Source organism: Punica granatum, chromosome 3, assembly GCF_007655135.1.
Source record: "Punica granatum isolate Tunisia-2019 chromosome 3, ASM765513v2, whole genome shotgun sequence".
Classification (NCBI taxonomy): Eukaryota; Viridiplantae; Streptophyta; class Magnoliopsida; order Myrtales; family Lythraceae; genus Punica; species Punica granatum.
Window position 1 is genome coordinate 28,646,441 of NC_045129.1, and position 60,948 is coordinate 28,707,388.

Here is a 60,948-nt window from a genome sequence, read left to right on the forward strand (position 1 = left end):
GAATTTTTCCAAGAATCCCAATGAACTTTTCAAATTGTTTCAGTTTAGTCCCGGGACCATTTTTCACCCTTTTCAGATCTGCCCCGAATTTCAAAAATTCTTTTCAATAAAGTCCAAGTCATTTTACTATTTTGCAATCAGCCCTGGAATTCCCAGAATTTTTCAAGAATCCCTAGGAACTTTTCGAGTTGTTTCAGTTTAGTCCTGGGGCCATTTTTTTGTTTTCAGATCAGTCCCGATTTTCAATTTCATTTCAAATAAGTCCTAGGACATTTTCAGTAAATTTTTTACACAGTCCCCATTTTTTAGAATTTTCAAATCAGTCCCCAATTTTTTTTCAGAATTTTCAAATCAGTCCCTGCTCTTTTAAAATCGTTCAATTCAGTCCCGTGGACATTTTCTAAAAATATCCGGCCCTTTTCTACTTGGATCACCCACCGACAATGTATATGTCCCATTTAAATATTTCATTTTTGTAATTATGTGACCATGTCGGAAATTAGAGTTTATCGGGCGGTAAACTAATGGCTATCTCGACGGCTCGAAATCCGTAAACTAAAGCATTCGGCAAGTTTTTAATTAACCTAAAATTCTACATACGGGGTAATCGGGACGTTAAATTCTGCTAAGTTAAATCACTTGATTTATTTAAATGGATTGCACGAATTGATTAATAATTTGTAATCGCGTCGACAGTTCAAGAACTGTTAGTCATGCCCTTTTCAAAATTCACAATTTCAAAAGCACCGAGATACGTACAACGTAATCTTGATTTTCATGCACACACATATTTACTGATTCAGGGGCATGATTACCAGTTCTTGTCCTGCCGTGATCCTAGCGTAGGTTTGTGCATAGAATTGGTCAAAACATGGGAAAACAAATTAATCACAAACTCGGCTTAAATCAAACATGGGCAATAGTCAATTAGAGGGTTAGGTTTTGGGGTTTTAGGTGAAAATACTTTTAATCTGTAAAAGCCATATTGTCACGATACAGAATAATCTAAAAACAACCCATACATTCGAGACTTGACTATGGATATCACGTCTGTCGGGTCCATTAAAATAATGCCGAATGCTACATACCCTATCCATAATCCATTTTGTCTGTTTTAAGATAGGATTTGTAAGCCAAGATATCTCGGTTAATAATCAGTTAATTCACATAAATTCGACAATAACAAGAAACTCCATTGTTTGTTTATTTGAGCTTGCTTGATTACATTTTGCACTTGTTTTTTTTTTTTATGCGGATCGAGCCCGATCCTTTAGGACTCAATTCACACTGGGTCCAACGCCCTAACCGTCAATCACGGGATCCAAACCCCCCATACACCGAGTGCGCATTTAATTTAATCTTCGGTCCTTTCCAAAATCATACGGTGAGCATGAGTGAAATAACGGCCGAACGCGAACCGACCGAGATTCAGTCATTGTAATTTATCTTTTATTTGAGAGAACAATGTAACGATTTTATGATGCATACTTATTCATGTAATAATCCCGATCGGAGAGTGAACGATTCAAGTGTCTATTCGAATTTACGGTGTCAAAACGGGCGACTCGAGTGCAACCTTAAATCATGCGGTAAATAAATAAAATGACAAGCCCAGCAAGCTAGAGTACCGAAGGGGCGTGTGGGATATAGGCCCTCACGTAATAGAACCCCCGAATTCGAAATTTCCGGTTCCATACAGACCATTGCCTTAACATACTAGGTGTATCCCATACCCCTAGACTCGGACGACTCACCGGCCCTCGACCTTTGGGTCGTAAACAGGTAGTGGCGACTCCCAAGCCGCGTTGCATTTAGGCGCGCGCACGCGTGCCCCGACGAGACGAAATTCGGGTGCACACACTAATCAATCAAACTTCAAAAATTACGACATGCTCTCTGCGCATCTCTAGCGACTTCTCACTGTAAGGACCGAAAGGACTGGCAACTTTATGAACATTGGTATAAAATCGCCATCAAACTCTCTGTGCTCAAAAGTGATTCTATTTCCTTTCTCCAATAAGTAAACTTTCTCAAAAACCACCTATATGGATAATCTCCCAAACACGACTATACAGGAGGATAAGAATGTGAAATTGGACCTTTCGGCGTGGCGGCAAATAAATAGGAAAATTGGTATTAAATAATTTTACGCAGTTTCTTGACAAGATTCTTCTACATACAATTTTTCGGAGATCAAAGCAGCTGTCTATATGTGCATTCTGATGAAACAGGTCAAACTCACCGGCCTGTGAGCTTGACAACCCATGCGCCACCCAAGTAAAGGCCAAGAAGAGGGGCTGCTAGGAGCACCTGAGTGAGAGGATCCGTTGATGGTGTTAGCACAGCAGCCGCCACGACTGCCCCAACAACCACGTACCTCCAAATGGAAAGCATTTGGTCACCCGACACAAGACCCACTTGCCCCAGAAGCACTTGTATGACTGGGACCTGAGCAAGAGATGGAAGGTAGAAATATGAAATACTGATAGGGTGACCAAACAGAGAGAACAAAGTGAAAAAATCAATGTGATATTAGTAAAAGAATAGCTGCTTTGAGAGTGCAATATTGATCCTGTAGAATCTACAAAGGAATTTTGGAAAATACCAACATAGATCACGTCTTAATAGTAGATTTTTTTAGGCTGAGTCAATTAGACATGATCGTTTGAAGCAGTTACAATGACAGCTAATGTGGGTAGGAAAGCAATTAGTGATCATGATTTGTTGCCCGATAAAAGGTTTCTTTTGGACCAGATCCTGGTAGGAAATTTTCTGAAAATGGCTGGATCAATGAATTAGTTTCAATTCTGAAACACGCGAGGGTGAATGAAATTTCAATATAAAAGGTTCTTTTAGACCGAACCAATCAAAAAACCCATCCATATGGATCCAATGACCATCAATGCAGAAAGCGCAACCATGACATGCTCTTGTGATGAAAAAAGAGGGTTTTTGTGTGTGTGGGTGGGGGGGGGGGGGGATGAGTTCTGGCTAGGTCTTCGTTAACATAATCCCAATACAGAGCTGCGGAACTTATATGATGATTTATTTCAATAAAAGACGGAACAACTCGGAATAATTCTGAGCCTATTCACCTCCTGCTGCACAAAATGGTAAAGCCATGGAAGTTAGCGTCACCTCATTCAAAGGCTAAGTTATAGTCACAAATATGGCATTGGTCTGTTTAGTCTGAGAAAAGGATTTCTTCAAATTTTCTTTTTCATCTTGTAAATGAAGAAATTTTAGGGGAAAATGTCAACCTATATAATAGATGTCGCATAATCCAAAAATTTTGTAGAGCTTCACCATCTGTTTTACTTGTTTGTTTCAATTTGCTAAACAAATAAAAGAAACCAAAGATTTGGAAAGCTTTCTGTTCTGAAAATCTATATGAATCATGCAGTTTAGTTGCTAGACAAAGCTACATCTTATACCTGCATGCAGAAGGAGTGAACTTGCTAGAAGAACCTTTTACCTGAAAAGACAATCCTGTGCTGAACATAAGCACTAGAACGAACTCGAAGTACTGATCAATGGACCATAATGATTCAACAACACCTTCAGCGTAACTAACAAAGAAATTCAAGGCTGCTGGAGTCAGAACCAAGTAAGAGAACACTATTCCCGCATAGAAAAGCACCGAGGAGCCCAATACAATTGGACCCAGAAACCTTCTCTCAGACCGAGTTAGACCTGGGAGGACAAATGCTATGATTTCATAGAGGATTACTGGGCTTCCTAAAAGAAGACCGCAATATCCTGACACCTGCAGTATGAGATTAAGACTTTCTTTAGTAAGAATACATTTCTTTCCACCAGAAATTAACAGGAAAAGCTAGTACATTTGCATTATTAAAAGGCAAAGGTAGTGAGGGAATCACAGGAGCAATTAATACATTGCACCATATCTGTCAAAAGACATTTGGTTCACATGTGAATCAGCCAGCAATTGGAATGAGATTGGAATGAGATTGGAATGATCAATATTAGGATATTCCAGAATAAAATATAGGGTGAAAGCCTAAAGAAATAGAAACAATAACAATTACAGGCATAAATTTATGTAGAAATTACAACTCAGATCAAGAATTAACCAATCAGCAATGATTGAACTGACATATGCTTCTTGAATAAATTGGTCAAGCAATTAACCATTTCGTTTCCAGTTCTGTCCTATTCAGAGCCCATTTTCATTCATATGATTCTGGAACACGAACCAAACTGGGCCATAATATCTTTCAGCTCTATAAGAAGTTACAGATGAATAATAAGTTCAGAAATATCATGCCCCACTAAAGATTCTAAAACTGTAGAAGCTAGTAAAGGAAAATGAGAGAAAAGGGGAGGGGGTGAGTAATAATTAACATTGGGAGTTTTTCCTTCTTCGGATTTTAATTGATCCGGAGATTACATATAAAGAAGGTCAACCATCACTTTGCAATCCAATGATTGATCTGCAGAGCTAAGAAAGCATAGAAGCATATGCCTAGCTAACGAATATAGCGATCATTGATCCTGAGCAGGAATTTCAACTGTCAATTTGGAATAAAGGAAAAAAGTACAGACCTTCAAAGTCGTGAAGAAAAACTCTCCTGGAGCAAGTTGCAGAAATCTAACACCCTGCGCTTTAACTGGAGCTTCAAGGACCATTATCAATTCTTTCGAGAATGCAAAGCACCCCAGCATAGCAGCACCGACCGACAAAACTGAGACAAATATTCTCTGCCTTAACTCTTCAAGATGATCGAATATGCTCATTTCTTTGTCATCAGGGAGGAGCTCTTTATTCGGATAGAGAAAATCATAAAGTGCATTCTTTTCATCGTCTTGGCTGAAAGTTCCAAGGTTCTCTTCTCTCGAGCTATCAGTTGTATCTACATGGACAATATGCATCAGTCATACAGGACCATCCTACAAATGCTTGAGAAGCATATCCACCTCAGTATATATCTAAACTAAAGAAGAAACACAAATGTTAGAGGAAATAGACAGTTCGATCAACCTTTTCTGGAACAGGGGCTCGAGCAGGGAGCGACTAAGTGGCTATATTAGAAGAGCAAGTAAAACAAAGATGTTCGACCCAAGTCCATGGCAGGTCCCAAAAAAGCTTTCTTTGCAACTTTCCGGACAGTAGACACCAAACCCGGGACACAATACTAATTGAAAACAGCAGAAGAATATAGAAGCCCAATTAAGCAATGATAAACCGGGAAAAACGAACAAACATTCCTCATCCAGTACTATTTTACATTTTCCACCAGGTAACTGCAGAATTATATCGGCTGAATTGCGTTCACAGCAGGCAAAGAATCAAACTTGTTTAAATGAATCATATCCTTCTGATACATACATACTTATTCAAGAAGAATAACTAATATGACCAATTACGCAGACGAAATCGAGGATTATCCCAAGAGGCTGAATGAAACGATTCAGGAAGGGCATGATTTCAAAATTGAAGCAAAATCCAAAAATAAAACTTACCGGGCCTATCTTCTACCGCAGAACCAAGACCGCCATCACCAGAACGCAATTCTTGTTGCTTGTCGTCCTCGACCGCGGAACAGGCAAAGCTGCTTAGTCTCTTTGAACTCATCAATCTGAGCTCCGTTCTTCTCCTCCTGGACCAATCGATTCGGAAGGAGGTTACTTGGGTCTTAACCGAGTCCAGGCGGTTGAAGCAGCAGCCGTTGAGCTGCAAATGAGGGACCAGAGCAGCACTTGTGCTACCCATCTTCCTGAAGATTTCCCGAGTCGAGCAGCTGTAGGAATTGGATTTTGTGAGTTGATTCCCGCTTCGATTTTCTTCAAGAAATGGAATCCGCGAAGATGAAGAAGAAATGAAACGGAGTGAAAATCCGAAGGATGAAGCAGCAGCAGCAGCATAAGCAAGCAGCGGAGCAAACCAAAACGATTGGCTCTAATTTTGCTGATATGATATTTGGTGAAAAATGGGGCTAAAATTGCATTTATGGGCTGTGGGCTTGTTTATTATGCCACAAGAGTAATATTGTCAAAAGCCCATCTCCAAATTTTTTTTTTTGGGGGGGGGGGGTTGGGGGGGGGGGGGGTTGGGGGGGGGGGGGGTCAAATTTTATCAAAAAGTTCTGCCACTGCCTGGCAAATAATTACAAAATTATTAATTTATTTAGTACATAAATTATAAAAGAGTTAATTTCAAGAAAAAATTCATACTTTATTTCCTATCTTTTATAAATATAGAGAAAAATGAAAATTTTCAGGAATTAAAGCAAGTATTTTTATTTTTATTTTTATTTTTTAATAACTGTAAGCACCTCGTTCCGATCCAAGTTACGTCCACCGAAGGAGCACGTCGAATCAGAGAGTAGATAAAAACACTTGGCAATCGCACATCAGAAGATGAACTTTGATACTAAACAGATGAGTCCTCAAGTGCTAAGTACTTATTTTTAACGTTCAGTGCCTATTTTTAAAACAATACGGGTTAATTGGTAGAATTTTATTCTCTGGAGGAACTCGTATAAAACAAATTGTGAAATGTTTGGCCCACCCTTCAAAGACTTTGGTTTTAAACCCAAATTACTCGTATTTTTGACAAAAAAAAAAGGCACATTAAATATTCTCTTATCAAAATCCTTTGATTCATATAATTTATTCAGAAAGACAAAAGTTTGAGACAGAGAACTCGATATTCTCACGTAGCGAGAAATAATCATGTGGGGGTGTTTTACAGTCAAAAAATGTTTTCTGAAACTAAGTATATTTTTTAATAATTTTTTTTCCTCTCAAATGTGCTTTAAAATCCCAAAAAGGGTGAAAATGAAGTGTTTTGACAAGTTTAAGGGTGGACACGCTAGTATTTTTGACAAAGCTAGTTCAATTCTAAGTAGTTGAACTCAGTTCCTCAAAAGGGGGAATTTTATGAGTGGGACGCGGACATTACCCACCCTTCTGTACAGAGGCGCGAACAGCCCATGCCTGGGAGCTTAGGCACGGTTAGTAACCGTGCCTAGCTTCCCCACTGGCCGTCCGGAGCTGTCACCATTTGCACCTCTCAAATTTCAAAATTATTTTTCATTTTTATCACAAATATTTTATTATTTACAAAACGACCACGACTCCCCTTTGCCTATAAATAAATTAATATTTTTTTGAAGAATGCACTTTTGACCAACTTCATGTGCTGAGATTTTGCCAAAATAACCCTAAATTCCTCTAATTCCACCATAGTTTATATAAATAGTATTGAAGAGCTTAGCCCCAACTCCGATCGTTCTAAGCTCAGTGATTCGAAACTTGCCCGAACTAAGGTAGGAAAGGCATTCCTTGCCTCTAGTCAAAACTAAAATCGAGCTCTCTAGCTTGTATTTCGGTCGACATGTATATATTTATCACATTCGTGTATAGATTAGACTAATAGGTTGCTAGTTTGTGTGGGTCAGAGCCTAATTAGGATTAATCATGTGGTATCATGCTTAATTAGGATTAAACTCGGCTAAATCAAACTTGATTGCCTCCGGGAAAAGATGAATTTCATGTTAAATGGACTTGATTCAGTGTTAATCGAGTCAATTTGTACATATTTAGGTGTAATTAGTAGTAATTAGTTTGTATAGGTGCTAATTAGGTTCTAATTAGGCTTAATCTTTCTTAATTTCCATGTGGTAATATTCTGGTCATGTGGTAATTTGGTCCAATTAGTGGTCAATTAGGTTTAATTTGGCTCAAAATTGTGTGTAATCAAACTAATTACGAGCTTGGCTACGAGTAATTAGGCTAGAATTCGCTTGATTAGTCGAAATTAGCACGAAATTGAACTTTGTACATTCTGTAATTTTCTGTAAATTAGGATTAAATAAATCAATTTGATGGTTTATGACTCAATTAGTCCTTATTATTAGAGGTAATTAACTTCCTTTCGCTTGAAGTAGGCTTAATTAGATTCAATTGACCTTAATTAGCTTAAAATTGAACTCCTAAGCATGCTCTAAATTTTCTTCTGAATTGATCCGAGAGTCAATTGATTGATTTAGTGGTCGATTAGGCTTAATTGTGCGCTAATTGTGCTGATTAGTAACTTTCATTGCGTAATAAGTCCTAATTGTGGCCATTTGTCTTGATTTTTGCTCTAATTGGCGGATGAGGCCTTTGTATGTATGAATGGAAATTTGGCCGAATGGGTTATGTCCAATTAGGTCTGATTTTGCTTAATTAGAATCTAATTAGAGGTAATTAGACCGATTTAGGTTAAATTAACCTAATTAGTGTTTCGGCCATAGGAATTGGTGTCTAATTGAGTCCAATTCGATGTCCCTAGGCTTGATTAGTGTAAATAACCATTTTTATGCATATGACCGAAATTGTGTATGTATAATCAAGTGTCAAACTACGAAGTTAGTGTCTTAATTTGTAATAATCAAGTACACTTAGCCTAATCACATGGGATTAAGGGTAATTCGATACCAATTAGCGTGTCTAGGCTCTTAGGACTTTGTGACCTTGAGGGTGGGTAATTAGGACCCAGGGTCCCTTGAATCCGCTAATGTCAATCACTTGACTTAATTGGATTAAAAATCCCACTTTGTGTGTAAATTGATTAAAAAATGGTTAATTATGTACATTGATACAAATCATGGGGATTGAGGGTAATAAACTCACTAATTGAGTCTTAGGACCCAAATTGAAGGTTAAACTAAACCTGAGGGAATTATGATAATTTTTGTAGATTTTTGGAGATTAATTGGCCTAAATATTGCCTTGGTAATAAAATTATTGTGAATAAAATTGTGAATAAAAGGGGTGTCTATATATATATATATATATATATATATATATATATATATGAAAATAGGCTTAGGATTTTTCTAGGTTAGGAGTTCTAGGTCCAATTCCGCTCTTCGGGCCTTAGGCTCATTTTTAGGACCGCTTGACCCTCTTCGTGAGTATCGGCCTGAATATATGGCTCGTGTATGTATGATGACTTGAATGTATAGCCCATTTATTTTAGCCTGAAGGTATGGCCTGTTTCATTTTTCTTGGCCCGAATGTGTGACTTATTTTTTGGAGTCAAACTATATAATTTGGGTATAAGCACGTGTATCGTGTGGAGTTTATAATTTATCCTTTATTTCCTTGTACATTCGTGAATAAAGGCATTGACCATAAGTTTAATAAACTGGACTTTAAAAATAAAAATGTTAGAAATCAATAGGAGCCTAGAAGGGTACCGAAATGACGAGTTATTAGCTTGCGGCCCTCTAATTTCGTAACAAAGCCTACAAATTCATTTCTCTGGTTCAAAGACATCAGGCTTAAATTCTTAGGTAGTTAGTGTATTGACCCTTAGATGACCCAGGTGGCTCACCGGCCAAATAAATGGCGTAGTGCCTAAAACCCATGCTCGATCGCCGACAATAACCACTTGTAATTCCCGTTAACTTTTCCTCTACACAAATATTTTTTATTTCAAAGTATGAAAAATAATTTAAAGATGCAAACATGAGAAAATTGAAAGTAAAAAAGAAGATGACCAAAAACGAGCTAGGGGCTATCATATCAAAATAAATTAGAGTAAATTGACAAATTGGTCCTCTAAAGATTGAATGTACATCAGATTTACCCCGACAAATTTTTTACATCAGTTTAGACCTCCACCTTAAAAATTTACATTGCATTCATCCTTCCGTCTAATTATCGTTTAGTTTTGACAAACCCATTCGATTGGCCCTATCCTCCTTTCATCTTCTCAACTTTCCTCAGTTCTCTCTCTCTCTCTCTCTGATGTGCTTCAGATTGCAGCTCAACACATATTCGAATTTTCGGGTCCAAACGCGTATTCTAGAAGATTCCGAAACAAGAATTTAGCTTAATTAGATATTAAGTTTCCTATATTGCTATGATATAGTTTCCCTTAATTAGATATTATTTCCTATATTAGCTTGAGTCAATAATCTTAAGTTTCCTATTTCATATTGTTTCCTTATTATTATTTTAAGAAAGTAATTTAGAGAATATTAGATGTCAGTTTCATATTCTAGAGTCAAGAGAGGTGTCTTCCCTCTATATAAATATGCACCTATTGTAAGAGAAAACAAAAGACGAATTTGATGAATATTTGAATGAAATTGCCTAGAGTGTTTCCTCTATTTTTCTTATTTGAACAAGTCCTTTTTTTAGTGGCGAAAACCCCGATTCTTATCGTTCATCCTTGAGCGTGGCAAATCAACCCGACTTTTCTTACTCGTGGCGAGTCATCTTATCGAGTGAGTTTTGTTGGTTTTACCCTCCACCCTTCTTTCTTATCAAGTTCTGGTTCGTGAGCTTATCACACACACTCTCTCTCTCTACCTCTCGTGCTCCCAATCGAGGCAATCATGGAGTTGAGGGAGGGCGCCAACCGCGATAGCCTCTGCTTCGCCTCCGCGAAGCCGATCGACACGAAGGGAGGGAACCTGATATGGGGGAGGTAGGTTCGGCCTGCCCTGCTGCTCGAGAGCTCCGCGATGAAGTGGGAGATTCTCCGGCCATGCATGGCCGCAACCTCTTCCCTTGCTGAGGGGAGCGATTCTACTGGGTGAGGTCCGTGCCGCAAGAATCCGACTCAACCGGCTCTGTGCCGCAATAATCCAACTCAGTCGGATCCTGTTAACATGAAAGAATTCAAAAAATTTCAGGAGAAAATTCCTTCTTTGACCCTTTTTTTCGGGTAATTACTAATTGAAATTTCTAAGTTAATTCTTTCTTTTCATCCTAACAAAGTTTGGTTTATAGGTGCCTGCAAAAAGTCAATGGTCTAGTGAATTGTGATGGAATATGCAAATGATGGTTCGGTAAGGCAGTTCTTGATGAAAAGGCAAAACGGGTCAGTTCCACTCAAATTGGCCATTAGGCAGGCACTAGCTGTTGCGAGGGAAATGGCTTGTGTTCATGGGCCCAGGTTCATTCATTGGGACCTGAATTCTGATAACCTCTTGATTAATTCTGATAAGACTAAAGATTGCTGATTTTGGAGTTGCAGGGATTGAGGTGCAAACTGAAGGGATGACACCAGAGACTGGAACTTATCGCTGGATGGCTTCGTAAGAATTTCTCTCTTTGGTGCTGTCGAAGTTGCATTGTTCCTTTGGTTGACCATTTAGATGCATTTTGTGTAATATAATTTATTGCAGCTCTTTATTGGCTTTGGGTATGATACCAAGTTTGATAGTACCCTTATTTCCCATGGTTTTATCTAGTCAAATGTAACTTGAGGTGGGCAATTCAATTCAAAGCATGCTACATCTCTATCTACTGACCATTAAGCTTACATTGATGTCATGTCTAATACATAGAAATGGACTCTTTTGACAATAGAATATAGTGTAACATTTTATTTTGGGATTCCATGTTCATATTTCTCCACACGAAACACAGCATCATAGTTTGTAGTTGAAATGTCCTGCAAATTTTTGCTACTTCGTAACTTTGTTGCATGACTGTTCTACAGGAGACCTGTTTCAATCTCTGGAATTCGTTAATTTACTCTCGTAGGAATGTTGGACATGTGTATTAGGTAGTTTTGTAAGTTTTGAAAACCTGTGCAGATAAGTTAATGCAGTTAATATGTTGTTCTCTCAAGTTCTCTCTATTCTATTAATCTTTTATATTTGTATTGTGTATACTATCAGTATTATCATTCCTAGTTTGCTTATTATTTCATGGTTTTGATGAATGTAGGACTGATTTTCAATAAGTTGTGGATATTTCAAATGGGTGGATGAGCTTCTCTGTTGGAAATAGATCAGTGCTGCATGACTGTTCTGCAAGAAACCTGTTTCAATCTTTGGATGACCTATTCGATAGTTTACTGTTGTAGGAATGTTGGACATGTGTATTAGTCATTTTTGTAAGTTGTAATGACAAACTTACTGTCCTTTATGTTTCAATTTCTGTGTAATGCAATTTTGCAAACCTTTGCAGATAAGTTAATGAAGTTAATGTGCTGTTCTCTCAATTTCTCTCTGTTCTGTTCAGCTGCTATATCTGTATTGTGTATACTATCAGTATTATCATTCCCAGTTTGCTTATTTTTTCATGGTTTTGATGAATGTAGTATTGATTGTCAATAAGTTGTGGATATTTCAAATGGGTGGATGAGCTTCCCTGTTGGAAATGGATCAGTGTTGCATGACTGCTCTGCAGAAGACCTGTTTCAATTTCTGGATGACCAATTCGATAGTTTACTATTGTGGGAATGTTGGACATGTGTATTAGGCAGTTTTTAAAGTCGTAATGATAGATTTACTGTCCTTTATGTTTCAATTTCTGCGTAATGCAGTTTTGCAAACCTTGACAGCTAAGTTAATGAAGTTAATAAGTTGTTCTCTCAACTTCTCTCTTTTCTGTTCATCTGCTATATCTTTAATTTCCCTTTTATTGTTGTAGCTGGTTTAAATTGGTTGGAAATATGTACATAAGTTTGTTTATATATTAATAAGAAGTTGTATTTATGTGACATCCAATCTAAACTTATGTACTTATGAGATTTATGATGTAAACTACTATGCAATGTAAGAAAATTGACAGAAGCTCAATAACATTCTTTTATGTTGCCATTATCTTTTCTCTTGAACTGATAGAAGCTTAACAACATTTCTTCACAACAAGATTGCTTCAACAAGACTAAGGAACCCGACAGATATATATAATATAACTATATGAATCAGATAAGAAGTTTAGTATGCATTAATGGAACTCAATATACAAACACATACAAAGGAAGTCAATATACCATTGAAGTTCATATTAGATACATATCAGTCTTGACAAGCCTAAACAAAGAAACAAATTCTTTTCTTCTATCAACATTCCTTGCCACTATAAAGAAAGTCTTGAATTGACAAAAGCTCAACAACATTTCTTCACAATAAGATTGTTTCAACAAGACTAAGGAACCCGATAGATATATACAGTATAATTATATGAATCAGATAAGAAGTTCAGTATGCATTGATGAAACTCAATAAACAAACACATACAAAAAAAGTCAATATACCATTAAGTTCATATTAGATACATACTAGTCCTCACAAGCCTAAACAAAGAAACAAATTCCTTCCCTTGTTCTATCAACATTCATTGTCACTATAAACAAAGTCATGAACTGACAGAAACTCAACAACATTTCTTCACACATTTATTTCTTCAACAAAACTAAGAAGCTCGACAGCTATATACAGTACAATTATATGAATCAAATAAGAAGTTCAATATGCATTGATGGAACTCAATAAACGAACACATACAAAGGAAGTCAATATACCATTGAAGTTCATATTAGATACATACCAGTCCTCACAAGCCTAAACAAAGAAACAAATCTATTCCCTTGTTCTATCAACATTTCTTGCCACTATATAAACAAAGTTTTGAATTGACAGAAGCCCAACGACATTTCTTCACACCTTTATTACTTCAACAAAACTAAGGAACTCGACAGCTATATACAGTACAACTATATGAATTAGATAAGAAGTTTAGTATGCATTGATGGAACTCAATAAACAAATGCGTACAAAGGAAGTCAATATATCATTAAAGTTCATATGAGATACATACTAGTCTTCACAAGCATAATCAAAGAAACAAATGCCTTCCCCTAGATCTAACAAATACCAAATCGATATAAGACTTGGATTTGGTACCTATTATACAAAAAATACAGTACTTCCACAAGCTAACATGCATATATGTGTTTAACTCCCTAATATCAATAAGCTTAGCTGCCTAATATTAACACCTTTAGTTCCTTCCAACTTTACAAAAAGAACCATTCAACTTTACAAAAAGAACTACAATATATACCTTATATCACTTCAAACTTTACAAAAAGAAGCACAATATATACCTAAGATCAGGAAGTTCAGATCTGATCAAAAAATTACAAATGGCATTATCCAACATTTCTTCACTGTGAAGGGGGCCTTTGGTTGAGGTTGAGATATCTAGTAAATGTTTTTGCAGTTGCAGGACCAGCAACATGCATGATTTCTGATGACACTAATTGATGTCCCTTGGACATGAACTGAGTAGGTATTGCCAAACCTCCACTACAATGTCAAATACTTAACATCAGCATACTCAAACAGCCAATACATATTCAATGCTTCAAAAACATTAATACATACCACAAATGAGCTTGATGCAACTTGAGATGGCACTACTGAATTTGAAACAGTCACTCCTGAACTTGAAGCATTCTTCAACTGTATAATAGAAATCTTTCATGCTAATCAACCTATTTGCAAATTTACTTATAAGAAAAATAATACCGGTTAATATATACTTATGTTGATGGACTTGGCCTTTCAGGTGGGAAATCTTAACCTACGAGAGGAGTCCCCTGCATTGTGACCCGTTTCATTATTATAAAAATAAAAGCACATCGAATAAACCAGAATAAAAAATCTTTAAACATTTACCTGTGTTGAAGTAGAACCATTAGATATAGAAGCTGAATTAATTCCACTAGGCTCCACATTGGATTTCCTAGAAAAAAATTTCCTTTTTTTCTTTGAACTTAAAACAATTGAAGGACATTTGCAAGTCCTAATGTTGTGGTTACTGCCTTCACATTTCCCACAAACTATAGGACCTAAGCTTCTTTTCAGCTTGTATGGATCTTTTGGTTCTTCTACTCCCTTCTTCCTTTACTTCTTGGGACAACCAGGTGGCCTCTTTAACTTTAGAGGTTGAACATGGTTCTCACTTGTTTTTGTCCAATATTCATTCCTCACCAGCAGTCGGTTTGATGAAGGAACCATACTGCTGCTCATGTGTGCTCCTTGAATACCATGGATGCACAAAATCTTCAAGTTTCAAGTTATTATAGCCAATGCAAGCAACTGCATGCATACAAGGGATCTCAATAAGGTCTCATTCCCTGCAAGAACATGTATGCATCTGTAGGTCCACGACACATTTGGAATTTGGAGGGCATGTGACCTAAAAATTAACCATATCAGGATCACCAACCCAATGTGGAGTCCAAGCAACAGCTCTATTCTTCATGATCTCCAACTTAGTTTGAATTCTAGGGCAGAATGGATCTTTGTATTTGCCCATTTGCAGCTTGCTCTTTGTCATCTTTTTCATAATGTACATTCTAATTCCTTCAGCCATGGTGATGATGGGCTTACTCCTAACTTTCATTATCTCATAATTAAATTGCTCACACATGTTATGTGTCAGTGAGCGATTCTTTGAATATGTATCAAATGTTGACCTGGTCCATCTGTCAGGTGGTAATTTGCTCAGCCAAAGCCATCCTTCAAGACTGATTGTCTTCAAGTGATCCATCCTCTGTTGAAATTGCTGCTCAGTTACTACTCTAGCACAAGCCCAGAATGCATCCTTCAATTCCTTACCTAGCCAATTCCTATTCAAATTGGCCCAGATATGCCTAGCATAAAACCTATGTGGTATTCCTAGGCAAATCTCTTTTAGAATGGCATCTAGGCCCTATAAATATAAAGTAATTGGATTAGCAATAAGCAAAGGTAAATACATAAGTAATGAATGAAATAAATTAAATTTAAACATACCTTTTGCATATCAAACACAAAGCTAAAACCATTGAGCACATGATCCCCTAAGTCATCCACAAGATTTCTGAGAAATCATTTCCAATTTTCTGTGTTTTCCACATCAACTATTGCATATGCTATTACATAAAATGCATTATTTCCATCTTGAGCAACAACTGATAGAGGTTGGCCCCCCAAAATATCCTTTAGGAAGCAACCGTCTAGGCCAATTAGTGGCCTGCAACAACTCAAAAATCCAGCCTTACAAGCCCCCAAGCATACATACATTCTCTGAAAATGATGTGAGACTGGAGCAACATTTAATCCCACACTCGACTCTAGGTAGGTTTTTAGAAGTTCATTACAGTAATATCTTATCTTAGCATATTATTCATTCTATGAACCCTGACATGTCTTATGAGCAATACATAGGGCCATGTAGATCATAGCATTCCCCACATTCACTCTATATGTGTGCATCAGGTAATCATGAGCCTCTTGTTCAATTATGCTTGGTTGGAACCTAACCCTTGGAACCAACTTACTTGCCACCCACTCCCTTGTAGCCAACTTATTCTGCAACCTTCTACCACATGTATGTTCATTCACAAAATTTTTCACTTGATATGTGTTGGTCTTCTTGTTCAGTGAGCACAATATAACCCACTTACACTCTTTCTCCACACATTTCGCCCTCACCATAATGGACTCATTTTTCTTAAATCGAACTTCCCTTCCCCTACTAATATTATAATCCCTCACTGCATTCCTGAATACTTTTAGATTTGGAAATTCCATCCCAAGCTCTATTGTAATATGTTTAAACTCAGCTGCTTCATTAAACACTGGTAACTGTACGCCCTCTCCATCATTCTCATCACCTTTAAGAGACTCTAGCTCATCTGTGTCATAAGGATCAATGATGGCTAAATCCTCCACCTCAACATTTATCTCTTACTCTGCAAATATTCTCTCTTGCTCTACAAACAATCTTTCTCTTTCTTCAGTTGTTCTTTGCTTGGACCTGGTTTTTGTGTTCTTCTTTTTTCTTTTAGCTCTCGACTTGTCTTGCATTTGAGCCTCTTCGATGCTATATCCACCAGCACTAGCAACCTATAGTCCAGACCCTCCACCTCCAGCAACTTGCAGTCCAGACCCTCTAGCACCAGCATCATGCAATGTACTCCTTCCAATAGCAAACTGCCCTCCATAACCTCCACCATCTGCATGGTACACCTCATAATCCTCTAAACCTGGCTTACTTGATTCAATAAATTCATGATCATCATCATACCAATAAAGATACAATTCAAGCCCCATATTATAGCCACTGTCCTCTACATAATCCCATGCCATACTGCAACAATCTAAAGAATAATAGGCATATTTAACATGAATTGAAGATCATCACCCATGCATTGCTGAGTAAACATGCTGAGTGAAAGAAAAAAAAAGTCCACTTAATGACAGCAACTAGAATAAGGGATGGAAGCTTCAAATACTCTTATAGCAAAAGGACTGAATATAAGATATAAATCTATATGGTCCTTTAAGATTCGCATTGAATACTAACAGAACTGGTGGAAGTTATAAAATATAATGAGGTTACTAGGCCTTTTATCTCATTACATTGGGAGATGACCCTAATATTTTCTTATGGTAAGACAACTTAAAGCTACCACAATTAACCCATTAATTAATTAATTTCCCTTATCTTCTTGTCTTACTAATCATTTAATGGAATCTTCCCATGAGATGAGAGCGTCCCCATTTCTTCAATCCCCCCAATCCATCCTAAATGAAGGAAAAGGATAGCAACCAGAATCACTCTCCACTTTCTTCTTTCCCTTGTTATAGGACCAGACTTTCAAATTCCGCATAAATAGAGATCTGTGGCAACAGCTATAGCTACAATTGTTCATGCAGGAGATGAAAGCTACAGCTACAGCTACAGCGAGCACTCCTACTTCTAGGCAACAATTGTTCTTCCAATTTATTCAATCATTTTATTTTTTCTTTACTTTAACTTTGTGATCAGTTTCCTCTGCTGATACTAATTCGTCTTCTTTAAACAGAGAGCCTCCATGCACTACCAAGGAAAAGATCGATGAGGAACAATATCGGACCACAGTTGGTTCTAAAAAAAGAAAAAAGAAGAAGAAAACTTTATCATCATTTGGGCCACAACAACGCTGAAGAGGAACAGTAGGGGACCACATTCATGACACATGACAACACATCAGAGCAAGGAGACAAGTAGGGGACCACAAAAGACTGATTTTCGAAGACTAATAAACACCCTTACCTACCTTTAGATTTTCGAAGCTAGTAGCACACTACATACACAAGACTGATTTTCTTCGAAACCCAAAAACCAAAATGCTTAACAACACAGGACCGATCTTCTTCGAAACCCACAAAGCCGATTCTGTAGAATTTCGTTTCCCACCCTCTGCAACACTTTTTCTGAAACAGGTGAGGGAGAGGAAGAATAAGAGGTGAGACAGTAGAAAAGAATAAAAAATTTAAAGGCACAGTTCAGTAAATTCACGAATTGGTCCTCTAAAGATTGAATATACATCACATTTACCTCCAGAAATTTTTTACATCACTTTAGCCCTCCAACATTTGGACGGAATTGGACAGACTTGGACGGAAGGATGAGTGTGATGTCCAATTATAAAGTGGAGGTTTAAACTGATGTAAAAAATTTCTCGGGGTAAATTTGATGTACATCTAATCTCTGGAGGACCAATTTGTCAATTTACTCAAATAAATTAATGTATTAAGTAGGCTATTTGACTTTAATTCTTTTTCTTTGCTCTATAGATATAAAATATCATAATTCATAATATTAATTGAAAATTTTTTGTATCTTCCTAAAAATCTTACTTAATATAGTTTAATAGTGTAATGACGCAAGCCATCGCCTGACAACTAAGAGGCTCTAGGTTCGATATTCAGTTGGACTACCAGTACCCATTTATTAGCCATTAAAATTTTTATTCATTGTATTAAGCCCACGGGCCGCTCTTGTAATAAATAAAAAAGGTTAACCCATTATAAAATTATTTATAAAAATTCTCACGTAATAAGAGCATCCTTTCAACTTTCAAGGGAATTTTTATTAGTCAAACGCACGTTCATATGTATTCCAGATAATAGAGAAAATTTCATGGCAGTACATTGAGAATCTGAAGTAAAACTTCATTAAACTCATTTATTAGATTTGTGAAAAGTCATTTTAATATTTCTATTGATTGATTCATATATTATTAATTCAGTTTATTTAATTTATGATATATTATATGTATATCTTCCGATAATGCTAAAAGTTTTTTCGCAAATTTCAATGAATCATTAAATATTGAAGTTTCCCTAAAATTATAATAAACAAAAGTTGAGAAGATTTTCTGTAAGATGATGGTAGAAACAGAACAACTATATATTCTGGCTCGAATTTTACGTATCAAATATAGCTGATAAAAGATTGTCATTTTACTGAAGACTAGAAAAAGTTCCCGTGTATTGCTACGGATTAATCTCATGATAAAATAATATCCGAAACTCAAATTACTCCTAATACGTATTCCACTAATATTCCTCTATAATTCAAATTATCAAATATAGGAACTATATTATGGTATGTGAGGATTAAAAAATGTTGAATGAATTAAAAATAAATAGAAAGTAAAAAAAAGAAATAAACATCATTCAAATTAACGTAAAATTATAATAACTTGTTGAGTAAAATATTGAATAGGCTCCTTTTTTCATATTATTAATAGAGTTTTGGGGAACTTTTGAAAGCTAAATGAACCGAAAAGTCCTAAAACTATGCGAAAAGTTAAAATTAAGTCCTAAATGTATCAATTTGGCTCAAGAAGTTCTAAACGTTTAGTCCATTCAATACTTTCAATCCTAAACCGTAACCGAAAATTTAAACCGTTATGTGGGTCCACGTGGAACTTCCTAATTGGTCCATTAAAATTTTTATTTATTAAAAATATTTAAAATTTTTGAAAAAATAAAAAGAAAAATAAGGAAAAAAAAAGAGCTGGGGAGGGGAGTCCAAAAATAATGTGTGGTCCCCAAATACTTTATTTTGAAGCCCGACTATCCATATTTTTCCTCAAAATCATGACACTTTGACCGTTTTTCAACTATAAAAATAAAAAAAAAAACCTTTGATTCCCACTTTTTATATACTAGAGGAAAGGGTGCACAACCAGGGAACCGATATCCTCGCTTAGCAAAATTCAAATCATGAGGTTATTTTTGAAAAGGGAATTTTCTGAATTCTACAAGCAATGGCATAAAAGGGCAACAAATTTTTTAGGTCCAAAATACTTCCCGTTGAAGTTTCAGTGAAAAAGTATTTTCCAGGATTTTGAGAAATTTTCAGACCAATTTAGATAGGAAAATGCACTCAGAATGGATTGGTACGGACTTTTGAATTTTCCAATGAAAGAGTATTTTATGAGATTTTGTGAAATTTTCATACTAATTTAGACTGGAAAATACACTCAGAACGGTCTGATACGAACTTTTAAATTTTTCAATGAAAAAGTATTTTCCGGGATTTTTCAAAAATTTCAGACCAAATCAAACCGAAAAGTGCACTCATAACGATCTGGTACAAACTTTTGAATTTTTCAGTCAAAAAGTATTTTTTGGGAATTTTATAAAACTTTCAAACCAAATTTAGACTAGAAAATATACTTAGAACGGTCTTGTACGAACTTTTGAATTTTTTAGTGAAAAAGTATTTTCTGGATTTTGAGAAATTTTTAGACCAATTTAGACCGAAAAATACACTAAGAACAATCTCGAATGGACTTTTGATTTTTTTAGCAAAAAAAGTGTCTTCTGGAATTTTGCGAAATTCTCATACCAAATTAGACTGAAAAATTCTTTAGAAATGGTCCGAAAATGAATCTTTAAAATTTTAGTCGAAAAGTATTTTCCAAGATTTCGTGAAATTTTCAGACCAAATTAGATTGGAGAATATACTCGAAACAGTCCGAAAATGGATTTTCAAATTTTGGTCAAAAAGTATTGTCCAGGGATTTTACATAATTTTTAGACCAAAATTAGACCGGAAAATACCCTCGGAAAGGAATTTCTAATTTTCTGATTAAAAGGTATTTTGCAAAATTTTATAAAAATTCCATACCAAAATTACACTGGAAAATATAATCGGAATGGACCGTAACAGGATTTTCTATTTTTGATCGACAACCGCGTGAGAAACAATTTAATTTTTCGGGATCTACAAATGTTTTCAATCGTACTTTTAGTCAAAGAATATTAATTCAGAATATTATAAAATATTATTATACTGGAAAATACACACGAAATGGATCGAAATTGATTTTTCTAGCGTTGGTGGCAAAATTGAAGTTTTTGGGTCAAAAAGGGCGGCAGCTGGCCGTGATCGGCCACCGGGACAGACTGCTTGCAGCCGAAAAGGAGGTCGGCGGCCGCAATTGGCTTGCCGTAGGGCACCGCAAGGCAAGCTGACGTCGGCGCTTGCGTCAGCAGCCTCATTTATATCATATTTTCTCCGATGCCTCCATCTCTTCTTTTCTTGAATTTCGGTCCTTCCGCCTGCCCTGCAAGTTTTGAAACGCTCGTTCGTGCTCCAAAACGTTTTCTTTTACCCCTGGAACTCCAACCCCCAGCGAGAAGTTTCCAGCTCCTTCATTTTCGCCCCCAAACCTTTTTTGATCAATTCAAAAGGCCCCACAGTCCCTTTCCACTATAAATAGAGGGGTCTTTGCACTTTCATTTAAAAAAACTTTCGGCATTCCACACTTTTTGCCAAGAAAGATGCCCCACATCTCTAGTTACCCATAGTGAACCCGATTTAGTAAGGAAAAAACCCGAGTTTTTCCCGATACTCATTCCCAACGCTCGTGCAACCTGAAATCGGTGAACGAAAGGTATAATCCCACTTGAGTGGGTTGCCCAGTGAGGATCCGAGCTCTCTAGCTTGGGTTCGAATCCCTCTTCCCCTTCTTCTTTCATTTCCGCTTGTTTACTTTCTTGTACTTTACTTTCCCGTTGTTGAGATACGTTATCCCATATCGAAAAATTGAGAAAGAAACCACAAGCTTAAGACTTGGGTCCAGTAACCTATCAGCTTAAGCTTTTGGGTTGCAGATGGGCTCAAGTCCGTGTGGGCCCAAGTGGGTATTTTACACCCGTCTTTCCTTTTCCCGCACTTTGTTCTTTCTTCTTTGTCTAACCTCACTTGAGGGGGCTGCCCGGTGAGGTTTCGAGTTTCCTAGCTCGGGTCCGAACCCATTTTCTTCTTACTCTTTCATTTCCCGCACATATATACATATATATACATAAATATCGCATTTTCTTTCCTCGCAATTTGTGTTACCGTCATTTACTTTCCCGCACTCTTTTCTTTCTTTTGCTTATGCTGCTTCTCGGCATTTTCACTCCCCGTGAGACCCTCGATGCCAAGATTCGGTAAGGGAGAGAGGTCGAAGTTCCCCGAGAGTTTTATTTCGTTAATTACGCATTCTTTCCATTTATGCTTTTATATATATATATATGTATATTTATACTATATGCTCATATATATCTACATATTTATATTATATGCTTACACATATATTTATATTTACGCCATTATAATGCCCGTTTTACATTTAATTTTTCCTTTCTAGGCTCATTTACTAAACCCGACTTAGGTAACCGGTTAGTATCATGAGTAGGAAACCGATTTTTGTTCTTTCTTTCTTGGCTTGCTCTCTTGTCTAATAGGCTAGAGGGAAGGCCGAATGATGTTTGATGTTCACGAGGTTCGATTTTGCTTGATTGCATTGAAAAAAAATTGATTAATCGGTTAAGTGGCATGATTGGGTAGTTAATGAAATCGATCAAGCATGGTCACTTGGACTAAGTCGATAACAAAATTGCATGAAATTCACCTTTTTCGCTACTGGTGAACAGTAACCGAGAGCATGAAATCGAGTGAACCAACCCAAAACGGCTTAATTTGTCGGTCTTGCCCGCGGGTCTTGGGAAGTAGTGTTGTCCGAACATTGTTTGATGACCATTGAGCTCAATAATGTCTAAATTTCATGAAATCGACTTAGTAAGTCTGGACCACACAGGGAATCGAATTAAAAATTAGTTAACTGAGTCAGTTGGTCATAAGGAAATGAAATGGACAATCTGTGATGTTGAATTGAGGTGTGGCCGAATGTGTTTGTATTGTCCAAGCGAAGAGCTTACGCGCATCTCCTCCCTCAAGAGAGTATCAACTGCTTCTGTACGAGGCATCCTCAAGAAGTCCCTTTTCTACCGCTTGTCCTAGGGAGGTAGATAAATTCCAGTAGCTGCGAGGGAACTGCAAACTCCTCGATTGAGGAGTCCTCCATCACCGTCTAGTCCGGCAGGGGCATGTATAGGTTACGAGGGCGGGGGACCTCCTCGCATTGTCGTTCCTTAGCAACGACCATTGCACCTCGCGAGGTTGACCCCGTCCTAAGGCCTCGAGACGGAGTGTCTAAGTCCTTTGAGACATCGACTTGGACAGGGACTTGGCCTCTGTCCTCACCTTTTTCTTCTTTTGCTCCTTGGCAGAGGACTCACATTCCTCCGTTGACGCGAGGACCTTGTGATAGGGCGTTAGGGTGCCTTGGATGACACCGAGGGGTTGACCCCTGCAGAAGCTCCAGTGTGAGTTGGGGGCAGGCGATACTGAGTCTGTAAAGGTTATAGTAAGTGTGCGATACTTGACAAGTGACCTGTCAATCAAATGAAAATAAGGGAATTAGTATATACCCAAGTAATCTGGACTGATCGATTGAGAATTCGCCGAGCCACCTCCAAGGTGTTCTTGCTCAAGTTCTCATTAATGGAGATGGGCCTAATAGGGTCACCCTCAATAGGCGAACCATTAGCTTCCAAGCGTCCACAGCCGTCCACTCTTATGGCGAAAGCCTTGGGTCAGAGTGGGGGGCAGCTTCGCGCTACACCCATCGCTGCTAAGGGCTCCAAGACTTTGCCTGGTTTAGGAAAAACCATTTCTTCCGCCTGTTAGAGTTAGTACTGGGGTAATCATGGAGTATCCTCATCCTCCCATAATGAGATGTGAAGAAGTACTCGTATGTCAGCCCACGAGGGTTCTCCTAGATGTGGAAGAAGTGAAGAAAAGCATTGAGAAAATAAACTATGCCATGAAGTTGGTAGCACACGCGAAACGTGAAACATAGCCTCCATGAATTAAAAGGCGGCTGTGAAGGGCGATGGTGAGTCGCTTGCATAGCTCCACGATGTTTGCCTGGAGAGACCGATGAAGCCCCGCCTCGATCAGTGCTAGCCACATAGGCATCTACCCAATTTCATTGGTATCATCTGGCCTGCGATTAGGGTGGGGGAATTGCCGATTCTCTGAGTCACACAGGTGGCTCAGCATCACTGCCTCTTTAAAGTCATCAAAGGTGATATGATTTCTGGCAAAGACCTCGCGATCTTCACCTGACCTATGCGTAGGGTTCAACCCTATTACCTGATGTCGCACTCTCGTTCCTCTGAGAAGCCATCGCTTGAAGATCGGAGTAAACAGAGAAGATGTTCAGAAAATGCTCAGGAGAAGGGAGAGAACGGTCAGAGCTTCCACACAGGAGAGAGACTCAGAATTGAGGAAAAGCTCTCCAAATGAACCCTTTTATAGATGTTGGGATCTCACTGGAAGACAAAAGTCGTGGCCTCGGGAGTGCCCGCCATCATTTGCTCTGACACCCCCCCAAAAGTGAAACGATGCCTAATTTGAAGATTGATTGTAAGTAGGGTTAAAATGATCTGATAGCTAGGGGGTAGGGGAGAATTGACGCGGATTAACCCCCCATCCACTGTTGGATCAAGGCCAATCTAACGGTGCGCGGGCACTTGAAATGTGCTTCTGGTGAGGTAAGTTCCGTGAGCCATTGAGCAACACGTGTCAGTGACTTCCTCGACCACGCACATCACACATGCTCGAGTAGTGGGGCAATGCTAGGGACAGGATTTCGAGCTCCGGCCCGTAAGGCCCAGCGACCCAAGCAAGGCATAACGAGGTCCAATCCGATTATTCACGAGATATGTCTAGTCCTCCCAGAGAGGCCTACTTACGAGGCCAACGAGCGAAGGCCTGTTAGCAAGAGTTATAATTAGGAATTGCCTACAACAACAATATACACTTCCTAATACATCGAGGCATATGATACGAAAATATGCTGAATATTTCGTCATAATGATAATGTAATCTATCTCTAAGCCCTCTATAAATACATGCACTTTATATGTTTTAGGATTGATCAACAATTCATCACTTTTTTCCATATTCACGGCTCACATTGATTTGAGCGTCGGAGAGGGAAATTGGGCACCACTCCCGACCTCCCATTGTGTAAGTATTTGAGGATAAACATGGGTTGTGGATCTAGTTTCTTCATCGACGAAACGCACGTAAATCACTCATGATTTAGACCCGAATTTTGCCGTTAGTTTTCCCTTCGGAAAAATCTAATGCGGTCATTTATCTAAATAAAATATTATTTTCAAAAATAAAAAGGAAAAAGGGGATACGGAGGGGAGGGGCCTTCGCTAGCAACCATCCCTCCTCTTAAAAAGTTGTTACAATCCCAACAGCCACTGATAGGGGTGTGTACGAGTACCAGATATACTCGGAACCGGTAGAAACCTACCCAGTAAGATAGGTTCTGGGTATGTAAAATTAAAATTAGAGGAGGGTTTGGGTAACAATTTCAAGAACCGGTGAAAACAAGTTCTAGTTCCAGTTCCGTAGCATAGGATACCTAAAACCCAAATCGAAGCCGGCATCTGGAACCTGTTCTTTCTTTAGTATTATTTGTACATATATATATATATATATATTTCGGTGATAGTATTATTTGTATATTTTATTATGTTATTTTATTATTTTTATAGGTTAATAATAAAAAAAGAACAATTTTTTGATATTTTAACAATTTTAAAAACGAATTTTTTTCTTAATATAAAAATGCATAAAATTTTGATTTGATAACAATTCTAGCACAACATTAAATTTTCTGTTAATTTGGACAAAATTGAAGCCACATAAGTCATCGACGACCCTAATCAGGAGAAGGCGTCGGCTACCCCAATCGGAGGTGGTAATCGGAATTGAGGCCTCCACCCTCAAGAATCGGGAGAACCTTCAAATTGAGGAGTCTCCCAATTCCGATGGGTGGAGCCACGTGACCCTAGTCATTACCCTCCTGATTGGGGTCATCGGTGCCCTCCCCCTGATTAGGGTCGTTGGTGCCCTCTGTGGCCTCGATTTTGTCTAAGTTAATGAAAAATTTGAGGTCGTGTTAGAATTGTTATTAAATCGAAAGTTTGTGCATTTTTAAATTAAGAAAATATGTTTGTGCTAGAAATGTTAAAATGTGAAAATTTTATTTTTTTTATAAACCCTTTTTTATATAGTAAATCTGTAAAAGAAAAAATATATAAAAAATAAACCATAAACCTCCAGCGTTTGGTCACTCCATCATCACTCCTTCCACTGCTTGTAGGGCTGGCAATATTTGATACGACACGATTACACGACACGGAGTTAAACGGATTTGGGTTGGGTATTTTTGATAATCGGGTTAAACGGGTCCAACCCGTTTAGACACGATTAATAAGCGTGTCTTACCGAGTTGAATTCGTGTAACCCGATTATACACGATTAAACACATTTAAATAAACGTGTTTAATCGTGTAACCCGTTTAGACACGTTTATGTATATGAATTGACCAAAATATCCTTTATGTAACCCTAACATCCGATTCCCAATTCGCAAACCTAATTTCATTTCCTTCGAACCTTCGTTGCGTCCAGATCCTCCAGAGTCCAGACCCTAATTTCATTCGACCTCGACCCCGACGGTCCCGACCCCAACCCTCTGGCCTCTTCCCTTCCGCCATCCGCGCGACCTCGACCCCGACCCCGACCCTGACCCTCTGGCCTCTTCCCTTCTGCGCGACTTCGACCCAGACCCTCTGGCCTCTTCCCTTCCTTTCATCGTTCCTCCCGTGGTTTTCATCTTCCTTCTCCACTGCTCTGCCCTGCTCTGCTTTTCCTCCGTCTGGAGATTCCGGCTCCAGTGACCCCCTTTGCAGCTCTACTTCAAGCTCAAGGTACTCTTTTCCACCTCTCTCTCTCTCTCTCCCTCTCTTCCACTTAGAAGAACAGGGACATCGTCTGGTTAAGCTCGGTCTCAACGAACAATGGGAAGGGTTCCCCTTCTCAATCTTATTTTCAAATAGTAGTCTTACTCCATTGCACCGTGGGAGAGCCCGAACCAGAAGAACTTGACAGATTGATTGTAGAGGATACAACAATGCATGAGACTAAATATCTATAATTTCATGGGACCATTGAAAGAGAACGATAAAGTACGAAGGAATTTTGACTACACACAAGTACATGCCTCTGATTGTATCGATCTTATTGATCCTTTCTTGCAGCGTATTCATCGCAAGTAGGGGTTATCCAGGCTTTTCTTAAAGAATTTTGTAGAGAATTTTGTAGAGTGCCCTCTGTAGAGAATTTTGTATCTGCAATTTGTGGAAGTTTAATGATCCCCTGAAACCCCATTGGCCCATTAGCTTCATTTGTTTTCTCCTATTCCTGTTCTATTTGTTATCGTCTATTGGCTCAAGATATTTGGGATTCCTTTGTTGAAAGCATCCTCTAGCTTCTTTAACATAACCATTTTTTAACATGTCAGAAGCTGGTTCTTGAGGCCTATACTAGATCTCGAAAGTTTGAATGGTCGTCTTGATACTGTGTCCTTTAGCTTGAATGTATCTGTGCATAATTAATCTGTTGGAGTGGGGCCTCTAGTTGTTTTGATCATTTGCTTTGCTTTGTTATGTTTTTTATTTGTTTTTTTTCCCTTGGTTCTGTTTGACTTCCTTTGAGAGTGCTTTTGTATTTCTTCTCGCTAGTATTTAATCTTTGGGTGCCAGATTCAAACTGTCCTGTTTTCTGCAGAAGCATTTATTTTGTATATGTTTGCCTCCTATTATTCTGTTCAGCATTTTGAGATTTTGCTTATTAGTTCTCTTTAACTGGGAAATTTCTATTGCCCTTTGAATTCTACATCTCCACTTTATGCTTTTGATTCAATTTATGTCTGTTTATCATGCTGACATGCTTTGAGTTCATATTTGCAGGCAATAGGTTCCAAGGGAATACCTTCACACCAACATCCTTTATGAGAAAAGATGTAGTCTCCTTGTTTTTGGGTTTGGTTAGTGGAATTATGCTGAGCAATGCAAGATGACAAGAGCTTCTATTGTCAGCTGATCTAATGAAAGATTTCCATTTTCAATGCTGACATAATGTTTGATGTGTTTTTCAGTGGTATATTTGAAGTTGTTGCCTACTAGTGGCAGATTGGGAGTTTCTTAGGTTTTATTATGTATGGATAATTATGAACATGGAGTAGAATAGTTTTCAGAGATTGGAGGATTTTCAGAATTTCCAAGAGAAATGTTTTGGATATTACTGTGAAATGCTATGTGCCTTTTTCATTACTTTGTGGAGCTTCAATTTTGTATGATTAGCTTAGTATGGAAATGATTTTGTTCTACTCACTTTCCAATTTTTTGGGTGTATCGTTGTTTCAATAAACGGGTTATAAATGGATAAACGGGTTATTGTTCTCATTCCTTTTCTTCTCGGGTTAACGTGTCCTGTGTTCGGGTAACCGGGTTAAATGGATAAACGGGTCGTGTTAACGTGTCCGGGTAACAGGATTGAACGGATAAACGGGTCGTGTTAACGTGTCCAGGTACCGGTTATAATCGTGTCGTGTATACGTGTACCTGTTATGACACAATTTAATAAACGGGTATAAACGTGTCGTGTACAGGTTGACACTGATATAACCGTGTCATGTTCGTGTATGCGAAACCTGACCCGTTTAATAATCGTGTCGTGTACGGGTTATAACTTTAATGACACGAACCCGTTTAGACACGACACGACACGAATTGCCACCCCTAACTACTTGCTCCGCCTCGATCTTCCGCAAGCCCTCCATCCATAGTTGCCCCTTCCTCTCCCTTCCCTTCCACCTCCCGATTCTGTCCTTTCAAGGCTCCTCCCACTCTTTCATTTCAGTGGCTCTGCTCCAGCCGATTCCGCCTCCCGATTTCGTCGTCTCCAGCTCTCTTTCATTAGCGTTCGCAATCAGCCGCGACCTGCTGCTGCTTCCCGTGCCCAGTTGCTTATATCATCTAGTCCAGCCGCTACCAGCTAATGTTACTCAGGGTTGGCATTTGCTGTTGCTGCCTCTTCTCGTGCCCTGCTCCATCACGAGCAATTGCTGCTGCCTCAAGCCCTTCCACAAGCCTCTATTGTTGTTGAAGTGCTGACCTCAAGGCTCAAGCTATTGCTGGTGCTGCCTACTGTCGCTGCCTTTCCACGATCGTTTGCCCTTCCGACTTCCTAATTTTTTGCAATATTGAGTTATTGTTGCTGCACTATTACTCTTATTGTATAAGATTTTCAGTTTTGTGGATGGATTTTCGATTTCAATGGATGTGGATTAGTTATAGTTATTGTGTTTGTTTGAAGAGGGAATTAGAGGTTCCAGCGTGATACTCCAAACTTGTGGTAAAATACACGTTCCACGTAGGTTTTGGATCCAGGTATTAACATGGTAGATTCTGATTTCCTAAATTTTGGAACCGGTCCTCTGAAGGATAGGGTTCGGATATCATGAAAAAAAAAATAGAGGATCCAGATCTGCACATCCCTGGCCACCAACGACCTCATCAGGGAAGAAATGACTGCTGGCAAGACCCCCTTCTTCTTTAACCAGAAGACCTCATCCAAACTGCGGTGCTCCCGGTTAGAGGGGGACGGGTGACCTTCAATTAGGCCCCCTCGCTCTGCTTTCTGTTATGTTATGAGCGGATTTTTTAATAAAAATTGAATTTAACATCAATGTTTTTGAACGAAAAATTAACTGTAGGACCAAATATAAACTTACCAGAAAACAATGAGGACTAGGTTCAATTAGAAAAAATTACGACGAAAATAAAAGGGTACTAAAAGGTAGAGAACTTAATCCACTTTTTTTTTTTAATATCTTTTCTTAATACTAAATTTTATTTGCCTTTGATATTAAATCCTGTAAATAAAAAATGTAAAAACTAAAAGGGGCTCGCAATGTGTAGTTGTACAATCTTCAATATCTTCTTGGAAGCATCAAAATTGAAGTCTACCAATGCAACAATATATTTTGCATCAAGGATGTTAAGTCAGGATCTCCCTTAGAATATTAGGCTGGGGGGTTTGGAAAAGACGGATCACGAATCATAAGATTCCACAAAAATAGAATATGAGATTTATCTTTACTTCTAATCAAGCAACCAAATTATTCTAAAAAGTATGTGAAAAATGCGTACTAGGGAACTATACCTCCTTTGTTTCTTAAAATAATCAATAAGGCATAGGTTCATTTGATTTCATTTCTTTCGATTGTTACAAAGATTTGTAATCAAGTGGATTAATGTGTCAATGATAATCAAGTATCTCGGAAGACATGGGAACTTGCAAAGATTGGTCTAAAAATATTGAGCTCCGATGAATTTATTTTCCCCCCATCTAAGTTCCGATGATTTTTATTTGTCTTGGGTTCTTTCACCATCTTGTAATCATTTGTGCCATTGAATTTCTTGCACTGTTGGAATGAAACACGAATCTATGTCTATATAAATTATTACAAGTTGAATTTTTGCATTTTCAATAAAATTGAAGTTCCTAAAACACGTACTATTACGGTTTTTGTCTTGATCTTGTGAAGATGATGAGGGCATATAATACATTAATAGTGTGATTTTTTTAAATTATATAGTATATATAGAGTTTCTTTTTCATAACCGAAAGACCTTTAAAGTTCCATGAGTAGTGTGACACGATAAAATGTTACCGTTTGTTGCTTTGTAATTTGTGAGAAGTTCAAAAGTCACTCAACGATCTACATGGCAACGTCCGAGACGTTGTTTCAGCCTTTTATGATTTATATAGATGCAAAAATTCAACTTGTAAGAAAATAAGTAAAATATTTAACCAAAATATGATTTATAAGAGATAAATTTTAATTAAATATGTTTTAACAAAATAAAAATTTGATCAACTAATTTTTTAAGGGACGAAGCTCTACTAAGGTGGTCATAGGCGAAGTTTTTAAGTGGCCACATACAAACATTTGCTAAGATGGCAACCGTCATTTTATGTTACTTATTACAAAATTGGTCACGCTCTTTTGAATATGATTAACGATTTTAGCTAGCGTATGTGCGCGGGACTTTCGTCTAGTTTCAAGACAATGACAAAAACATGTTTGTTTAGGTCCTTAGGATTGATATAGAAATGATAACTACCATACATAATTTGGGAGATTCCAAAATCAAACATTTGATTTGGATATTATAAATTCAAGGCAATTTTTTGAATCCAGTAGCTGAATATTCAGCAGGGGCCCTGTACGAAACATTATTTTCAAGTATGAAAATATTTCGTACAAAACATCGGTCGACTGATTGTTGAGTACAAAACGTTATTCTTCTTGTACGTAATATTATTCTTCAAATACGAAAACATTTCGTACAGAGTGCAACGACTGAATATTCAATTGTCGTATCCAATAATTTCCGTATAAATTCGTTATGCATCCGGTCTGCGTCACCAAATGTAGCCTCATAATTTCTCTCTTGCAACAAGAGAGCCAACAAATTTCATAATACAAAGTATTGTTTGATGTAATTATAGAACTTCAACTATATTTGCACTTTCTCTCGCTAATTAAAAATAGAAAAACTTCATGAAAATTTCAAACATTTGAGATTTCCAATTAGTAATCTAGGGATCTTGAGGCTCCTGATAGACAATTCCAAGTAGGATACTTGTTAAGATTTTGAGGCTCCTTGAACTTAAAACCTATACATTATTCCCTTAAAAGGTAAGTTCTTTCTAAATCGATTAGCATTGCAAGAATAATTTTGATTTCCTAAGATGAAGGTTCCTAATTTTCCACCCGTATCCATTTCGGTGCCACGCTGAACCAAAATCCTGAAAAGAATCGCAACAAGCCAATAATGCTGCCAAAAATATCAACCACAAAATGGATTTCAAAAATTTATGAGACAGAGAACAATGAATCAGTTACAATGCAGAGGCTCAAGCTCTGTGAAGTTTAGACGGAAAAAAACAAAAGGAATCGAGCAATATGACAATACCGAACTAGTGACTAGCATACACTGAACTACATGTTCACAATTTTCATCTGACTTGTAAGTTTTCAACCACGCTCACTTAAAAAGAAAATCACACCAACTAAACCTAATCAAATAAGGATTTACAATTTTCCAGAAAACATAGGTATTCACAAGGGGGGGAGGGGAACAGAAACTGGGAAATCAAATCAAATGAAAGAATTTTGGGAGATCCTATCGCCTTTTTCTCTTCATCCGTTGATGGATTTGCCATGACCAAACCGCCAAGAAAACTAGGAGGCCTACTCCTACAACTGACCAGAAACTCACCAACCACAAAGGCATTGGTTTCGGATATAAACCTGCAGAGTTGATGAGAAGAAACACATAAAAAGCATGCACAAGTAGTCAATAGTTGTATGAATAGCCTAGAATTTTGTAAGCAATACTGTAATTGTAATGCATGCGACATGAGATCACCAAAAGATTTACAGGAAACGAAATATGGCCACCATAGCACATGACTAGAGACCATTATTTGACCTGAGTGATTCATTTTGACCAGATTGTAATTTGGAGAAAACCATCTAAAGCTCCTTTCTATTAGTGCGAATATAGAGAGATTACCATGGCCAAATTTGATGCAAATGAGAAGCTCGACTATGCAAATGGCAAGGGAGAGCCAAACAAAAGCACCCACCTTCTTCACTGTTTTCCTGAAAGATCGAGATAGGGACTTTGAGCAAGAATAACACATAACAGCCACAAATGGACATATTCAGCTTAAAAGACAAAAAAGAATGAATAAAACGGCACTATCCTATTGGTTCTCTGTGCAGGTTCAGTTCGCAGGAAAAATTGAACAGTTTCTGCTCAAGGTCGAAATAGGCTGGTATTTTCTTTGATGAGAGGTGTCAGTTAAGAACAATGGTTTTATCCAAAAGCAATTCCCCCGTGAGTAATAATTGGCTTCCAGAGCAGAGGTCTCAATCCATATGTAGCTCTATTATACTGAGTGAGTGGGTGAGAGAGGAACCTGTCTTGGAGATAGGAATTATATTCACGTATTGTCGGGATAGCAATGAGCCACCAGAGTATCAGCCTATATATAATCACGGGATTACGGGGAGGTATCCAAAGGCAAAACTTGAGAAAGAATGTGTTAAGCTCGACGGTCAAGAAGACAATGCAGAGAGTGAGAATTTGAATAAAACGCCAGGGGCCTTGCAGAGGGTGCCACTCGTCTTTGTCCCATTGCGCTGGTGTAAACTGCCCCAATGTCCGTTTCACCTGTAAGGGGAGAATTTCATTTTGTTTCATTCCAGGAATCATGTAAAAATTAACTCATCAAATTACGGCCAAGAAAATAATTATATAGAACTTAATACGCTTGTCAAGTCATATCTACAGGTGAGCTCAAATATCAGGATTTCGGGTGCGCTTGTAATGAACAAGTAACCAGTTCTGCTATATGTCTTATCCTTCAGAACCAAACAAAGGCCATATAAGATGATGCAATTTCTACTTGGGGGCATGTCATCCTCTTTAAATCTGTTCCACCTTACAAATATTGTACATTTAAGTACATGAAAAATTCAAATCTACACGCTGTCCGAAAAGAGCTTAAGGGACTAAACTAATTGTATCATAGGGATCACACTGTTAATATATGCGGGACCTTCCTCTTCAGCAGAAAGAAGGTTAGATCTGTGCATTGCTGTTCTACTCGACTATGTGTGAGACTTCCAACCAAGTGAACTCTCCCAAAGTCACACCTACTGAACTAGGAATTACTCATAGAAAACTCTTTTCAAGAATCATTGTCTATTTTATTCTACCAGACATTTGGCATGTTACAAAATGAGGTCAGGGTCAAACCTTGCCGATGACATTTGGTTGTCGGCTTATACCGACCCATTCATATGTTCTTCCATCAAAGTATCTGACCGTATGCATTCCAGCCCATATGCCTGCCGAATTGAAGCACTGTTCACATTAATCTCGAAAAATATTATAATAAATAAAAAGATCCCACATTGACATTAAGACGATAATCCAAAAAGTGAACTGGCATGAACTTTGATAAAATAAACTTATAAAGCTAAATAAAGGGCATAATCTTACCGAACCAGTTGCAGATCAAAATGTCAAGAACAATGCTATCCCACCAGCACTCGTTGAAATTCGGTAACATGTGACAAAAAGTAAGCTAGAAATGGCAATACAAAGTACTTGATTAAACAAATATGCCAATGCATAATATTAAAGAAAAAAAATGTATATAAAAAAAAACAAAAAACAAAAGAAGAATCCATGAACAACCAGAAACACTAACCTCCATCATCTCAAATCCAATAGAAAGCACCCACAGCAATGGCTGATTGCGAATCAATATTGCCTTACCCCACCATCCAAGAATATGAGCTAGCACAAACTCATCGAAAAGTGTTTCCTGGAATGAAGACATATTAAGAAGAGAACTATGAGAAAAATCCGCCGTATATGAGAATTATGAAAGGAAGAATGGAAAATGATGTTTAAGAAGAATTCGTACATAAACATTCTTAAACCTGCTTGCAGGATTATCAGGAAGATAAATACGGCAATCAGCACCATAAGATCTTTCTGGAAGTTCTGAAAAAGTTCACAATAATGTCAGCTTCCACTGTTAAACAACAAATGTTAGACTGTAAGACTGAAAACATTTCTGCGGAAAACATTAAATGACATGTTAGATCAATTACCAACACCGAGATCAGGATGGAGAAACTTCATGAATTGCCTGGCATCATCACGCTTCTGTAAAAGAAACCAAAATGATTTGATATAACAGTCTCGGCACAATAGCTTTTCTTCATAACCATATTGATGCTCGCAAAGGCAGCAAGAGGAAGCAGAAGAAGACGAGAAGGGGAACAGAAGAGACCTGAAACAGCAAGAAGGTAAGAGCCACAAGGTAGATAACAGCCATTCCATGAACCAATCGCCAAATTGCAGGGTGTGGTCTGATCAGAATTCTGCATGAAAATGCACGTGATAGTAATGAGTTAAAGCACAAAAATTAAGGATCATCACTGTACAAAAGTAAGAGAAGCTCAAAGTATGCGCAGTTCTGTTACAATAGAAACATAACTTCTTTTCCTTGGTTAGTAATTAACGCCTGCCCCTCTCAATAACATTTCTTTTTTTGGAATATCTCCAGAAACTGCAGAAGTATATTTAGGAGCTAAAAGGAAGGTGAAAAGGAAAAAAGAAATGGCCTTTTGAAAAAACTACATTCCTACCAGTGAAATAAAACTATTGCACTATTCCAAAAAATTATTAAATTTAACGAAAAAAGTTGAAATATCAAAATATATGATCAAACTGAAGACATACGTTGAAGGTGCTTGCAACAAGCAGTAAGCAAGAAAAACTGCAATCATTGCCCACACACCCCTGAAAGAAAAGAACAGGAGTCAGCTTCTTCTATAAGCAAAGAAGAGAAGAATATAGAGAAAAACTCAATATAGTGAAACCCAAATAGAAACCTCTTTACAGAAATAACAATGTCTCCAGGGGAACTGCCTTCGGGATCAAGAGCTCCACTAGCCCATCTGAAAAAGGAGACGGGAAAAATTGAGGACATACTTCATATCAGATAGTTCTAAAGTTTATGACAAGCATGTCTTTTTTTTTGTTTTTTGAAAAGTACAGCTTATCCACAGATTAGACAGGATCTCACATCAGAAAACATGCTCCGACAAGTAAGAGCGTAATTGTGCGAGGCCTGTATGCCCATGCAGTCCACGGATCTAAATCACCATGAGGATACGCCAGACTGCCTTCACCGTTTGCATGAACATGATGATCCCTTCTCCTCTGCCTCCCATGATTGTTAGGCTCCATGATTTAATAGCTCAACTTCCTTGGAATCTGCAAAATGGAGAAACCACAATAAGAAAGATATGGTGTCAATTTCACTACTTATCATTAAAAGAGAAAAAAGTTACAGAAATGGCACCAGAGTACAGTAACTAGTCCATGTGCAGAACGATGATAGTTTAAAAGTTCATGAAGAATGCTATTTTAACTAGTAAATACATATCCTTCTAAGAAACCTACATCGTTAGCAAGGGATGCAAAGACGACTGAACCAAGAGCAAACTATATTTTATCACTACCTAACAGTGATCATGGAATTGCATAATTTCATGGGCTTACTCTCTAAGAAATTTGCAGACTCAAAACAATTTTGTGATTTTGAGAAAACCAAAGAAGAGACAGGACCAGAGTCGACCACGCACCGAATATGTGTATCAGTTCCATAACCAAGAGCATGGGCATAATTTTTTATGAGTATTGACTTTACAGTTAACTTTAATCGATGCTGTGATAAATGAATAGTAGTATAAGACAACTACCAAGATTTGTAAAATCTAAACACTTTTATGCCCAACAAAGGCAAATAAAATAACACAAAAGAGATTGTTTATGATGTTCCAAATGATTATGAATCTCCGCTAAAGTGTCTTTATGATTAAAAAAACAAAATAAATATAAAGGGCACAAACTTTTCGCTGTATTTCTCTTCCTTCTCAACATTAGTAGATGATTCTAGCTTATAGAAAACGCAGAACATATTCCGTTGCACAAAATATGATCAAAGTAGCTAAACGTACAAGGATGCAGAATCGAATTATGAAACAAGAAAATCTATGTAACACTTGACAGTGCCCGAAGAACCTCTGCCTTCTACAAGAAAAGACACCAAAATCTAACGGAAATGAACTTCACATGCACAGCTATCGACATCATATTCACCGGGAAGAAGAGAGATACATGAAACTAGTGACAAATAACAATATATAAACAAAAAGGTATTAATCCCCCCACAATTTCCACTTAGCAGAGGCCACGGAGGACACTGAAGTTGCCTATTATTTATGCAATTACGCCCCTATAGCCCCAGCGCATTAATTCTCAGTCCTCTTTGCATTATATAAAGGGCAGAAGCAGTCTTACTCTTGACTCCAGCAGTCTTCAACTCAAACCAATCATTAAATTAATCGACAAAAAACTGTTGATTGACAAGGGGGAATAGGAAGAGAACAGTGCCCCGCAACATGGAAATGGGAAACTTCATGTTTCAAGGGAAAAGCTACGATTTTAATCAAATTTCTGCGGTAAAGAAGATCAGCAGAAGCTAACCGAAGAAGAAAGAGGAAGAGTATCATACATGTCGCTATCTCATTCTGTGCAGTTTGCTGAACATAAATGATTCGATACATACAGAGAGGAGGCAGAAGAAGAAGAAGAAGAAGAGGGGAAAAGAGGGAATTTTTTGCTTACATTTTTCGGGGGAGGGGAGAGAGAAAGGGTGACCCAAAACGGAAAGGAGGGGTTGGGTGGAAGCTGAGGGAGGAGCCCTCGCCGTACGATTTGGGGGTGGGAGACGAGGAGATCTAAGCCGTCAGATGGATCCAATCGAGCTCCAACCCCGACCCAAAATCAATCGCACAAAGCAGGACAGGAGAGATACGAGGCGAGTGTGAGTGCGTTTAATAATGGCGGTGGCGGTGGTGTTAGAAGTTGTTTGTTCTTGGAGAACTAATAAAAGGGTCAGTCAGTCAGACAGTCATGGATTCGATCATCAATTCATCAATCAAGAAAAGGGCAAGGGGTTGCTTTTTCCCCTTTAAATCATCCCACTTCGAAGTTGCTGCTGCTTGCTGTTGCTGCTGCTGCTGCTGATGATGATTATAATCATCCCACTATTATCACAGCCCCCTCTCTCTCTATCTTCTCTCTCTCTCTGGGTCTGCAAGAACGGCTAAAAGGCGATGGTGGGTGATGATAAGAGGGGGGGGATGTCTGTGTCGGAGACTGGAGAATCTTCTTCGCCTCTCTGATCTCTCCTCTCTCGCTTACTTTATCTAATCTATATGGTCTTCAATTGTGTGCATATATATATATATAGCTTTGTCACCTCACCCCCCTTCTCTTCTCTCGTCTTCTGCAGTTTTCCCCTTTGTACTCAGAGAGAGAGAGAGAGAGAGAAGCAGGGGACAGAGAGAGAGAGTACGACGGTCAAAGGCAGATTTCTGAATGCCTTTAATTGAAAATTCATTTTTCACTTTTTTTTTCTTTTGTGTGTTAGAAATTTGGGTTTTTTAAGATTCGCTGGTTCGCTCGTGTCGACAACAATGGCAGATCGAGGAAGGGGGCTTGGGAGATGGATAGAGCGGTCTCTCTCTCTCTCTCTCACAGAGTATATGTGTGTTGAGTTTCGTACCGGAAATGACCTTCTGTTCCCTATTCCAGAGCCTCCATCCCTTCTTTCACTTTAATATCCAAAAACAAAATAAATCTCGAATAATTCAATTCGGCTCGAATTAAATCAATAATAAATAAAATTTTTGTATTCGTAAATTTTTTTCATTTACAAAACTCGTACTTCATATTTAATGAGTGTTAAATTGATTGAATCAACTCATATTATTATTGATTGTTTTTTTAATTATTTTTCTATTTTAATAAACAACCGTTAGTATTCAGATTGCTCAACTAATTCTCACAACTCTCCTCTAGCCAATAAATAAATAAATAAAATCCCACAACTCTCTTGAACATATTGCAAACTCACATAATAGTCTAAATAGGATAATAAGAAATATTATCCTACATGACTTTTAGAATAATTAAATTTACGTATTTATTGAAAAGAAAATCAAACATTTTAATGATTAGACCAACTCCATCGAGTTTTTTCCTCCCTTTTTATTATATTCCCTCTCTTCAACCTGATAATTAATGAATGAATTATTCCATTTTGCCACTCTCCAGTATTCGCTTTATGTTGTTCCGTAGTTGGATTGATTTCGATAATGACCCCTCTTTGGCTGCTTGGTTTTGACTTGTTCCCCATGGGCCACAAGATGGCTCCGTGTAGAAATAGATAAGTGTGGTGCAACGATAACTTTAATTATTATGAATTGAGAAAAGTATAAAAACATCATTCTAATTTGAGTTTGGAACAAATTGAATCACGTGATTTTCGAGAGATAACTAATACCTTATGGTTCCGTTAATTTTTTTCATCACTTTTGGTAATCAAACTTCTCTTTTTGCCATTATTACCCTCAAACTTTCAACTTTTTTTCAAGTTAATCCTAAAATTTGGAAAAGAAAGGGGGAGGAGCTGAGATCGCCGATTGGCGACCCCGACCCCATCACCGAGGTCATTTGCACCCATAGAGGATACCAACAACTATGGAGGTGGGATCGGGGTTGCGGATTGGCGTCCCCCGCCCTCGAATCTATTGGGATCTCGAGTTTGAGATTTCGGTCGATTTTGGAGCTGGGGTCCCCAACCGTCGACCCCGACCCCACCCTCAAGGTCTACGTCGTCCTCTGTGGGTGTTGGCAACCTCGGTGGTGGGGTTAGGGTCGCCAACCGATGGCCCAAGCCCCTTCCTTTTTTTTTTGAATTTTTTCAAATTGCAAAAAGTTGAAGTTTGAGAGTAACAATGGAAAAAATAAAAGTTTGAGGGACCAAAAGTGAAGAAAAATCTAATGTTGAGGTCCATTATGTCTCACGAAGTAAATCACATGGTATTAGTTGTCTCACAAAAAATCACAAGGTTCAATTTGTCCCAAGCTCAAATCACAATGGAGGTTTTTGTACTTTTCTTTTATCAATTTACGATTGAACTTCATGCCACGTGAAATTACTAAAATTATTAACTTCAATATACGCATCTAAATTATTAAGATATTCTTTAAGCCTAGCCAAAGTTAAAATTATGAATTTACCTATTTGATCTCATTACATAATTACAATAAAGTAACTTTTTATGTATCTTTAGTAAGAACTTTTGTGCACATTTTTTTTATTATCTAAAATGTCGTTTTTGAAAAGAAAAATGCTTTTAGAGAGGATAACAATATAGTGTCATTTTGAGAATAAATACACGTGAGTATTAAAATGATACTCACTTCACTCTTACAGGATATGATGTGTTTTAGTTAATTGTGTGGATAACTTAAAACATTTAATACTGAGATTCTTTTGGAGAATATTGAAAACAATTATCATACACTTTTTTATTTGGAACCAATAAGGTATGGATTCGATTCGCTAATGGGATTTTTAATTTCTTTTTTTTTAAAATTTTTTTATTTTACAATATCAAGTTTAGGGGCTTTTTTATAATCGATAAAAAGAAGAGACAAAAAAAGAAGAAGCTTGTGGGCAAAATCATAAAAATTAGAAAGAGAAAGGCAACATGAAAAAAAAAAAAGAAAAGAAAGAAAGGAGAGCAAGTCATGATGTGCTCGCCATAGATAGATCTATATTACATTGTCACTATAAAACATAAAATGTAAAATAATATAAAAAGGCGAAAATTTTTGTAGTTTGATAAGTATCCACTACGTGTGGGATTGTTAGAAAAATTTTGAAAAAAAAAAGTGATATAGAGAGAAAGGGGTGAGAGTTGAGAGAAAACGAAAAAATTTTGGAAAAAAAAGTGACGTAGCAAGAAAGATATTAGAGTGGAGAGAGAAGAGAAGAGAGGAAAGATGAGAGAGATAAGGGAGGAAAAAAAGAGAGTTGTGAACGGGTATTTTATAAGTTATTTTACTATATTAACCTTAAATGAATGACTCTTATTAATTTAAATATATCAAATATGGATAAAATGAGAAAGTAAAAGTTAGACAAAACTTTCGTTCTCCTTTTTTAGTATTAGAGATGTCCACAATGAATAAGAATTTTGATAGTTTGGTAGCTCACAAGGCCCATAACCTTGAGGTTATGGGTTCAAATCCCGTCTCCACAACATTTTTGTGGCAAATGGAATGTTGACATGGTATTAAAAAATTAAAAAATAATATGAACAGTATAAAAGTTCCAAAAGAATTTAAAAAATTCAGAAAAATTATAAAAAAAACTAATAAATTTTTTATAAAATTTCAAAAAAAGCAGATAAAAGTAAAAATAAGATATGAAAAATAAAAAAAGATCTGAAAAACTAAGGAAAAATAAAAAGCGTAAAAATCGCAGAAGAATAAAAAAATTTAAAAATGTGAAAAATACAAAAAAATAAAATTTAGAAAATAATAAATTAACATAAATTAAGGGAAAATAATAGAAAAAGAAAAAATTTTAAAAAATTAAAAAATTCAAATAAAAATAAAAATAAACATTAGAAAATTTTAAAAAATGAGAAATTGAAGGAAAAAAGAGGGAAAATAATTAAATAAAATAAAATAATTAAATATAGAGTAAGTAACTCGCAAAGAGGGATATATATTGACTAGGTAATTATCCTAACAAGATTTTCAAAGATTAATTAAATGTATAAGCTAATTTTGCTTTAAGTTTTTATAAAAGCTTCTGAACTTTAACTTATTATACCTACATTTAATTAAATAGACCTCCCTAAGTTCAACATGTCCCCTTCACTATATAGTATACACCATGTGATTATCATTTCACTTTGATTACCCCTTATTCACCTCTTCGGTTGAGTCTTCTTAGCTCATTTCTTTAGCTAGGCGTCAAATGACACTTGTTCGTACTCCATCAACTCCGACAAGCATATAACAACTTGGCTAACCTCATTTCCAAAACTCTCAACTTCTAATGAAACTTGTTGGAATTCATTGAGGCTGGTGGAATGAATGTGGCTTGCCTAACAGTTGATTTCCCAATCAATCGATGGGTAAGCTAGTTATCGCCTACGGGAGAAACAATTGCTGGGAATAACTACGCTGGCTCTAAAGGCCTCAACGAAGTCTGGCAGCTTTCACTAGCAATTGGACGTTTTAGAGGCAAGGTTAGCTTAGACGAGGATTTTTGGACTTAATGGTGACTCAACAAGTTCAAAGCTTAAAGATGAGCTATGATGGACGTGAATTAAGACGCAAATAAAGGACAATCAAAGTAGAACGTGAGTGGTGTGGTAGATAGTTAAGGAGGCATGTTGGTGTTGGAGGATCAAGAGCTCCCATGAAATTTCAAAATCGATTAAATGTAGGAATAAAAAGTTATAGTTAAAAAACTTTTCCAATATTTTAACTTAAAAATTAATATGTAAATCTAATTAATCTTTAAAAACTCATGAAGTAAATTATCCAATCAATAAACATCCTCTTGGTGTGTCAGGTTGCTTATTCTATATTTAGTCTTTTTTTTCTTGAATTGCAATTTATTTTTATCGAATTTTTCTTTTTCTTTTTTTAATTTTTTTCAATTTTATAATTTTTAAAAACTTTCTAAAATCTGGATATACTAAAATATTTTAAACTAAATACGAATAATCTAGACATATTTCTAATATTCGTTGAATATAATAACAATATATGCCAAATGTATGAACCTCAGTCAAGATACATTGAATTCTCGTCAAATGGAGTAACTCAAGGGACGCTGTAACAAGGAGCTAAGGGTTATGGAATGGGTTAATTCAAGCCACTAATGACATTTAACTAAGAGAGGATTTTCAAAGTGAATGCTCACATTCAGCGCCTTAACTTTTATATATTATAGATAGATAGATTAGTCATCATTATTGTACAAAATTAATTAATAATTAAATTCCTTTCTTAAAAAATGAAAATTTTACTCGATAATATAAAGAGAATCTCGAGATATATTTTTTATACATAATTTAATTATTTACGTACTAAAAATCCTATAATTATATTTATCATTCACAAGTCAAATAGAATAAAAATAAGTCTGTCGGCCATCTTTTATAGCCTAGAAAATTGTCACCTTCCTGCCCCCAATCTAACCGGCTCATTTCTCCCAATGTATTAAATATTTCGTTATATATTAAGGTCATTCGTTTAATTCTTCTCTACTGCGATATGTTTTATTTATATACATATATTCTCTTGTCTGTCTTTCTCTAGGAATTATATACAATACTCAAAATATATAATACTCTTACGTTATTATACTTTCAATATTTCTTAGACAAATTATTTTTTTACACCAAATATAAATCAAAATAAAAATAATAAATCATATATTCATATTTCGTCAAGCAATAATTGACATATTTTTGACATTTCCAACTAATTAATATCATTGCCTCTAGGCTCTATAATATACCTTTCTCTGACTCTTACCAAATTAAAGATGTTCGAACAACTTAGAAAAGGCACATAAAATGATTATTGGATGACCATTGAGTTAAATTGAAGAATATCTAAGATGGATTGATAAAATGCCATTTCTTGCTTTCATGGATAAATGGTCGTAGGAGACTCAATGTTAAGTGTGTACATATTAATATTTTAAAATTTTTAAATATATTATTTGTTTATATATCTGCAATAAATAGTCCTGTTTTACGATTCGAATTTGTTTCATTCATCCATAATTGCATAAAACCTACCAACAGGTGCATATATTCTTGGATTTCATCGAATCTCCACGAATCAAGTAAATTTTTTTTTAATCTCTAATTATTGGTCAAATGGCTTGTTTGAACTCTATAGCGAAGCACGGGGATTAGGCCTACCATGCTATCATAACGTCTATCTTATCATGCTTTACATCATTGTACCCGTTCCTATCAGATATAATATTTTATGCTACCATTAGATATCATACCGGAAGAAATCTTATGCATAAAAGAAGTTGAGAAAGAATTTAAAATCTAATGTACGATAAAGCAAACATGCGAGCTTATCGCGATTAAGTTATTTGAGAAAATCTTCTTAGATAGAAGTAATAAAATTTTTAATCACCTCCCCAATACGAAATAATAAATGACACAAACAATTATTATAGACAATAAGATGGAAACAGGGGCATGCTAAGTAAAATAACATATAAAGCTAGAGAAATTCTAACATGATCGTATGTCAGCTGACACACGGCCATCACAACCATTTATCCTCGGGATCCACGCGGGAACCATGCATGGTGGACCGTCGTGATCCTAGTGTCACCTGACACTAGGTCATGCTAGACTCTCCGATAAAGTTAATATACATGGACATGCTCTTTACTAATAATTAGGTAAAATAATAATTAACATTATTGAGATTGCATTAGTACGCACAAAGAAATCAATCCGTTAATCAATTATAATACATAAAAATAGAATTACGAGATGTGAGAGCTCATTTTGGAAAATCCTCCGCTCTCTAAATTCTATGAACTTTTCATTATTATAATTTTCAAGAAATTACATTATTTTGTCATTATACTGAAAAATGCATATAGATATTGAATTTTATTTTTAAAATTGAAAATCTTCTCGATTTATGAGTAAACATTGTAGGTTAAAAATAAGGTGTTTTCTCTATAAATTAAATACAAATTATAATTAATTAATTTTCATATTCACCTGCCCAAACGGGCGCCTCTCCACCCCATTTCGGTATTATTGAAATTTGAATGTAATTTGAAAATGTTCCAAATTCATTACATTAAATTAATTAGGGAAAATAAATTGCATTTATTCTTTCAGTTAGTAAAGCACCTTAAAATAAGAGATCATCAAAGCTATTTTCATATCCTTACCCATAACAAAGCACGAGACTACTTTCTGGTAAATATTCAAATTAACATATAGTAGAGTCAAAAAGTGTCCCTTGATTGCACTTTTTAGGATCAGCCAACTTACTTTGGCAATGCAATAAGCAAAAGGAATTAAATGCTTTTTTAATAATTTTTTAAGGACCACCGCTGTCATTTTATATGTGAAAGAAATAAATCGGAGAGAAGTGCGCAATGTCCAAGCATGGTCCATGCCTATCCGCATTCGAAGTTACTATAAGAACTCTGTGTATAATAGCTTAAATCGATTAAGCAGCGGAAACTGTCCTCTTACAAAGTTCGATGGACGTTGTTTCGCCCTGGATGATCTAACTGCATGAGTCCACACGATTATTTGAAATCCATACTTGATACTTAAAACAAAAACCCTAGATCTATTAATGGATTGAGATGAGACTGATGCTAACTTTTCACTTATAAGATGCAATGTAGATTGGCACTTGCCCTTAAAATTTTATTTCATAAAATCAGATAATATGGCCAGATGATGTAGTGTAACAGGAAACACGATGACCACTTAACAGAGTTTCCTTTTTCGATTGTCCATTCTGATGTTCAGAAATCCAGTGTGCTTCAACTAATATTGTTTGAACCAGTTCAGTCTAATAATAGATAAAATCCTCTTAATCGTAAATTTTCTCCATTTAAAAAATTAATATACAGGACTTTACTAAATAATTACATGTATCGAACCATCTGAATCAATTTTCACTTTGGTAGGACTGGGATATTGTGTATAGCTATTCTTTGTTAGCATACAAAGGTCTTGCGCCTGTTCTATCGAATCACGTGCCTAATTTCCAAGGAATCAATCAATCAATATGGTAGAGGAGCTCAAGTGACCAACGATGGTGTAGAGTTAGTCGGAGCGAATCTCACACACAGCGGCTGATGGAGGGCGCGATCACATTCACTTGTTTGCCGCATGGCTCCATTTTAGATATTTTAGGTATAACAAAAAGGGAAGCCTTTTGCAATTAATGCCTTCGAAGAACTCTCTCATTTTTTTTCCCTTCTTTTAGCGATGGAACGTCGAAAAGCATAATTGCCATCTGATTAAGAGCAATGAACGCGACACGGGTGGTATCAATCATTGGCACACCCTTACTGTTGAGAGTCAAAAGTTGATGCACAAAAATCGATAACGTGCACCTTTGTTCTAAAGTTAAATCAATCAATCATGTTAGGACCACAAATTTAACCCGATTCGTTAGGCTCGAATTACCTTCATAAACCCGAATTGATACTCTAAATTGTGTAATTAATTTTTTTTAGCATATTTCTCTACCTATATCTCTTAATATCTCTCACATTATTTTTAGAACATTCTTCTGATATATATATATATATATATTAATTTTATGAGAAATTTCATATATCTAACTACATATATGAAAAGTACATCTACTTGTTATTTGTTAATAAATATTCCGGACATATTACGATATTTCGATATACATATCTCGGGACTCTTATAAATACCTCTCCAGGTACCCTTAAACCTTAAGTTCAATTCTTCTATATTTCTTTGATACATTCTCATTTAAACATCGGAGAGGGAGATCGAGACTCCCTCTCGATCCTCCCCTTTTTGCAGGTCATTCGAGACTTGTGATCTGCACATGATTAAGGTCCGAAACCGATATCCTAACAAACCATAAAGAATCAAATGGTCTTTTCTTTTTTCAATTTTTTTTTTGCAACTACACTGCTTAATATCCATAAGTTTAATAAGTCCCGACTTGATTCGATCGGCCTATTGAAGGATAAACCTCTTCCAATAATCATAAATTTTCCTCTAATGAGAAAAATAATCATAAATTTTCGCCATTTACAAAATTGAAACCCGGAATTCTATTTAAGTAAAAGAGACATCAAATCACTTAAACCAGGTTATGTTGGTAATATGTGCCTTTAATTTGTATGGGACTTCATTCTCACAATTGCACTCCTAGAATTTATAAAATATCACAAAATGTGACAAATGGAGTTAAGCGCAGTACTGGCACATACTGAATTTTTATTGGTGGATTGCCCAATCTCATTATTTCTCTTTTTCCTAATTCTTACATACTAAGATTCATGAGTTTCCTTTATATATGATTGATTGAGAAAACAGAAGAAGATAACTATGCTGATCCCTTCCTTCTCTCAACACGCTATGGCCCCCGTGCAAAGTTTGACCAGTGCTTGAGGCCGAGAGTTCCGTAGCCGATACTCAATACATCGAACTTAAACTGGACTTTGCAAGATGAGAAGAATTTGGAAACATTAACATGGGGTGTAGGCTAGTTTCTATCGGGGTTCAATGCGCGGAACCCCGGCATAAATATCTCAACCGCTTATCTATATCTATCTATATATATATATATATGTTCCACAGGAAAATATAATATGGATGGCTTTTTTCTTTTTTTTTTCCTTCCCCCCAATGACTAGTGCTCGATTAAAGTTATCATATGGTCACGAGTCTTCCCTTCCATAAACAATCATTTTCTTGAAAAGGAGGAAAGCAAGAAACCTGCAAGGCAAGGCATTGCCGGTATTCGGAAAGCGGCTGAAGCACGTACACACATACACGAGAAAAAAGGTGGTCCATTTTATGCGCCCAAGAGTGGGAGGACTCCTCAAGATTGCGTGGAGACATCAGTCAAATGCCATTTGTTCACATCGATTTAGTTTACGATTCACCGAGGAAGCAGTTCGGTAATAAACCTCGCACTTTCAAACAAAAATTAGGAAGTTCTGGATTCAATTTATATATAATATAAGCGAGTGAAAAAAATTAAAGTCGATATGTATGATAAAAACGTAAATCCTCAGCCTCCTCATTCTTCAAATGCCTTAACATAATTTGAACAATATGATCATTTGATACCAAATAATATTTATAATAAAATTTTAATTTTAAACATAATTAATTATTTTCTTGAAAATGTATAAGAATTTCTAGAAAATTAAAAATTGTTTGTAATCATCACATTAATATTAAATTAGTTCATACCCACGCATTGTGCTGTAATATTTTATCAATATTTTGTATAACCGAATACAAATAATTAACACTTATGCCAATAATAAATACAAGTAGAAAAAATACATGATTATATATAAATACATACAAATAATATGGAAAAATATAAAAAAACTCGTTCAATATAGTTCAGATAAATTATAGTAGAAGTTCATTTAATTGAAAATGCAACTTAATATATCTACATATAGATATATTAATTAGCGCATAAAAAAATAAAAACCAAAATATTGTAAAAGAATTTAGAAAGCAAACGTATTTTCAAATTAAAACGTATTAGTAAAATTATTAAGTATACAACACAACAATAAGTAAATTAGGTTAATTTGTCCTAGAAATATGAATTTTGCCTATTTTCCCGAATCTTGCATGAAATATTTTTTATTATAAAAAAAATGCATCAACTTTCATCTTCATCCCAAATTTAGCATTTGTTAGTTTTTCAATTTATTTTTGCTGACATGGCGAATGGATTAATGACATGGCATACAAAATTAAAGGACTAATTAAAAAATAGGATAAAATGAAAAAAGAAAAAGAAAAGAAAAGTTAGAAAATTTAAGAAATTTTCAAAAACATCATTTGAAATAAAAATAAAAAATAAAATTTATTAAAAAAAAGTAAAGAATTTTAAAGAAACAAAAAAATTAGAAAAATTACAGAAAAATGAGAAAACTTTACAAAAGTTCAACTAGAATTTTCAAGTCATCTATTTAAAGCATATATTGGAATTTGAAATAATATCTTGTATCTCAAGGAGCCTTTATAAGTTATCGAACAACTTTTGATTTTTCAAGAAGACTCATAATTATATATAAATACATACAAATAATATGGACAAATATAAAAAACTTTGTTGAACATAGTTAAAATAAATTACAGTAAACTTTTATTTAATTGAAAATGCAACTTGATATATCTACATATAGATATATCAAGTTTTGACTTAATTAGCCCATAAAAAATAAAAACCAAAATATTGTAAATGAATTTAGAAAATAAACATATTTTCAAGTTGAAATGTATTAGTAAAATTATTAAGTAAACAAACACAATAATAAGTAAATTAGGTTAATTTTCCCAAGAAAATTGAATTTGGCCTATTTCCCAAATCTAGCATGAAATATTTTTTAATATAAAAATACATCAACTTTCATCTTCATCCCAAATCTAGTATCTGTTAGTTTTTCTGTTTATTTTTGCTGACGTGGCAAACAGATTAATGACATGGCACTGCAAAATTAAAGGACTAATTATGACACATAAAAAAAATTAAAAATAGAACAAAATGAAAAAAGAAAATCTTAGAAATTTTCAAAAATATCATTAAAATAAAAACCAAAAATAAAATTTACAAAAATTAAAAATTTTAAAAAATGAAAAAACTAGAAAAATTACAGAAAAATGAGAAAACTTTAGGAAAATTCAAAAAAGTTTCTGAACCAGCCAAGGTCCATGAATATCACCATTAAAAATCCATGCTCTAATCACGTGTATCTCAGCCGCCCATTTCTCATTCAAACAAATAATGAAGATGATGATGATGATGTTGATAGTAGTAATAATAATAGTAATAGTAATCCCCACACAGATTGAGAATCTGAAAATTAAACAGAAAATTTAGAGTTCTCTTTCAAGCCGATATCTAAATTATTTTCCTTTTAAAAATTCACCGACAAGTTTGATTCCTATTTTAATGAAACTGTAGATAAGAAATCTCAACACCAACCATATTGCTGGTTTACAATTTCTTTAGTTTTTGCAGCTGTTCTTAACAAGTGGATGTAAAGATTTTGGCTCAAGCTTTTCCAATAGACTACTGGTGGAACAGGAACTCATTAATGTAATTAGGTGATGCAGTGAAGAGGACAACTTTTTATTGAAGCGTTAGAGTTTCATCTGATGGGTACGTAGATAAGTGTCATGACGAGCAAGGTATCCCCATCTATTAATTTCCGACTCTAGTCCATCGTACAAGCAAGTCTACGACATCCGAATGAGCACAAAGCATACTGATATCCCCATTATTAAACTGATCCTCCGGGTTGACATGTCTGTTGGTTATGATATATGTCCGAATATATAGTGGCACGGATATTACGACCTTGCGCAAATTGCTGTCTAATGTTTTTTTTTTTTGAATTTAATATTTCTTTATAATTCAAATGTGGGCGCAGGGGAAGGTTCCCTACATGAGTGGACGAAAATGAATGAACAAGAGCCAGGAAGAAAGAAAAAGTTGGAATGAATGTTTCGTTTGGAAGAATAAAAATAATAATTAGCATACAGCTCATCAGAGAATATTTCATTGAGTTGTTGCATCAAAATCCAGGCCCTCTCTATTGTGAAAGAGGGCTCCACGGAGGCCCGACGACATCATTCAATGTCATATATACATATACAGAAATGTACATGTGGACGCACACGTACGTACACATTGACCCATCTTCCACGTGATTGCTATCGTAATATAATGAATAACAGATAAGCTCTTCAACTACAAGAATGTGGTTTAACGATAAATTGAGATTAATGAGAGGATTTTAGCTATAGTGTAGGGGCTCAAAAACCCACCGGATATACCTTGTACTCAGAGTCACGCGGATATCTAAATGGAATTAATCTCAGCCAATAAACTGATGATATCCGTAATTTGAATAAAAAATAAATAGAAACATACAAAGCATATCAAGTTCTAGATGAGGAAAGTTTGCATCACCTGAATTCTGAGATCGACATGATTAATCCTGTCAATTTGATCCGAGGCCTTGCATGTGTATTTTATAGCTACAGCCCCCAGGCTCTTCTTAGTATGACATGGGGCCCGTAAAATTCTGCTTATATTTAATTTTCACGATTAAAAGTATGGGAATATCAATATATATATATAGATATATATATATATATCATTTGTGTGCAATCATATGGATGTGATTAACGCATAGTGGACAATATGTAGTCCTTTTATTAATAATCGTGTCCTTCCGTTAATTTCTCATTTTGTTGTTTTTTTCTCTGTTGACATTGCAAGATCAAACGCATAATAAGTAGTTTTCTGACGTTGGAAAATCAAATAAGAAAATTTTGAGTACACAAATGAATCAAAATATCTTAATTATCAACTTTATATTTTCAATATGTAACTTAATATCCAGAAATCCAATAGGTTTCAACTTAATTCGAGTTGAGTCGGCTTATTAAGGGGTAAGGTTTTTCCAATCATGAATTTTCTCCATTTACAAAACTCAAACCCGAAAACTTACTTAAAGATAACAAACACCCAACCTCTTGAATCAACTCATGTTGGTTCTTAGGACCCATCAATCATATGTCAAGTAGAAATTGAAAATTGTATAGAGAGAGGTTGGAGATTTATTAATGTAATGACCTCCCTTGAGATTTCAAGAAATAGTCCTCAATCCTATTTGTTGACAAAATATGTACTTAACTCTATTTTGACTTATTTGACCAAATCATTATTTTGGGGAAATAGCAGTTGGGGGCACAACTTTTGAATTTTTTCTCTTAAGAACATATGATTATTTTTTACTAAATAAGGCCACTATATTACACGTAAAATGTCAGTATAAGTCTTTTCTTATTTTTAAAACGTATTCTTTATTCCACTGAAAAATGCATTCTTTAATTTCAGAAATAAAAAATGAAAAAAAGATTGTCGAATAGATAGGAGAAAGGCATCCAGCAACGTTACTTATGCCTGTGGTAACCAACGGTGGGCCACGCTGTCCCATAATCCTGTGAGACGGTGAATATTGAGATTTGAAAATCCCATTAATCAATAATAAAATCCTGTGTGCATAAATGATTTATTTCTAGTGCTATTAATTTAAATTTTTGGTTGGGTGAGCCAACCGCTTATATGTCGTCTGAAAATTGAAGAATTTTCATATTTATAAGCATCCATGTTTCTGTAATTAAAGCCCATCCCTCCCAAGTTGAGTTTTCTTTTCTCTTTCTCTTTTTTATTTTCCCTTTTATCCTGAGCAGTTGGCTCCGTTTTTATATGCCAGGATTGCCCTTGCCAACATTCAACTTTCATGAAATTAGAGCTATTAAATTGAAAAACAATAGGGATATATGATGATAGAAAAATTAATAATTAATCAACACATCACCTCCTTCACCCGCTCCGTCTCCTGACGAAGCGCTCCAAGTCCTAGCACAAGGGAAATAACAAATAACTACTCTCCCTAAATCTCGATATTTTTCGTGATGAAGGGACCAACAAGAGACATTGAGGCCTACCTAGCTATATTAAATTGTGGGGGCAGCACTTCGAAGTCATAATGTCATCCGGAGCTGGGAACAGCATTGCATGAAGGGCAGTGATTCTAATTCCACAAGAATGACTTGAACCTCAGACCATCCGTTTGAAGGGACGTCATCTTTTCACTTCAACCGTGTTCCTCCGTGGTCACCCAATACTACTGTTCGTTTTCTTTTCAATTTTGTAGAACTTAATGACATATACATTCATTAATGCCCAGAATTCATGTATTTGTTTTGATCATCATTTGCTATATATACAAATCTACAATTTTTACTATCATGAAACTGCTGCGTTCCCGATCATGCAAAAATCATATATATAGTTTTAAGTTTCAAGTTTAAGAAGTAGATAACGTGCATGATAGTATTACACTCAGCAGAGAGTAAGAATCTCATTAGGGAAAAGTTAAGAAGAATTCAAGGAGTTTATTAGGAGATTGAGTACCACAATTTGACAGTTTAAACTTTTGAATTGAAAGTATATCCAATTGTTTATAGGTGTAGTTGAAAACTTTACAATGCATCCACCTCACGATATCTAACATCTTGTCTCAGCTAATATTTAAGAGCTGACATTGTGCCCATATTATAATATATAAAAGCCGACAAGAGGAGGCGTGGTTGCGCCACGTAAGCCAATCCTTAGCTCCATGTCGGCTGGATTTTCCATTCCGGTTAAATGAACTCATACTACATTTCATTTCAACGTATTTCGAATATATATCTATATTTTTTTGTATGTAATAATATGTAATAAAAGAATATTTTGAAAAATTAAAAGTTCTAGATATGTGATATGTCTAATTGAAAAGTTTATTTTATATGTCACCTTTATATTGATTGTTGTTATTTTCCTTTTTTGTAACCTCTACATGATATCATTGGCTCTTCGTATATACGGTTTACCTACCTATATATATTACAAAACTACTATCTTTTACTTTATAGGTTACTTCATTTCTTGAAGAATACTATAGCATTTATTTGCCATAGTCATGATTTCCAATTCTTTAACTCACATTTGTAATATGTTTATTATGTTCATTTGATGGAATACATAATTCAACATCTTTGTTCTGTCCATATTCATATGTATGTATATCGCCACTTATCTATTTTTGTGATACAAAAAATGATAGAGTTACCGCACAATGTGCAGGAAATCAATTACTTTTATTCTGAGCTTTTGTGGTTTCAAACACTTGGTAGATCTGACATCATTCATCCTCCGATTGCCTACATTTGCTTTGTTGTACTTCATATCATAGTGGAAGAAGCAGAATCCCAAACCCTAAACATGATACATTCTCCACTTCCTCTCTCTTTCTCTTCCCCCTTTCTCCTTCGAGTTGATTAATGGCGGCATTTTCCTTTACGCCCTAATCTGCTCCATTTTGCCGGCACATTTGTTTCCATGCTTGCATCTACTAACCCTTGACATTGCGTGAATGGCTATGACAACTGACATTCAGCAAAAAACTAGGTCTATTACATGGCTGATATCCTAATCACTCGCACCTAATTAGACTAAACAACCATTGGGAACAACAAAATATTTTTTACTCGTAACATCTCCTTAATGGCATTTGATCAACCATGCCCTGATGATGGGGAATTTGAACTATTAAGAGTCAATGGATTCACTACTCCGTCCCATTGATATCGTTATCTATAGGAGATGACACTAAATTATTATTTGGAGTGAGAATAGGAATATCTATTACCTTTGTGGCACGTTTAGTAGTGATATAAGGAATTAATATGGAATAGGATTCACGGCGAAATAAATTGATGAGGAATAGATGGAGCAAAGTATAAATAGATTCCATAGTTTGGTAGCATGACGTGAACATATGGAATGAACGGAGAATGAAAGCTATTCAAAACTAAAAAGACAAAGTGCCCTTGACATTTTCCCTTGGTTAAACAACAAAGTATAACGGAGACTTTCATAAAAAATGCTTCCCTAAAAGCCTTAACATAGCAAACTTTCAGTTTCGGGATAAATAATAGTCAAACTTTCAGTTTCTGGATAAATAATGTAGATTGGATCTTGATTCTGCATTATCTAATATGTAAACTTTTGCCCTAAAAAATACTTACATGCCATGTACTTTACCGAAAAATGCAGGCAACAATATCTTCATAGTTAATGGATTTATATTGTCAAGTATCTCCCATGAATCACGCCCCAAGTTAGTCTATAGTGGCAATGGCGCAACAATCCCTGAGAATTTCTTTAATTAGTTTAACCTTATAACCTCTTTTTAGCAATTACCAAATGTGAAAAAAATAAAACATTTATATTGCAAAGGTTGATACTACAAAAGATAAAGTTTTCTCAACAAAAATCATTTCATTGTCATACTTGGTTATTGGTAAAACTTTCTCCAACTAATTACGTGAGATCACATATTCCATTAACCTTTAAATGAAACACTTTCGATGGAAAACTAAAAGAGCCTTTGCGACGTTTTGAGTTTAACTAAATGCTAAATGTCTTTGCTATTAAGCACTTCCAAATTATTTCACCGATTTCTTTATAAATGCTTCCAATAAGAAATGCGATTTTGGCATCTTTGTGATGTAACTTTAAACCACGAGTTACTAATTATATGAATATTTTGAAAGAGGTTTATGACATTAGAGAGAAACTCTCTCTATGCTTTATTATCTTCTCCCATTGTAAAACATTTGACTACCAATGTAACAATAAAATGCATCATGTCTGTCAGCACCCAATTTCGATCCATCGGCTCCGGGAGGGCAAAATTGTCATTTCCCAATTTATCACCTTTTCTTTAAAAAAAAATTATTCAGGCGAATCGGGCAGCGCTCACCGGTTGCCCGTGAACCGTCGGCCCAGAGAAAAAAAAATGTGTTCGGGCAGGCCGGGCAGCGCTCACTGGCTGCCCGCGATCCCCGCCGGCCCGGAACCCCCAAATCGCGGATTTCCGCGATTTTCTCCAAAATCGGCCGAAATCTTAATGGAAAAGAGGAAGAGATTGCAACTAAATGGATAGAAAAACAATTCGGATGCACACGAACAGGACCTAGCAAGAAAAAACGGAAAATTTGCTCTCGTTTCGGGGAATTTTGAAATCGGGGAACTCAGAATCTTCGCCGGAAAACCACAAATTTTCCCCCCGATCCCGACTGTTTTAACTCCAGTGAGGCCCAGATCGACCACGGCGAAACGTCGGCGGTGTCCAGAACCGTCACCGGCGTCCATTCCGGCCCTCACCGCGGCGTCCAGAGGCGAGAACCGCCGCCTGCAGCGCCGTCGCCGCCGTTCTCGGCGATCCCGACCGCCCGTCGGCTAACGGGCCTCAACCCATTTCTCTTGCTTCGCCGGTCCAGCCCAGAAGCTCGGCCCATTCCGACCCAACGTCCCCAATTCGGTCCATCAGCTCTTCCGGGCGGTTTCTCCTTCGGGCAGGCTAGTCCAATCCGATCCGATCCGACCCGATTGACCGGCAATTTTTTTATTTTACAGAGAAGCCCCTCAACTTTCCGAACTAGGTAAATTCTCGACTTAGAGGCATGATTAGGGCTTCTTTCCTAAATATTAATGCTTGCTTGATGGATATGATGTGAAATGAGCGTTCTTGGGTTGCGTGGGTGATTAGATTTGTCCCGAACTCGATTTTACGAACTTTCTGTTTAGTTACGTTTTAGTCCAGAGAACGCATTTTATTTTATTTTTTTATTTTAGATCTGCCTTGAACTCTAAAATTCTCTTCCGTCAAGCCCAGCCATTTTCACTATTTTCCAATCAGTCCTTGGATTTTTCAGAATTTTTTTAAGCATCCCAAAGAACCTTTCAAGTTGTTTCAGTTTAGTCCCGGGACCATTTTCACCCTTTCAAATCTGCCCGGAAGTTCAAAAATTCTTTTCAATCAAGTCCCAGTCATTTTACTATTTTCCAATCAGTCCTGGAATTCCCATAATTTTTCAAGAATCTCAAGGAACTTTCCAAGTTGTTTCAGTTTAGTCCTGAGGCCATTTTTTTTGTTTTCAGATCAGTCCAGATTTTCAAATTCGTTTCAAACAAGTCCTGGGACATTTTCAGTAATTTTTACACAGTCCCCAATTTTTTTAGAATTTTCAAATCAGTCCCCCAAACTTCATCCGAATTTTCAAATCAGTCCCTGCTCTTTTAAAATCGTTCAATTCAGTCCCCTGGACATTTTCTAAAAAATATCCGACCCTTTCCTACTTGGATCACCCACGGACAATGTATGTGCTCCATTTAATATATTTTATTTTTTGTAATTATATGTATACAACGTGGTAATGTCGGAAATTAGAGTTTATCGGGCGGTCAACTAGTGGCTATCTCGACGGCTCGAAATCCGTGGACTAAAGCATTCGGCAAATTTCTAATTAACCTAAAATTCTACATACGGGATAATCGAGACGTTAAATTTGGCTAAATTAAATCACTTGACTCTTTTAAATGAATTGTACGAACCGATTAATAATCTGTAATCGCGTCGACAGTTCAAGAACTGTTAGTCACTCCCTTTTTAAATTCACAATTTCAAAAGCATTGAGATACGTGCTACGTAATCTTGATTTTTCATACACACACATATTTTTCGATTCAAGGGGATGACTATCGGTTCTTGTCCTGCCGTCATTCTAGTATAGGTTTGTGTTTAGAACGGGTTAAACCATGAAAAAACATATTAATCTCAAATTCGGCCTAAATTAAACATGGGCAATAGTCAAATAGAGGGTTAGGTTTTTGGGTTTTAGGTGAAAATACTCTTAATATGTAAAAATCATATTGTCACGATACAGAATAATCTAAAAACAACCCACACATTCGAGACTTGACTATGGACATCACGTCTATCGGGTCCGTTAAAATAATGCCGGATGCTACATGTCATATCTATCACTCCTTTTGTTTGTTTTAAGGTAGGATTTGTATGCCAAGATACCTCGGTTAATAATCAGTTAATTCACGTAAATTCGGCGATAACAAAACCTCATTATTTGTTTATTTGAGCTTGCTTGTTACATTTTTTTGCAATTATTTGTTATGCGGATCGAGCCCGATCCTTTAGGACACGATTCACACAGGGTCCAACGCCTCTAACCGTCGATCACGGGGTACAATGCCCCCATACACCGAGTGCGCATTTAATTTAATTTTCGGTCTTTTCCAAAATCATACAGTGTGCATGAGTGAAATAATGGCCGAACGCGAACCGACCGAGATTCAGTCATTGTAATTTGTCTTTTATTTGAGATAAGGTTTTATATTATACATATATTCATGTAAAAATCCCGGTCGGAGAGTGGACGGTCAGAGTGTTTCTTCGAATTTACGATGTCAAAACGCATAAGATGAGCGGAACTTAATTAAGCAGTAATTAAATTAAAATGGCAAGCCTAGACAAGCTAGAGTACCGAAAGGGCGTGTGGGATATATGCCCACACGTAATAGAACCCCCGAATTCGGAATTTTCGGTTCCGTACAAACCATTGCCTTAGCATTTTAGGTGTACCCCGTACCCCTAGACCCGGGTAACTTGCCGGCCCTCGACCTTCGGGCCGTAAAATGACAAGTGGCGATTCCTTCTCACGTGCGTCCATCGCGCGTCCCCGGGAAGGTGGACACTCCCAAGCCGCGTTGCATAGGCGCGCGCATGCGTGCCCCGACGAGATTAAAATTCGAGTGCGCACAATGTCCCTCATTGCTTTTCACAAAAACCGAATGAGAACCATAATCAATTTTGTTTAAAGGTAATTGGATCCACTACATCTCAAAGGTGAAAAGGGTAGAAACAAGGAGACGAAAGAGGGAAGTTATGATTATGAGCTTTTGTGGTTTCAAACTCTCCACAAATTCGACATCGTTACTCCTTTGATTGGCTACGTTTGCTCTGTTGTACTTCGTATTACAGTGGAAGAAGTAGAAACCCAAACCCTGCATTCACAATTGGCAGATCTGTTCACTAAAGCTCTCCGTCGTGATCGTTTCCATTTTCTCCATCGCAAGTTGGGAATTCGGGATCCTCATTCTCCAACTTGAGGGGAAGTATTACGAGATATGCCATGATTTCCGGGATATTTCCATATATTCCCTGAGATTTGGTACATTAGAATCTTCTTGTATATTAGGATATACATTAGGATATTTCTTTGTATAGTTTATACAGTATCCTTTTATTTTTGCTTACCATAGAAGTCAATGAGTATCATGTATATATATACGGTTAACACATCAATGAAGATGATCACCTTCTATTCAATCAATTCTCATCTTTTCACAATCAAAGACATCCTTAATAACATGTAAGACTAAAATTTCACCAATCTAGAAGCTACTTTGGCAACTATAACTCACATCAATTAATGAAACGCTCTAACACGGGATACATAAAAAATAAATGCCCCACTAGATTTCCATATTGAATCCGACTTGATGAGGCTTGGGGATCAATGTGTCTCGAATCAATGCATTCAAATCTCCGTTCTAGATGAGTGCAATTCTTGGTGCATCTTAAAGTTATCTTTAAATTTCAAGCTGCATAAAATTTTGGACACTATATTAGTTTTAGTTAGAGAAAATTTGAGTAATTAATCTGATTCAATGATGATAATATATGTACAACTCATCAAGAGCCATGAAAAGATCGGTTAATAAATATGAAAAATCATTCTTTGTTGCTCTCGAAAACAAGACCATGCACATCTATGATCTGGAAAGAACGAAAAGCGAAAAAAAAAACAAGCAAAAGCAAACCCATTGTTCGTTAGGGAGCAATAATTACAAAGTCTATACTATATATAAAAGCATGAGATATTTCTCCAATTTTCATTATTCCAAAAATACCCTCGTGTCGTATCCTTTCGATTAGTTACATTTGGTCCCATACTTTCAGAATGTTTATATTTAGGTTCTTTCTATTCATCATTCATTTTCAACATTTTCACCGCAACATTTGCCTCAACAGAGATGTCCCTTCATCGCAGGTATGCTTCTCGTATTTTTTCATACCAATTTGTAGTTTCAAAAGTTCACTGCGTCATATGTTTATTTTCAACATGCGTTGCCCAATGAGTTCAAACAAGTGTTTCTCTTTCATTATTTTAAAATTACCCTTGTATGGTCGTATTTTTTGCCGCACTCTTTTGGTTCGTGACTTTTAGTCTCATACTTTCAAAGTATTTATATTCAAATTCTTTATTTTTGTCATTCATTTTCAACATTTTTCCCCTCATATTCGTCTTAACCGAGATATCCCTTCATCGCAGATACGTGTCTTATTATTCATACTAATCTATAATTTCAAATGTTCGGTGCAACATACTTTCGTTTTCAAAATTCGTTGCCCAACAGATTCAAATATTCTTTATCTCATTGCCATACACGGTTTATTAGGACGCAATAGATAGAAAATTGCGTACCTACCGATATGAATTGCAAATCAATCTAATTGGATTTTGATGAGAATTTTTTAATTAGTTGATAGGAACAAAAAGAGTGAAACTTATTAATTATGATGATGCTATGAATTTTTTTTCTTGCAATATGATGCTAAGAATTTTAAATTTAATAAAAAAAATTTAGAACATATTAAATAAATATAGGAAAAATTAATCAACAAATAGCCATCATTTTGAAGAACTTTAAATTGAAAAAGGAAAAGAAAAAGAAAAGAAATAACTGACTCTACCCACGAATGATGACTTTCCAACCTCATGTGATCCTAGCCCAAGGGTCGGAGCCTTGGTATGGGAGACTTAGGTCTCTGGAACCCATGGCTTGCCGGACACGGGTCTCGGGTGGGCTGGGTGGAGATCATTCATTATATATAACATGAGTGAGCACAACATGCGTTAGGAATTAGATAAGGTTTCTTGTAGGACCAATTGGATTACGAACGGTGATCGCAACACCAGGTTCTTCCATATATCTACAATCATCCACCGTAGGAGAAATAGGATCTCTGCCCTTCGAAACTCAGTTGGTGAATGGATCTTCGACAATGCCTCTCTCAAGATCTTAATACAATCCCACTTCCAACACTGATTTTTCTCCGAGGCAATTTCAAGCCCACTAACTACCCCCATCTTCCCAGGCAGGAAAGCTACCTTCGATCCCTCTAAGACTGATGCTCTTCTCCGCCCTCTACTAGCTGATGAAATTACAAATGCCCTATTTTCAATTGGGCCCTACAAAGCCTTAGGGTCGAATGGCCTCCATGCCTGCTTCTACCAACGATGTTGGGATGTCATCGGGCTATCAATCCAATAGGTTGTCCTTCAATTCTTCAATATTGCCACCTTACCTGCAGGTGTTAACCAAACACTTATCTTGCTCATTCCGAAGCATAGCTCACCATAAACTATCTCTCAATACCGACCTTTGCAACACAATCTACAAGATTATCTCGAAAGTCCTGGTGAGAAGGATGCAACCCCATCTAAATGATCTCATCTCACCTTTCCAGTGCAGTTTCTTACCTACCAGAAGAGCTGCAGATAATGTCATCCTCCTCTGTGAAGTTATCCATTCTTTCTGGAAACACAAAAGGAGAATGGGCAGCTTTGTCCTTAAGTTAGATTTGGAGAAAGCTTTCGACCATCTTTAATGGTGTTTCATCCGTAAAATTCTCCAACACTTCTGCTTCCCTAGTGCTTGGATCGATTGGATAATGGCCTATGTGTCCTCCACCTCGACTTCTATTTTTTTCAATGGAGGCTGCCTAGACTCCTTTGTCCCCTTTAGAGGAATCCGATAAGGAGATCCTATCTCCCTGTACCTCTTTATTCTATGCATGGAGTACCTAGTAAACCTCATTGAAAACAAAGTGCAATTAAGGACCTAGAAGAGAGTAAAACTAGCCCGTGGGGTCTTTCTCTGACACACCTCTTATTCGCTGATGACATTCTACTAATGGGCACCACCACGTCTACTACAACCAATGTTGTCAAATCTGTTCTGGATTCCTTTTGCGAAGAGTCTAGTATGAAAATCAATCTAGAGAAATCCAAGCTCCTCTTCTCCATAAACACCTCCCTCACTCACTGAGAACAAACCTGCTCAAGCTTCAACATCAATGAAACCGATGACCTTGGGAAATATCTCGGTTTCCCCATTGGCCATTCCCCTCATAAGGAAAATGATTTCACCTTCGTCATTGAGAAAGTTCGAGCCAAACTTGCAGGTTGGAAATCCAACGCGTTGAGTATGGCGATCCGAGCTGTGCTCATAAACTCAACCT

General features: G+C 36.4%; 2 protein-coding genes across 4 annotated transcripts; both read right to left on the bottom strand.

The window, feature by feature from the left end:
* Positions 1–2,108: 2,108 nt before the first annotated feature.
* On the bottom strand, positions 2,109–5,931 carry LOC116201486 (sec-independent protein translocase protein TATC, chloroplastic). The gene is made up of 4 exons (XM_031532735.1): positions 5,485–5,931; positions 4,567–4,874; positions 3,476–3,766; positions 2,109–2,448 (listed from the first exon to the last, which is right to left on the bottom strand). The coding sequence occupies exons 1-4, from the start codon at positions 5,732–5,734 to the stop codon at positions 2,239–2,241; spliced, it is 1,059 nt and encodes a 352-aa protein (XP_031388595.1). The 5' UTR covers positions 5,735–5,931; the 3' UTR covers positions 2,109–2,238.
* A 25,770-nt stretch (positions 5,932–31,701) lies between these two features.
* On the bottom strand, positions 31,702–37,910 carry LOC116200171 (CDP-diacylglycerol--serine O-phosphatidyltransferase 1). 3 transcript variants are annotated; one of them, XM_031530911.1, is made up of 13 exons: positions 37,509–37,910; positions 35,542–35,732; positions 35,348–35,413; positions 35,196–35,255; positions 34,744–34,834; positions 34,562–34,616; positions 34,372–34,451; positions 34,153–34,269; positions 33,942–34,026; positions 33,696–33,787; positions 32,854–33,107; positions 32,445–32,533; positions 31,702–32,179 (listed from the first exon to the last, which is right to left on the bottom strand). In XM_031530911.1, exons 2-13 carry the CDS (start codon positions 35,703–35,705, stop codon positions 32,052–32,054), a joined length of 1,281 nt encoding a protein of 426 aa, XP_031386771.1. In that variant the 5' UTR covers positions 35,706–35,732; positions 37,509–37,910; the 3' UTR covers positions 31,702–32,051. The 3 variants fall into 3 exon arrangements, with proteins under 3 accessions (XP_031386771.1, XP_031386770.1, XP_031386769.1); XM_031530910.1 differs by having other exon boundaries at positions 37,036–37,910; XM_031530909.1 differs by having other exon boundaries at positions 37,149–37,909.
* Positions 37,911–60,948: the final 23,038 nt, after the last annotated feature.

Excerpts from the sequence above, each read along its gene's own strand:
- LOC116201486 (XM_031532735.1), bottom strand. The coding sequence starts at position 5,734 with ATGGGTAGCACAAGTGCTGCTCTGGTCCCTCATTTGCAGCTCAACGGC. Across the intron at positions 4,875-5,484 it reads TGCGGTAGAAGATAGGCCCG|ATACAACTGATAGCTCGAGA; the intron begins GTAAGTTTTATT and ends TTGTCCATGTAG. Across the intron at positions 3,767-4,566 it reads TTTTCTTCACGACTTTGAAG|GTGTCAGGATATTGCGGTCT; the intron begins GTCTGTACTTTT and ends CTCATACTGCAG.
- LOC116200171 (XM_031530911.1), bottom strand. The coding sequence starts at position 35,705 with ATGGAGCCTAACAATCATGGGAGGCAGAGGAGAAGGGATCATCATGTT. Across the intron at positions 34,027-34,152 it reads TTGGATTTGAGATGATGGAG|CTTACTTTTTGTCACATGTT; the intron begins GTTAGTGTTTCT and ends TGCCATTTCTAG. Across the intron at positions 33,108-33,695 it reads AACCAAATGTCATCGGCAAG|GTGAAACGGACATTGGGGCA; the intron begins GTTTGACCCTGA and ends CTCCCCTTACAG.